The sequence below is a fragment of the Python bivittatus genome, unplaced genomic scaffold (assembly GCF_059951505.1).
Source record: "Python bivittatus isolate LINGU-HERP-01145 unplaced genomic scaffold, Pbiv_v1 ctg000740_np1212, whole genome shotgun sequence".
NCBI classification, from domain to species: Eukaryota; Metazoa; Chordata; class Lepidosauria; order Squamata; family Pythonidae; genus Python; species Python bivittatus.
This window is the reverse complement of record NW_028277106.1, coordinates 291,868-346,987: the sequence shown is the minus strand read 5'-3', so window position 1 is coordinate 346,987 and position 55,120 is coordinate 291,868. Positions and strand designations below refer to the sequence as shown.

The following is a 55,120-nucleotide window of genomic DNA, read 5'->3' as shown; positions in this document are numbered from 1 at the left end:
CCGTTTGGAAGCCTAAGCTAGTCCATTTCTCAAGAGGTAGCCCCGATGCTTCTTTGAAAAAACAGGCTGGAGGGGAGGGAGATGTGCAGTATCCCGGCTGTCCACTGACCCTTGACAGCCTGAACTGCAGACCTGCAACGAAAAAGATAAACCGGCTTCTTCCTTGGTTTTTGGAAGCATTGGAAAAGGAAGTTCCCTCCCTGCCAGTTCCATGGAAAGAAAAGAGAATCGTAGATACCAACAGGCAGAAGAGAGGAGGACGCCAGAAGTCACCCAAAGCTTTGATGGCTCCTTACCACGACAGGCAGGTTCCTTCTGGCCACGTGGCGATAGAAAGCCCTGAGGTGTGCATAGCAGCCCCTAAACTCTATATCGGACCAAGAGATCCTCCTGAGGTCAATTGAAGAAGTCTGGTGATCATTTGCAGAGCAGCCTGGGAGTAGTGAACAGAGTCCGCACAGCATTAAGCCACAGAAATCCACAGGAGGTCCTGGTGGAGGCAAATGTATATAGAAGGCACTAGAGGGGGTGGGGGGAATCCATTATCCCAGAAGGGGACACGCTCAGGTTGCTCCATGAAGTGAGCCTCGGAGGCAGTTAAAAAAAAAACTAGAGGTCTATATGGCTACATCCAGCAAGAGACCAGGGAACAGCTTGTTGGATCTTAGCCAGTCCTGCTTTGGGAAGGAAAACCTCAGAACTCCAACAAAATTTGACCATTCATTTTCTCCGTTCATCTTCGTGCAGATCCCAAACTGAGTTGCTCAATGCTCAGCTCCTCCCGGATGCTCCCCCTTCTCCAAGCAAGGTTTAGATTTGGGGACGGAGGTGGGTAGGGTGGACTGTTACCTCCTCTCTTCCAGGGACTCCCCCCATCTCCCCCTGCACAGCATCAACCACCTTGTGGAGACAGTGGGAATGTTCACACCTCACGCTCGCACCTCAGTAGGATCCTGGGAAGTTGTCTCCTGAAAGCATGAGAAGATTCCTTACTGCTGGTTGTCCTTCCAACTGGGTTGATGAAATTCTCAAAGGTGCTCTTGGTGAAACAGGAGGGGACGTTGCGAGAAGAGCTGAGATGGCAAGATCAAAGCAGGGCTGGCGGTGCTGCGAGAGCGTCATCCCAAACAATCCAAAACGACCGATGGACCCTGGGCCAGATGCCTGCAGCCCCCTCACTCTATACCAGTGTTGTCCAAACTTGGCCACTTTAAGATGAGTGGACTTCAACTCCCAGAATTCCCCAGCCAGCATGGCTGGCTGGGGAATTCTGGGAGTTGAAGTCCACTCATCTTAAAGTGGCCAAGTTTGGACAACACTCCTCTACACAGTCTTCAAAGACACTCTTAAGTGTCCAGATGTTGGACTCCTCTTCTGCCCACCACTGTGCAAATTCTTCTCTAGGTTTAGATGTGAAGGTAGGAAGTGGCCGTTCAGTATCTGGAGATGCATGGAAATGGGGGGAAAGGAAAGCAAAGCAAAAGCGGGGTGAGTCATATCAACTCTGCAAGGGTCAGGACCTAGCAATGGCACTGATCAAAAAAGCCATTGTGTGAATTTTTAAAGACGTTTGTTCAAACTGCAGTCCTGCCCCATATCCTGCTCCTAAGCTCTCCAGGGTGGGGAAGAGCAGCTACTCTGGGACGTGCATCGATTCATCTGGCTGCCAATGCACCGGAGTCCGTTTCTTCACAAGAATCCCCTCGCCTGCCGGAAGCAAGAATGGTGCATGCCTTCTCCGGTGGGGTGAGGGTTTGTGCTAATGATTGTGCATGGAAGATAAAAGTTTCGAGAAAGGCCACTGAGGTCACACAAAAGCTTTCACGCCCACCCTGCCAAGAGAGGACCTTAGCGTGAATGCCAAGCAGATGCCTGCAGCAGGCCTTCCGCAGCTGGAGCTGGGGGGAGGGCATCCATGCCACTTGCTTGGGTATTTGGCGGTGGGGAAGGGAGGAAAGAGAGGCCAGAACTGACCTCCCAGCCAGAAGCCACCTGGAAATGTAGGAGGTCCCCACCCACCCACCGACCGGGGAAGGGCATTCCGTTAGCCCATGTTTTCGCTGGGTGATGCGTTTCCCAGGGAGAATGCAATGCCCACTCCGCCTCACCCCAGCCAGGAGTTTGGAAGGGGGGGCAAAACATTTAGCAGACTGTGCCTTGGAAAGGCCCCACTGTTTAGCCCCCCGGCGGCCAATAACTCCATCCCGGTGGGCTCTTCTCCCTTCTGGAGTCACCAACAAGGAGAACAGCAGGTCCGGCGGCTCGGAGAGAGCCTGGGCTTGAGCAGAGGAGGAGGAGGAGGAGGAGGAAGAGGCGGAGAATCCAAGCCTTCTTCTGGTCTCCCAACAGAGCAAAGTTGGGAATTCCTGGCCATTGATTCTGCTGCTACTGCTGTTCTTCTCAGGTTTCAGAAGGCTGGGAATAAGCTGTTATTCTGACCCCTCTCCTGGCTGGCTATGGCCGAGGAGAGCCACTGGGTACAAGCGGGAGAGCTTTTCCTGAGCACCCCCACAGCCCCAGGGCACATACGTGACGGTGCTCAGAGGAGACGGAGGCTGGAGGGCTGAGATTCCAGATTCTCTGGCTTCTCCCGGGCTCTTCTGGAGAAGGTGGCTGGATGGCTCGGCGTCCCCGGCCTTCTTGCCTCTGGGTGCTGCCTCTCCCGGGCTGGGTTGGGGCCACTGGCTGGGCTAGGGCTGCCCTTTCAAACCAGGACCTCCACTGGTTTTTTCTGCCAGTAGCTCAGCCCCCCGGAAGGGAAAGGCTGCAGGTGCAAAGAAAGCAGTGGGCGCTCAGGGAACGGGGAGCCCTGCGTGGCTGGAGATGATCCGGAGAACCACAGCTGGGGGGGCTTTCACTTCCGCTTGGGGTCCGCCTGCTGCAGGCGCCGGGTGAGGTCGTCAATCCGGACGTTCTTCAGGTGCAAGAGATGGTCCAGTCTGCGGATCTTCATCTGCAGAATCTGCGGGAAAGGCAGGCCGGAAGGAGGTTGCTTTTCTCAGCAGCAGCCCAAGGAACCGAGACCCTTGTGGCCCCTGAAAGCCACAGGAGCCCTTGGCCTTCACGGGAGGCTGCCTTCTAGTGGTCCTGATAACTCTCGACAGAGAGGGGAAAGAAGGGAGGGCTTTGCTCACACGACCCTCGCGGTATTCGGTGCCAATGGAGGCCTTGCAGCCTTAGGTTAGCCTGTCCCAGATTCACGTGCAATATTACATTTCTGGACCAAGATAACTGAGCCACGCGAGCAGAGAGGAAAGGCTCGAATAAGCTGTGTGAGAGGTGGCATGGTCCCTTCCTTCTGCGCCCTGCGTAATCCACTGTTGCTGGAGGACAACACAGCCATGATTAAAACCGCTTTGGGGAGGTTGCCAAAGGGGGACTCAAGCAGTCTTTCGGTTTGGAATGGCATTTTTGCTCCTTTCCCTTTCACTGCTTGGGCACTGCCCGTTTCCATGGGCCTTGGCTTCCCATTACTTCCCTCTTTCCATTTGCAAAAGACAACCTTAGGTTTGCCCTGCAGGGACCTCGGAGAAGGCACTGCCCTTGGGAAGGGCACGCGCAGGGAAATAGAGAGGCCCAGAACCAGAGGGTGGGGGGAGACAGGGGTGGCTGAGCGAAGCCACCATGGGTTACAGGCAAGATGCCATCCTGGCCTCACCTGGATGGTCTCCTGGGAGGCCAGCAGGGCCTGTTCCCGCTCAGCTAGATGGAGGCGCAGGTTGGCATCAGTTTGCAGAGGCATCGGGTAGTTCTGCTGCCCTTTGATCCCCCTGCAGGTGGAAGACAGTTCTGGAGAGCGTGACGTTCCACAGGGTGTGGGCCTCCCTGCCACACGCACAGGACTCCCCCCAGAGCACCCACCCCCATCCCATGCGACTGAGCTCGGGACTCTTCCACCTCAGGGAGGAGGACGGACGGACGCCCGCCCCTCTTTTCCCTTATGTTGGGTAGACTTCTTAGCGTGGCCTGTCACCACCCCGGCTCTCTTCCTTTCCATGACTGGGCCTGAGCCTCCTTTGGGGCCATCACAGCCACCTCCAGCAGCAGTGAGTTCCATCTGCCTGCCTTGAAGAAGCCCTGGGAACTCAAGCAGAGTTCAGACATCCCCGAATCGTGACCTGCCAATGCTCCCATCTCTCCCCTGGATTCCCTCTCAAGGCCCCTGGCCTCCACCCTACGGCCTGTCTTATTCTGCAGCTTCATCTGCTTCCCCGGGCTGCAGTTCAACAGGACAGAAAAGGCCCGAAGTGGCCCCCCAGCCCCCCACCTGCTGGATTCCTGGCTGGGTGCAAATGGAGCTGCTGCCCCCCACCTGCCCCCCTCGCTCAGGGGCATAAGTGGCACCTCCTTGTCTGGCTGAGGGGACCTTCAGCTGCTCACCTTTCCGATCCAGGGGAGTCCTTGGTATAAGCCCCGGTGCTGTTGGGTTTGGACTTCGAAGTGTAGCCTGTGAAACGCCAAAGAGAAATTACCTGAGACCCGCCCAGCATGCCACATCCCACACCCCATAACTAAGTCAGAATTCATGGCAGACTCTTCAGCCAGAATCCTCTGCTCGCTCTCCTCTTTTGAACGTTTTTGAACTTGAAGGCCTTTTTACAGCAGGCACACATTTGCTGCAGCTTTCCGCAAACAGATGCCCTCTTCCTCAGCCCAGCATGGCACCTGGCACTCCCGGGTGCGAGAGGGTAGTGGTGTGCAGGAGCTCGGTTGTGTTCCCACAACACCCTCAGCCACAAACCAACCAACCATGGGGTGGGTGGCAAGGGCAAGTCAAACTAACAAGTGTCCAGACCACACGTTAACCATGGTTAGTGCTAACCTCGGTTGGCTTTGGGGAGGCTTACTGCCTTGTCCAAGCTCAACCCGTTTGTTTAGGTTCCGGTTCTTGGTGCAACCTCAGAAAAGGGGGCTATTCAACCATCAGGTTCAGCCTGCTGCCTGAATGCCCCCCCGGGGGAGAATAAGACATTGTAAATGGCAGGGAGGGCATCCTCACCTCGCCTGCCACGAAACTTCGCCCGCCCTTGCTCTGCCTGCCCCTACCTGTATCCAGGTAATTGCTCTCCTCCAGAATGGAGCGCATCCCCAGGTCCTGTTTCAAGAGAGAGGAAGAGAGGGTTGCACACCAAACGCTCCAGACCCGGCTTCTTGGTTGGGGAGGCCTGGGTTGGGAGGGGGCTGAGAGGGGGGCCCGGAGAGCAGAGCTTGAGGGCACTTATTTCCTCCAGCGGAAGGGGGTTTATGCCCCGTAGTCCCTTGGCACAGCAGAGCAGCTCTGAGGCTCCGGCAGAGGTGAAAGAGAAGCCAGCTTGGGATCTCCAGTGCCCCCTGGAGCCTCTGCTGACCCCCTTGAAGTAACTGGGGTTGAGCTCCCCTTGAGGGAGATCTTCCCTTGCTTTTCACTGCTGAGGCTCAGCTAGGGGACAGCACCTGGTCAAGCTTGGCTGGCCTTTCAGAAGCTAAGCAGGGCTAGACCCGGTTAGTGTTTGGATGGGGGGCCACCAAAAGATGCCAGCCCTGCCAACTAGACGGGGAAATGAAAAAAAAATTATAAAGGTGGTGGCAAACTGCTTCTGTGTTACTGGCAACAGCAAAACAACATGGCTCCATTGTGTCCCTGCCTGTTGGAAGTCAGGGGAGTTCATTTCTGCCTCATTTTTGGCCCCTGCCTTAGGTCTCCAGGCCTCGAGGCAGGGGGCAGTCAGTAAAGACATGGCAATGAAAACCCAACCCTTCCAACACACTCAAATTCGTTCACCCCTCTTCTGCAGGGTTGACTCTGTTTGCCTTCGGTCCAGGAGGGAAGAGTTGACAGCTTTCCGAGCCGGCAGCCTCAAGTTCAGGATCCTGGACCTCAAGGATTCCTGGCAACTGCCTGTCCATCCTGGCTGGAAACAGGTCAGACTGGAAGGGCTCTGAGGACAGAGCGAACGAATGCCCAGGAGAGAGGAAGGAGGCCCCTGGCTGATGGGGTGGGGTGCAGGACACGAAGGGGACATTATGGAAAGCCAGATGCCGCCCACAGCTGCACCACAGATCTGGGCCAAGTGCAGCCGCGATGGGACTCCTCTTCTGTTCCACAGCCAGGGCAGCCCCGCTGGTTGATTCAGAGCATCCGAAGGTGCCCTAACCTCATGGCTGCTGCCCCGGGATGGCCTCAGTGCCGGTTGCTTGTCTTGCAATTGGTGAGTCCTACTCACGAGTCAGGTTTTCTGGATCAAATATTCCAGGCCCTTCAGTGCAAGCACCACACTTTTGACTGCCTGGCTGCCCTTCACCGGCCTTTCTCCGGAAGACAAGAGAACCTCCATGGGCAACAAAGGCTGTGGATCAACTTTCCTTAGACTCCGCTCAGTTTTGTTAACTGCCATCCCTGATCTGCCTTGGATAAGGTGGTGGCATCTTTTTCCTCCTTCTTGAGGACCTCCTGTACACTTCCAGCCTTCTCAGTAAACAGGGGGCTCTGCAAAATCTTCAGCCGCAGCAGTGACTAGATTGGGCCCCCAAGGAGGCTGAACCCTTTGAGGGATCTCTCTGCCAGAGCCTTTGTTCTGAAGCAGAACAGCTGATTCTTCTTCCACTACTGATGGCTGTTCTGGACACCCTGCTCAACATATGCCTTCTTCGGCTAATGTTTTTTTCTTTCTTTCTTCCAATCAACCTCAGATACAAATCTAAACTTACTCATGGAGTTTCTAAGGGGCCTTCAAGCCCTTCTGCACTGCTAAGAAGTTGACAATCACTAGTCAGCATGGCTCCACAGACCCTGGCCAGGCGACAGATACAGAGGCAGTAGCTTCTGGTGAATTAGGCCTAGGGAGGGGCAGGAAAGGGCAGACCTTCTAGATGTTTCCTGTCCAGGTGGCAATATAACTGTGTGCCACCTGGGTTTCAGGACCTTGGACAGCTCCGCCTGTGAATCTACGTTGCCGTGTCCAGCCAGAGCTACGGTTCCGTCAAGACTCAGAAGGCACAATTTCATTTGTGATGCAACGCAGAACAGCAGGTGCCGCCCTTTCCCCAGAACTGTTACAGGTCCACAAGATGCTGGGCGGCACCAGCAGCTAGTACAGACCCCACCTTTTGTCCCTGGCACTTTGCTTTCTACTAAATGTTCTAGGTGACCGTCCCTCCTTGACAAAAAATGGAACCGGTCAACCCAGACTTGGCCAGGAGAGGGAGGGGGCATATCTTCAACCTTGGCCTAGATTTGTAGCCGTGCTGTTCTGAAATCAAGAATACCCATTGCTTTGGTTGAGGCGGTGACCCTTTGAAGCATCCCTTTCAAGAAGGGGTTTTCCTTCGAACAAGCAGCGTCTGGCAAGCCTCCCCCCCTCCCGTCTTGTGGCTTTGGTTCAGACAGACAGACAGACAGACAGAGGAAAAGCAGCGAGGCAGATCTCCAGCAGGCAAAAGGAGAGTGGCGAGAGAGGCATAAACCTGGGGCAATGGAGTCGGGAAGGAGCAAAGGCTACAGCACCCCAGAGGAGTTGGTGGACGGCCCTGGAAAGAAGCAGAAGGGAAGGGAGCCAGGTGTAAAAAGAAGAAAAAGAGGGAATGTTGCCACAGACCCCCCTCCCATCAGCCCTTCAGGCTGGATTCAGAGAGTTCTTAGATCGGGAGGCCCTTCAGACCGCCACTCGTGCCCGGGTCACCCACAGCCTGACTACTGCAATGTGCTGTACGTGGGTCTATCCTTGAGGGTGACCACCTGGAAGCTTCAGCTGGTCCAGAATGTGGCGGTATGAGCAGGGGTGGGCATGCCTTGGTATGCCCATGTAACCCCTCTGCTTCGCGATCTGTTCTGGTTGCCAGTTTGCTTCTAGGTGTGACTCAAGGCTAGTCACTACCTAAAAAGCCCTACATGGCACAGGGCCTGGTTCCTGAAGGGACCACCTGTCTCCTATAACGTCTGCCTGGCCAGTTCGATCTGGCAGGGTTGGCACGCTCCTGTTTCCATCAATTAAGCAATGCCATCTGTCTGGACCCCAGACGTGCGCCTTCTCTCTGCCCTCTGGAATGAGGTTCCCCCCCAAATTTAAACGGCCCCCACCCTAATGGCATTTTGAAGGGCCCTGAATACCTGGCTCTTTGCCCAGGCCTTGGGTGGGGATGACTGAGGCCCCTTTCTTCCTTGTTTTGTTCCCCTCCAGGTTTGTTTTCTTTGCCATCGTTGTTGTTTGGTCTCGTGGGGTGTGTGTGTTGGTGTATTGTCCTTTGTTGTTAAATGTTTTTAACAACTGTAAACCGCCCAAGCCGCTGGGAGTCAGCAGCATATACATTTAATAAATGATGATTATTATGAGTTCCAGATGGTACCTCTTCAATCTACGCAAGCGTGCACACGTTAGAATAGTCCTCTATACAGACAAACACGCCCTGCTTGTGGGAGACGAGCTCTCTGGGAGAAAGGTTTGAGAGGATCATTTTACTTCCTGACATACAAGCCTTCTCCGTGCAGGGAAGGCTGTGGAGAGTACACATGTGGGTGTGCAAGGGGGAGCCAGCACTTTCACCACTTGTAAAATAAATTGTATACCCAGAGGCAGGTTGGCCATCTCAGGAAATGAATCCGAATTGTGGAGTTGGAAGAGACCCCAAAGAGCCCATCAAGGCAGAAATCAGTTTTCAGCCAGGGTAAGAGTGAACCACCATCGCCCTGGATGTGCTGCAGGCGATTCTGCCAGCTGTTCCTTCCCACTAAAGTAAATGTCCCCCAGACTACCGAAGAGCCCACTGGTGCCTCGGTCAGATCCGCCTGTCCCTTCACCACTGCTGATCTCGCTCGTGTGCCAAATATTTTTGTCAGTGCAATTCAGCCAGAAATCTGCTGGGAAACAATAATCTGAACCCAGTTTTAACAAAAGGCCTTGGAAATCAGGGTTTGCAAGAGTGCAGCTTTGATTTTTGTCCCACTTTTCCAGTACCTAAAAACGCTCTTGGAGCTAACACACGAGCCCTCTGCTGTCTTAGGCTGAAAATACCATGGATGGAAACATCTGTGTGCATCTGCACGGATCTCCTGCTTGATGGTGATCTCCTCTGCAGGGCCCGGGTCCAAACCGAGAGAGGAAAGAATTCACACTGAACGTTATTCGTGGGATTCTGCATACCGTTGGAATGGCTTTCACTGCACGGTGCTGTGGGTGATGGGAGGGTTCTCCTGCCCAAACCCTTGGAAATGAACAGGAGTGGCCCAGGAGCAGGAGAACATTTGGGCAGAGTCTCATCCCCGTTTTTCATGAGCCAATGAATAAAAAGTCCTTGGGATCGTTTTCCAGATCTCCTCTGAACTTTTCCTCCTTAAAGAGTTTCTCTTCCAAAGCATCTTGACTGTTTTTTTAAAAAAAATTCAATACTTTTTGCTAAACAGCAAAGCAAACCTCCCTTCTGATCTAGGGGACATATGGCTGGGAATTCCAGGAGCTCTAATCCCCCAGGCTGGGAAGATGCCAGGTGAAAGAAGGTTGAGCTATGCCAGTGTTTCTCAGCCTTGGCAACTTTAAGATGGGAAGACTTCAACTCCCAGCATGGCTGGCTGGGGAGTTGAAGCCCACCCATCTTAAAGTTGCCAAGGCTGAGAAACAGTGAGCTATGCAGTGTTTCCCTGATTGCCTTCAAAAAGGGAGTCAGAAAGTAAACTTCAGATGTTGGCTCAGATTTTTTTTTTAAAGGCAAATAAATAAAGTGTGGGTTTCTAAAACAAGCAAGGGTCTGAGTGCACCAATAGTTTTGATTTCAAACCTTGATTTTTCTGCACTCAGGGTCTGGATGGGTCTTGTTAAGGAGTAACAAGCGAGAAAAATGCAGGTCTCTTTGTAGAGACATTTGCAAGAGGCTCGTGGGTAAGCTGCTGTCCCTCAGCCCTGCTACCCAGGCTGTTTGCAAGTTGGAGAAAGAGGAAACACAAGCCTTGGTTGTTGGGGGGATTAGCACCCTAAGAAAGCTCATGATGTCAGCGTTCGCTCACGGGGCCCTCCTGCCTGTTGCCCAACTGCTACTGACCTGATAGGAGGTGGCGGACATCATCTTGGCTTGCTTCTGCTTCTCCTCAATCTTCTGCCTCAGCGGGATCAGCACTAACTCCACCACTCCAGGGGTGCACTGGGCAATCTTCCGGACAATGTCTTCTGGGATGGAAAAGTTCAGCTTGCTTAACACTTTCCTGGAAAAGAAGTATGGAACACAGCAGGTGAGCCCACCCACAGCCCCCTCTGATCACTGCTGTGTTCAGGATTAGGGACCCTCAGGAAGAAGCAGGTGGAGACCTTCCCCTACAGCCAGCTGGGGTCTTGGCTCACTGGGAATAAAGACATTAAGCAGGGCCAGAATGAACTTTTCAAGATTCAGTAGCCAGATCTGTCCAATTTTAAAACAAAAGAGCACCCACTTTCTAGAGAAGAAGAGTCGAGGCCGGGAGACAGACACCACTGTATCAATATTCACCTCGCCCTTTGGGGATCTAATGCTTCCAGCTTGGCAAGTGAACCACCAGAAAACAGGCTACACATTTTGGCATGACACGTCCTAATTGACAATGGCCAATCTCAACTGATCTGGGGTGGGGGATTTTGAACACTGACTTCACCTGTGGGATACTGACCTGTTCAGGTGTCCCCAGTTGGAGAGCTTTTGTTGTGTAGAATTAGCTGGAGCATAATTGTGCATCTCCACCATTTTGGGAAAATAAAACTTCACCACCTCGGCCACCAGAACTGGATGGGAAATAAAAAGAAGCAGTGGGGGCGGGTGGGGTTGGCACCTAGAATCCTCTTCTCTTCTAACCTGCCCTCCATTCTGTGGATAAAATCTTCAGCAACATTACTTTCCCCTTTTTTTGGACTGGGCAGAACAGAATCACTATAGGAAGGGTTTGAGAATCAATGGAATGCTTAGAAAAAGGTTTGGAACTGTACGGGGCAAGACAAAGATGAATGATGTTACTCTGGTTGTTGAATGCATTTGTGGATAAATGTGTATTCAGATAAGAGCTGCTGTTGGCTGAGAAACCGAATGATTTGCTGTGAACCTTAGACAGATGATGTGTTGCTGTGAGGAGCATGGATCAAGGAAGTTGTGCCTGGCAGGGAAAATGGAGTGAAGAATTGCAAATTATACATCGGTGGCAAAAAACTATAGCAAGTAGATGAATGTGCATACTTTAGTGGAACGTTTATGGAAGAAGGCAAGGTGGATGGGGAAGTTGATGTGCAAAAGCTGGCAGAAAGGTAATAGTTGTACGTGCGAGGAGTGAAAGTGCCTTTCTGCAAGAGTTCTGCCCACTTTATTATATGGGCAGGAGAGCTGAATATGTCAGGAGGAACTTAGAAGGAAGTCAAATGCAGTGGGAGTGGCGTATTTGCGAAGTGTGTGTGGTGATGGTGTCTGGTTGATTTCATCAACCAGAAGAGATGAAGTCAGGAACGGATGGGTGCTGCGCAAGCGTGGGTTGAATGCACAAGCGAGTGATCCACAGGAAAGAAATGCGTTGCAGGAGTTGGTCATCTAAACAGAAGGGAGGAGGACCGAGCCACGTAAAGAAGAGTGAAGGAGCAGAGAGGACGGGAAGACTGAGAAGGTGGTGACTGGGATCCTCAAGAATAGAGCAGTGAGAAAGCGAAAAAGGCAGGGTGTGAAGAGCTGCAATGGACTTGGTGGAACAAGGACAGGAAAGAGCAGAAAAGTACCACACTGGAATTGTGCGATGGGGGTTATTGTCCGTCCAAACAGAATCCACAAAGCAAGCAAACAAACAAACACAGGTTCTGATAGCAGCGAGTTTGGGTACGATGCTATCAGAAGTGAAGTCTGGAAGGTGTTTGTCCTTCCTTGGAAGAATCTACATGTGGTGGGTTCTGCAAGAATTTATTTACTTTCTAAAATACTATATTAAGGCGACCAAGAGGTCTCTTTGATCATTTTTGATCAAGCCCATCAAAAAGCGCATATGGTAACAGCCCATAGAGCAGTGTTTCTCAACCTTGAGGACTTTAAGATGCGTGGATTTCAACTCCCAGAATTCCCCAGCCAGCATCAATGAGCGGACTTCAATTCTGGGAGTGAAGTCCACTCATCTTAAAGTCGCCAAGGCTGAGAAACACTGCCATAGAGGCCTCTTCCTCCTCCTCAACACTTCCTGGAATCACCATGCAAGGAAGGTGGATCACATGATCAGTCCAGGAAGTGCTGAAGCCGGAAGAAAGCAGTTTTCTGTATGACTTCAGTGCAGCTGCAACCGTAAGTTAAAATCTGCCACTGTGACCATGTTAGAAGTCCATATCACTGGTGGTCCATTTTCAGGGCTCATCTGAGAGGTTTTCACAGGGTTCTTGAATAAAAAGAAAAAGAAAGAAAGGTGTTCCTGAAGCGGAGAGGTAAACAGTGTTGGTTTGCTCGTGGGTGCGTTCCATCCCATGCCAGTCCTGGAATGGTTGGTTCAGAAGACCCAAAGCACTCGGGTGATGCTGCAGCAGAGGAAGCCGTGGTCTTAGGAGGCAGCCTCATAGGCACTATACCACCCCTCCCTTTTGTTAGCCTTAATTCCCCCCCTTTATATGTAACCAAACAGTTGTGGGAAGGGGACAGGGAGTCCTGGGGTAAAATGAGCATGAAAAAAATGATGAATCTGGAGGAGATTCTCTTAATCCACTTTCAGATTAGGCCTCTGTTAGTAATATTTGTACATCTTCTAGACTGAAAAAACCCTAAAACAGAACTTGGATCTTATGGCGTGTAGGGTAATAGGGGTGGAATAAACCAAAGAAGTGTCAAAAGCAGGGGTAATGGCCGGTGTGTGTGTGTGTCAAAAAAGTAAAAATGCACTTGGTTGTGGCTGCCATCCTGACTTTTTTTAACCCTTTCCCTGCAGACTACCCTGGTCAAAAGAGCTCCCCCAAATCTGTTGCCATCCAGATGTCAGGCAGTAAGTATCCCCAAATTCCTATGCCCTGGGTACTGTAATTTTTGGAAGGTATCTCTGGGTAGTCACTAGAGGGCAGCAAAGGGACACTGGCAATTCCAAGCCTTTGCTGCCCTCTCGTGGCCCTTAGTGTTAGGACTGGACGGTGGAAAGGACGGACAAAGAAGGAAGACTGTCAAGAAGAGAAGACCGTGGTGCCAAAGGATTTTTTAAATCCCTTATTTTACTAGGTTTAAAACCTGAGGCCATCAGTGGTCATGTAGTCTATGCCATCCTCCCCTTCCTTCACCAAAAATGAGTCTGAATAAAAACGTCACCCGTGGATTACACCCTATGCTGACGATAGGCCAAGGGCAAACTCTTCCTCTGAATGTGCAAATCAGACTCTGCCCCTTTTGATCCAAGGAACTCTTCTGGAAAGGATCATTAGCCCGCTCCCCTCCCCACTGAGTAGAGGTGAAAAGAGATCAACAGCCGAGATCCAGCCACTTTTTTGCACTGGGAGCCAACTGAGGGCAGATGGGATGTGTCCACACTCATAAATGGCTGCCATGGTGGGTGTGTCCAGTCACAAAGCTCCTGTTAAACCAAAGCTTCATTAATGCTCCACTGCTGGTATATGTGGACTTCAACTCCCAGAATTCCCCACTTTACACTTCTTCAAGTTGGTGAGGTTGAGCAATACTGTACTACTGTAGGTAACCCTCAATCAGTGTTTCTCAACCTTGGCAGCTTGAAGATGGGTGGACTTCAACTCCCAGAATTCCCCAGCCAGCTTTGCTTGAAGTCCACCTATCTTCAAGCTGCCAAGGTTGAGAAACAGTGCCCTAGACACCGTGCTTGGCAAAGCCAGCTAGTGCTTGGCTTTGAGATCTGCCAGCTTCCTAATGTTTTTATTTAACGTTTTTTAAAAGGCAGGTGATATTTTATTTACTGCCCAAGGAGTTCAAAGCCCTCTTTTTCCAGCATTGCCGCAGGGAGCGTCAAATGGGAATTCTGCCAGTGAGCTGGGTACCGCTCTACTCCTCCCCAAACCAGTCGGGCGACTGGAGGCTTCTGGGTTGGTGGCAACCAGCTGAGTGGATCTGCTGCTGAGAGGCTGGGTTTGCACAACCTGTGTGCGCAGGTGACGTTCACCCACCCTCTGGTTTTACCAAAGCACTACACCACAGGGCCCGGGCAACCAGCCGTGCTGCCAGGAAGATGAGCCCAAGGTGGAACAGCTAGGGTGAGCCCAAGGTTGGGCAGCTAGGGTGAACGCGGCTGTCCATCCCGGCTGAGTGGGCTAGTTGCTCCAGGCAAACCCGGCTAGCCCATTCCCCAGGCATTCCCACGTTCATCTTCTTCCTGCCCTAATTCTTTCTGTGCGTCCCCAGCAGGGGCTCCGGAGCTGTGCCCCATGGTCCTTCCATCTCTGTGGGCCTTGGCGGCTGCAAGGCACCCTCCCTGCAAGGATGCTGAGTGCCCCAGGGAGCACGCGCTCCATCCCCAACCCACAGGAAGGGGGAGTGGGGCGCAAGCCCTGGCTACTGAAAGCGGGAGAGGGGCTCCAGGGAGCCTCTGATTTCCACAGCAGCGGAGGCCGCCAGCCCCAGCCGGGGCCCTCCGGAGAGATGGGGATGGAGATGGAAGCAGGCTGGCCCCCTCGGGAGGGCCCCGGTTGGGGACTGCAGACTCGCGCCCCTCCTTCTGCCCCCAAACCTCCATCGCTGAAGTCGCGGGCGATGTTCCTCTTGGGGCGGGAGAGGGGGATGCCATCCACCCAGCTGTACAGGTCGTTCAGGCTCTCCTCGTCCAGCTCCCCGTGGGCCATCTTGCCTTGGCTTGGCACTGCTTGGCACTGCCGCCCCCCCCCAGGCCAGCTGCAGAGGGCTCCGCGCTCCTTCCTAGCCAGAGGGGCTGGGGGCAGCCATATTGTTTGCACGGGCAGCCATGGCAACCACCATGCCCCCCCATCTCAGGCGAGGCATTGTGGGAGTGGTAGTTCTTTCCAGCTCCAGGCAACGCAGCCACCACAACAGGGTTGCTAGGCAACGGGGGCATCCTAGCAACTCCTTCTCCTTCGAGGCCCAGGAGAAGGAGCAGCAGGGTGCTTCCTGGGGCACAGGCTTCTGGAGTGGCGGGCAGATGTTTGGACTACAGCTCCCATCGTTCCCAGCCTTTCTGGGAGCAATAGGAGGAGACTGCTTTGAGAAAGAGAGACAAGGCACCTCGCCCAGTTTTCCCCCAATGTCTCTGCCAGGGGAGCACCCCCCAAAATAGGCAGCCACAGACGAGCATGCCTCTCTTCCTAGGCAGGGCTGCACCTGCTGAATTTCTACCTGTTCTTCAGCTTTAGTTCTTTATCCTGTTTGAATCAATATGGGCTCAGGGCAGTTGACAAAAGCATCGACAAAAACATCCATGAGAGTTAAAGCATCCACAGGGAATATAAACCAATTAAAACAACCAACAATTGATCAGAAGTTCCCAGGAGACAAGGGTAAATGCTAGTAACTGGGACAGTGAAAAAATCAGTAAATCCAAACCAACATCAACAATGGCTTCAGAGGGAAATAAATTAAAGTGGGCGATGGCAAACGATTCCACAGAAGGCTCTTCTGAAACTTCTCCGCAGGAAAAGTTCCCTAAAACTACAGGATTTGGGGCCGGAGGGGTGGATGGAGGGGAAGGGCCAGGAATAAAGCTGACTTGGACTGGCAAGGCCCACACCCATCTTTTTCCAGAGCTGCAGGGCCGTCCCCGGGGGCATGGTCCAAAAAGTCAAGATGGTGGCGCGCCTGCTTTTCATGCGCGGCACATGAGGAGCATTGATTGCGCCAGTGCAGCCACCACCTTGACCACACCCTGGGGACGCCCCTGGAAAGAGGTGTGAGCAACTGGCGCTGGGCTGGACTTGGAGTTCTGGAAAACTGGGAGTCTAACAAAGAATCTTGGCATCTGCATCCTCCCTCTTTCCTGAAGTCGATGCCCCACTGAAGTCGGGTACCCTGGATGTCAAGCCTCCTCACTCCCACCCGGGATGGCCGTTGGCTACGGGTGATAAGAATTGCAGACTGGCACATCTGGCAGGTGCCAGCTGGGGAAAGCAGGTGACAGGCACTAGTGGCTCTTGGCGAAGCCCCCAAAAGGTAGGCAGGGTCAGACTGGGTGAGTCCTGGATGGGAGGCCACCAGGAAACCCTAGAGGTGTGGGCTAGAGTGGGAAATGGAAAAAGTATTTCCCAAAGGGCAAACCAATTTCATCCTGTTGTGAAGAACACAATGTGCTCCTTAAGTCGTTTGGAGCCAAACTCAACTCAGAGAAAACAACCCCTTAAAAAGTCTTACTTGAACCGACTGGCAGTGCTCCCCACACGTCTTTCCAAGCCCCACCTGGAAATGCTCAAGGTTAAATCTGCCATCTCGCATATGTAAACGAAGCATCTGCCCATTTTGTGGCTTTTCCCCTCAGGCCTAAACTGCCTCGCTGTCTCCTGGAGCCCACAGGAATGCAGGTGGGGCTGCGTCTTTGGGCCCCCCAGCCTGGGCAAGCCCAAAACGATCTTCCAGAGCGAGCACCCAAGCCAGGTGGGCACAGCTATCGGCAGAGGGGGGTCAGGACAGTCAAGGTGGCGGCCAGGGCGGTATGAAGTTCTGCCTGTCCTTATGCGCGTTGCAGCCATTGTGACTGTTTGGAACCCAGCCCGCAGATACCCCATAGCGCGAGCAACGGCGAGCAAACTCAGGAATGTATTTTGCAGTGTCCGTTGTGGAAATAAGGGCCAGCTGCAGGTTCCAGTGGGCGACTTTGTCTGCATCGATATCCTTTCCGCTATAAAATTAAGGGAATTAAAGTTTTAGGAACTTGGGTGAAGGCCAAGGAAAAAGCGGTGCCAGTCAGATTGACCGACTCTTTTCCCATAGAAGCGTGTCAAGCATAGATTTACTTCTGGGGACAAAAAGAAGAGCCGAGGGGGGGTTAGTCTGTGGGAGGCAGATTCCTGGCTAATTGCAGCCTGCAAATTCTGGACCATCATGTGCTGAGAAAAGCAGGCAGCTTAATCTGCGATCTTTGGTGAAATGCTAGCACAGTGTTTCTCAACTGTGTTTCTCATGCTGGCTGGGGAATTCTGGGAGTTGAAGTCCACCCATCTTAAAGTGGCCCAGGTTGAGAAACACTGTGCCAGAAACTCAGTCTTCCTCACCCCGTCCCCATCCCGCCAAGGATGCAAAATGAGGCGAGACTTTGCAATGCGAAAAGATGCCAACAACCCTTTTGGTTGCATCCAGCAGATGTTCAGATGGTCGCAGCCAAAATCCCAGAATACGCCAAAAAAGATTTTCTGTCCCGTCCCTAGCAGACGATTGAACTCCATAATTATTTTCCTCGCTCTGTGTCTTTGCAATGCAAAACGCAGGGAGGCCCCGGTTTGCTGCACCTTGCAATGGCCTGGCCCAGCATATTTCCTCATGTTCCCACATGTTTGCGGGGACGTGACTTAACTTTATTAGCTCCAGAACCTCACGGGATCGAAAGAATTAAATCCAGAGCCCGTTGCTCAGAAACTCCTTGAGATATTTCTCCAACACAGAAATTAATACCCTAATTTGGGATTAATCACAGTAGTCTAGAGGCAAAGAATCCCTTTGCCCCTCCAACACACCATATGAATATCATTTTCCTCTAACTTGCAGAGCCGTGATTTTTAAAAAAAGAACAACTTTCAAGCATTGGAAGATATCTGGCCTCCTTATGTAGGGCTACAAAGGGTTCAGGGTTCACCAAGGGTGGATTCACACAACATCCCAATCCCCAAGCCCAGGTGAACAAAACCTGATTGCTGGGTTCACATCCCATGTTGTGTGCAAACAAATCAATCATATCATGCCCCAGTAGAGTCGAATATATGTAGCTCAGGTTTGAACTGTGGAGTCCTTGGGGTTCTCTGAGTTACACAACCTGGCAAGACAATTACTGTAGTTGGTTCCATCTCTGGGCTGCAGAACTCTGAGCCACCATTAGAGGGTGACAAAGAGATGGTGAATATTGGTTTCTCCTGCCCTCTCGTGGTCACCTAAACGCCTGCAACCCAAATACGTTAGCCTTACACTAACTCAGGGTTATTGAAGATGGGGAGCAAGGAATGGGTGCAAGGGGGGCCAGGCAGAGGCCCTGCGCCTGCAAGTCCCATCTCAGCTGCTTCCCTTGCCTTCCCTACATTTACACCCTGACTTTGGTGTTGTACAAACCCAGCTATGGAAATCCACTTCTGGCCTCCCCCAAGTCAGCCATTCCACATTATCTTGGCAAGAACAGCAATGGCAGCAACTAAAGGTGAACCTTAAAAGAATTGCAATGGAATCATTCAGCAATTCTCAGAGAAAAGTGCTGAAGGAAGCCAGCTAAATGGCCAGTTTGATGGAACTGGACAGTCCCTGGGCGGTCAAGGTGGGGGGAAGCAGTGAAGGTGTTGGACTGGGACAGTGAGACCGGGGTTCAAGTCCACCCTCGGTATCAGCCAGGTCACCAACAGGGAGCACAAGAACTACTGGAACTCTATTGTTATAAAGAGCAGAATCTCGGAAACCTGACCGCGTTTCTCTTTTCCTCCCTCTTATGCCCAAGAGGATCAAAGCAGGACGGTCTTGAGTTTCTTCCTCACCCCTCTTCTCTTTCCAGGTAGGCTGATGTTTCAGTTGGAGGTGGTGCAGCGATGGGGATTTGGTCTTTGGCACCATGAAGAAGAGGATGCCCAAGAGGAGCCATTCCTGGGTAATCCTTGGTAGGGCAAGTTAAAGGTTCCCTCAAGATGAGATTGACTCCTGGGAACTCCATAGACAGGTCTCTTTCTTGGCAGGGAGGAGTTGTCTGGAAAGGTAGGCCTGTCCAGTTTAGCCTCCCACTCTGGAATCTCCTGGTGGCCTCCCATCCACATAGTAACCAAGTCCAACCAGTCAAGGTTGTTTTGTGTAGAAATGCCTACTGCCTGACTGCGTTGATCCTATTCCAGCCCTTCACACAGCTCTTTGCTCTAAGATTGCATTCACACCTACTGTAAAGCTACAATGGGATTTGCGAGTTTGTGGCTTGTGGGAATTCAGCCACTGGGGTTTTGAAACTATAATTTAGGCCTTAGCACAATCACAAACCCAGCCAAACCAGAAATTGCTTTTTCCATCTCCAGCTTTTTCTTCAGAATTCCTTCTGGAGTTAGTCCCTCAGGTTCCAGATCCAGCCTTTCCCAGAGCAGTGCCCTCCTGATGTGCTGGACTACAAATCCCATCCTTTAGCCAGCAAGCTATATTGTCTGGGGTGATGGGAGAAGGGACCCAGCAGGCAAGTACCAGATTGGTGAAAATGTGCTACGGTGTATGGACTTGATTTTGCTCTGAGCTGCGAAAATTAAGGCTAGAATCTGGCCTTGGATGAGCAATGGTATTTCCTCCTTTTCTTACATTAAAAATATCAGTAGTTCTTTAGAGGTGCTGAATCAGAAGCCAGCTTTACTGTGACCTGACACCCACTGAGGGCGGCCGTTTTTGGCAGTTGCCAACCAACCTGGCCTCTGTGTGCGTGTGTGACTCCTGTGTGTGGGGTGCCCCCTTTGTGATGGTGACATTGGATGGACCTTGCTTTCCGCAGCCAGTCTTGGAAAAGGACAACAGGATGGGCACCTCCCGAGGCATGGAAGCCTGCCTGATTCCCTGATCCCGGTGATGCAAGGCGAGAGCCACCTCTGTGTGACGCATCCGTGATTAGATCTTTCTCGGCAGCCGAGTCTGGCTGTTGGGTGACCAAGTTGGAGCCACGCTTCTGCCTGGTGATAATGCTCTTGCCAAAATCTCCCCCAGCCTTTTTAAGGGTGAAGGAGACGCCCTGGAGGCCAACAGATAATCAGGATCCAGGAGCACCTTCCCTCTCCCACCAAGGTGAACGCATTTGGAAAAGGGCGAGGGTCATTCTCTACCACCCCTGACCTTCTGACTGAGCCGGCCCGTAGTGGGAACCTAGCTCTGGCCGTGCTGAGATTGGAGATCTGAGCTATCGCAAGAGTTTCTGTGATAACGGGTCGGGTGGTGTGTGTGTGTGTGTGTGTGTGTGTAAGGCAGCCTAAAGATTTTCCATGTCTTTTCACCACTTCATTGATTCTATCGGTGTTCATTTCTGGCACTCTTAGTGAGGCGTCTGGATTGGCTTTCTACCAAGGATATTTTCGCTTGAGGATTCAGTACCAAGATGAAAAACAAATGCCCTAAATGTTGTGTTCTTTGGGATGCTGACATTGTAAAAGTCAGAGACACCCCCCCCCACACACATTTTTATAGCTCATTTATCACTTTGGAAATGTTGATGTCTCACGGTTGGCACTGTCATGGGTGTTGCAGGGCAGAATTTACACATCATTCTGTGGTGGGCAATGCCAGTCACCAAATGCCCCTCCCCACCAGGATCTTCCTTAACATTTCATTTTTCCTTCTTCACCTGGACAGGCAGGAACATTTCCAAACTCCTCCCTTCCCAAAAGCCCAGCCTTTCCTATCTTATGTCTCCAGATCTGATGTTTTGAATCCAGGAAGCAATTGTTCTCTTTTTCTCATTTTCTACTGCATCAGGGATGCCCTTAATTTTGCCCACATGGGGATGGGAAGTTGTTGAAATGCTGTGAGTGGGCGTTGCCGGTTGTAGGGTATAATCACAGAATCTTGAAAGCCTGCCCAAGTTTCTGTCTGTCTTCTCTTATACCGAACAAATTATGGGGTTTTTTTGAGTTTCTTTCACAATTCCACCCATCTCAGGTCTGCGTCTTCCCTTCCCAAGTGCCCCGCTTTAACCTTGCTCTCCTACCTTCCCCAACCTCATCTCCAGGTTCCTTGACAGGCTGACATCCGGGCCCAGAAAGATGCCATTTCTTGCTGATGTGTGCTCAGCAGTCCTCAGCTGCCCAGCTCCAGCTTGGCACCCTTCAGATACATTCTTACATCGCCTGTAACTTCCAGCAGGCAATTTGGAGGAACCTGCCTTCAACAGTAGGGCCAAGAGCTCCTGCTATTTAACTCAGCAATCGCCACATGAAGGAACGCGCTGTGTGCCAGAAGCTGGCCAGGCTGAAAGCACGTGTTTATTTGCACGAATGGCTGGAGGACGCGGAGCCTGCAGGACGTCTTACCTTTCGCCTCTACCTGCAAGAACCCACCTTATCTTGACTTATATTCCATTGGTCCCACTTTCCAGGTTCATTTGCTCGTTCCCCTCTTTCTCGGTGCTTTTAGAGAAGGCGTTCTCGCTGCTAGCGATCCAAAGGGCTCACATCCAGCCGCATGGTGGTTCTGGTTAAAAAGGAGTCGGAAGGCACGGCGAGCAAGCGGATGCTTCCAGTCGGAAGGCAAGTCATCCGGAAAATGCCAAGAATGAGACTCGGGGATGGCGTGACCAAAGTCTGCCTGTTTGCTGATCTCACCCCTTCTGATGGTCTCCTAATCTCTTTACTTTTCCCTCCCCCCCTCCTTGCGGCTTTTTCCATTTGCGTTTATTTATTTAGCCATTACCAAATGCCATTTTTATATTGACGTTTCAATGGGCGCGGGGATTGGAAGCCAGCGTGTAAGGAGCATGGGTGCTCCACAGTCTTAAGTGCTGGGTGTGTGTGTGTGTGTGATAAGGTGGAGAAATGGAGGTTAAATCCAGATTGGGGAGAGTGCTGCAGGTCAGCCGAAAACCTGGCTGCGCCTGCAGATTTGGCCCACTCTGGAGGATGCTGCCATTCGTCTAGCTTGGAAGCACTCCTCGACCCCACCTGATCCAGGATCTTCAAAGGGCGGGGGGCCAAAGGGTGTTTTGCATATCCCCCCCCCCCCCCGGTTTCTGGGTCTGTTTGTCCATCGGGCAAGAGGCCCCCGTCCTCCTATCGAGGGCTGGTCCACAGCCCGCCCTCTCCTCACCACCACATGCCTGTTTCCTTTTCCCAAAGAGCTTCCAAAAAACTGCGAGAGGGAAAAAAGCACCCGGAGAGAAACGAAAATGGAAGAAATATGGAGATGCAATGCTCACAATGTGCCGGGCTGACAAAGCACAATTCCTGTGGCCTCGGGCCCAAAGAAATGACAGCATAATGAAATGGCCTGGTTTGCACAATTTGCTAAGAAGCGCCCGGGTTGCTGACAACTCCCTGAACCACAAACCTCGCGGTTCCGCTTGAGCCTAGCCCGGTGTGTTAGGTCAACCTGGGTTTGACCAGAGGCGGGGGCAAGCCAAGGTGGCCCCCTCCGCATCTGGGCTGCTGCAATGCGCTCTAATAGGGCAGTCCTTGAAGACCCTGCACGCTTCACTCAGAACTGTGCGCGTGCACGAGAGCCTTTTCTGCAGAGGAAGACATCAGCCCCATATCAGCGTCTCTGTCCAGGGCATCCTAGGGCTAGCTTACCCGCACTCCAGGGCAAGGGAACAAACCCTACTGTGGATCTGGGAAGGATCAGGAGCCCCCCACCCCAGATGAAGGCTCCGCCACCCACTTGGCCATAACAAGACGAGAAGGCAGTTAGGCCAGAGCTGGGGGGGGGTCACACTTGATGCTAAGCCAGAGGGAAACAGCATCTGGGGCGAGCCCGCTCTTTAAGGCAGAGCAGCCCTGGGCAAATCTGAAGCTGGCTTGTTCTCTAAACCAGGGTTTCTCAAGCTTGGCCACTTGAAGATGGGTGGACTTCAACTCCCAGGCTGGCTGGGGAATTCTGGGAGTTGAATTCCACCCATCTTCAAGTGGCCAAGCTTGGGAAACCCTGCTCTAAGCGCTCCCCCGCCACCGAGGCCCCTGCTGGGGGCAAAGGAGCCCCCTTCTCCGAGGCCACAAGGCATCTCCCACCCTCCAGCCCCTCACCCCAGCCGGGCATCCCCTGGGGGGTCAGGCGGGCCCCAGAAGGCCCCCGGCGGGGAGGCGGCCGCTGCGCTGCGCACCGGCTCCCCGGGCGGCACTCCAGCGCTGCCCCGGCCAGCCGGCCTCTGGCGGGGCAGCAGCTGCCCCGCGCGGGCGCATCGAGGGGTGCCCCGCGCTCCCCCCGCAGAAAGCCACGTCACGTGCTCCCAGCCCTCGCCCCCCCGGCGCGGGGTTCTCCTCCCCTCCCCTCCCCCTCCCCGCCTCCCCCGCCGCAGCCGGGCGGCCATTGGCTGGCGCTGCGCCTCTTGGCTCTGTTATTTTTCGAATCTCCGCGCAGCGCGGCTGCCCCGAGCAGCGAAGGGCGCGCCAGCTGCGTGGCGTGGCGCGGCGCGGCGCGGCGGGGAGGAGCCGGCAGCCCGAACGCGCCTCTCCCGCGCCCGGCAGGCCCGGCTCGGCTCTGCTCCCAGCGCGAGCGCGGAGACCCCGATGGAGGCGGCCGGGCCCCCCGCGCGCTCCCCCGAGCCGCGCCGCCCCGCCCGCCGGCCGCGGAAGCCGCCGGCGCTCGCCGGCAGCCGCCCCGCCGCCCCGGGCCAGCCCCTCTGCCCGGCCGGCGCCGGGATGTCTCCGGTCACCCACCTCGCGCTCGACATGGACAAGCTGGCCGGGCTGGGCAGGTGAGGCGCGCGCGCGGGCGCGGGCGTCCGGGGGCGCTCGGCTGGGCGGCGGGAACCGCCGGGGCAGCCCGGGGGCCGCGCCGGTGCCGGTCCCCGTCCCTGGGAGGGACCGTGCCGAGGGGGAACTGCAGGGCCCCGCTGGGGCGCGCGCGGCGGAGGGGGTGCCCGCGAAGGCTGCCGCCGAGGCCAAGGCGCCTCCCGCCTCCGAGCCCCGCAGCCGCCGGGGACGGGCCCCCTCGGACGGTCCAGCGGTCCCGGGAGGAGGGGCGCCCTGGCCGCGCCTGCCCGGGAGCAGGAGGGCAGCTCGTCGGCGGAGCGGCCGGGGGGCGAGGGGCGCCGCCGTCCGCGCCCGGAGGACCCTGGCCGGAGGAGGGCGAACCCAGCGGGCCGGGCCGCTTCCTCCCCAGCTCCGCCTGCGAGCCCCCCCCCCCCGTTTCCGCGCTTGGCTGCGGGTTCGGGGCCTGCCCTCCCCGATGCTTCTTCCCACGAGCAGACTCCTGTGCGGGGAGGATGTTTTTTGGGGGGGGCGGATTTGTTGAATGGCTTGGTTTGCTCAGCCTGCAGCAGACTTTTGAATTCATGACACGTGTCGGCACATGCAGACTTTTCCTTTTCCGGGCTGGAGGCAAGTTTTGCAAGGAAAGGGGGTTCCGGGAAGTTGCCCGCGTGCAAGGATTTCGGGGCTGTGCATGCAGGGAGTGCGGAGTCCCCAGGGGCCTGTCCCAGCCCTCCCTGCCTCCCTCCCTCCCTCTTCTTCAGCAACCGTTAGGCTGCCCGCTTCTGTAAAGGCGGCCTGGGCCTGGGCCCGGGCCCTGGCCCTCCTTTCTCCCCTCCTGCCTCTGGCACGCTCGGCCTCTGCAGAAGCACTTCCAGGAGCAGCTGCTGGCCTGGCAGCTCTTTGCATCCAGCCAGGAGGAGGGGGGGGGGGGGCTCCGCCTGTGCTTGCCAAGCGTGGTTGCTCCCTCCCAGGGTGGAAAGGGAAGGCTCCTTGCAGGGTTTGTAAAGCCCCGGGCCCTTCCCACCGTCCGAAGCGTGGAGAAGGGCGGCTCTGCAGATCCCAGAGCTCCGATGGTGCTCGGGAAAGCCTCTTTTCTCCCAAAGAGATGCGAGGATGGTGGGAAAAATCGCCCAGGACTCTCCCTGCCCAGCCAGCCATGGTGGATCCAAGCACTGCGGTTAAACACACCATGCCTTAGCACAAGGCCTGAGCCCGGTTCTTCCTCCGCGGAGCCCCCAAACCCCACTTCCTCGCCTTGGGTGGAACCTGGTGCAGACCGGAAATGGCTGGTGTGCAGCCTTTGATCTGAGATGATGGTCAGTTAAGCTGGCCGGGCTGCCTCCTTATCTCGTTCTCCAACCCACCTTGCTGCTGGCTAATCATTCACCCTGTTTCAGATAACCACCGGCCCACCCTTTTCAAAGAGGCAATGACTAAAAAAGCCGGGTTGGTGCTGCTAACAGAAGCCTCCCCCTTTGGCTCCTGGGAAACGGTGCCACCAGACTGACTCCTTCCCCTTTTGGGGTAGATTGGCACAGCTCTCCTTTGCCTGGAAAAGATAACCCAGAAACGGGCTGGGCCGGGGCACTCTCTAAGTGCCTCTCAAGGCCTCAAGACCTGGCATCAAAGAAGGTCACAACCTCAGTGCCCAGGGCACATTGACCTGAAGCTATAGGGAAGCAGATGCCCATAAATATTAGGAGGACTTTCCTTGCAGTTTGACACGGGAACCAGGTGCCCAGGGGAGCTGGGTGAATTTTAGCAGAAACCAGATTGGCTTTTGCTGAGCGGTTTGAATTTGGATTTCTGCATGTCGAGCGGGTAGACTCCAACACCTCTGAGGCTCCTTCCAACTCAGAGTCTACCAGGAAACAGTTTCCTGATCTTGTTTTTAAAGAGGAGTGAGCATCAGGTGAAGCTGCTGATAAACTCTGTAAAGCAGTGTTGTCCAAACTTGGCCACTTTAAGATGAGTGGACTTCAACTCCCAGAATGCTGGCTGGGGAATTCTGGGAGTTGAAGTCCACTCATCTTAAAGTGGCCAAGTTTGGACAACACTGCTGTAAAGGATGTGGAGTTCTGAACTGTGACGTCCCAGCTGCAGACAGTCTCGGCTGTGAAGCCTGTGGGTGAATTGGGTCTAGTTCTGCAGCGCAAGCTGGGTTCCCATGTGGTAAAGCTGCACTGGCTGCGTTTACTCTTTGCGCTACGTCGTAAAGCGCTGCACATTGCCGTGACTGGATGATGGGGGCAAGACGCTAGCCAAAGATTTGGGCGAGGATCAGAAGAGATCTCATGGCATCGCTTTGCATTACGTATTGGCGGTATGACTCTGTAGGGTCCGTGTTTAACGGTTTAAAAATGAAATCGAATTCTGAATGTGGATCAGTCGTTCTTTCTCTTTTTCTATTCCTCTTCCTCTGTTGCTTCTCTCCCCCCCTCTTTTTTTTTTCTCTTTCCATGATATTGTCTGTCTAGTTTTTGGTATCCCGCTTTTGTGATAATAGTTGGAATGAAATGAAATGCAGGTGCTTGGGTTGCTGTTGTTAGTGCTTCTAGGGTTGCTAATTGCTGTTTGTACTAAAGAAATAATAATAATAATGATGATGGAAAAAGGAAAAGAGATGGGAGAAGAACCCAGGAAAGTAAATAATGTATAGCCTGAGTTTCTGGGAGGGAAGATGTGGGAACAAATCAAAGGAAAGAAAGGAAACTGGGCACAACTGGCACGTTAACGGTGGTCTTATTTTTCTTCCTCTTTGCATTGCAGTGATTGGGACACCCCCAAAAGGAAAAAGAAGCTCAACATGGACTTCAAAAAGGAGTGGTCCTCCCAAGATTCGGTGTCTTCGGAGTCTGCAGATTCAGGTGCGGTCAGGGATGGGTGGGAAGAGATTCGACCGCTGGGTCCCTCCACTCGGGTCTTCGGTGCCCCACCTGACTGTACTCTAGGCATTAGGAATGGAGTTGATCCACTTCCCAAATGTGTGGAACAGGCTCATCTCCAGAAAAGCAGTGCGCAGAATTCAAGTCAGGTTGAGGGGCCTCCAGGTGGGGTTTGGCCCCAGAAGCATTCTGTGGAAAGCTATTCGGGAGCTAACTTCTACATGACCCACTGCTCTGGGAGATGGAGTGTCTCCTCCTTCCTTGGGAAGGGTTCCAAATTCTGTAGTATGGGCACAGGCAACAGTTCTTTCTCCCCTAACGCGTGCTCTCACTAAAGTTCTCATCTTCTGGCTTCCTGTCCTTGGTGAAACTTCCGAGAGTTTGCTCTGAGATCAGAGCAAGAGGCTCTGCCTTAAGGCTTGACCAAATGGGAGCAGCTCCTGTTTGTGTTCTGTCTTTGGCACAGACTGTAGCATTCCTTCATTTTGTGGGCACGGAGCCGTTGAGGCTCCAAGCCTGTGCCGTAGGTCTCGCATAGCCTGTTTTCACTAGGTGGGGAGGAAGGTACAGAGATGCTACCAAGGTGGTCATGGGAGTCGGGGGGCAGAAAAGAGCACAGGGGAAGGAGCAGAGGGGAGGTTCCTATATGTTTTCCCCCTGGGGTCCCTCTTCCCTTGGACAGCAGAATGATTGAGATGGGGGTTTCTAATCCATCCAGCTGTCCTATTCTTGGGGAAAACAGGGATCTTTCCAAACTCAGGATCTTTTCCTGGGAGGTGAAATATGTTGGGCACGTTTGTGTGCAGTAAGAAATCACATGTGTAGCACCTTTTTTGACTAGCAACTTCCCTCTGATTGTTTGCTACCACAGACTAAGGCGGCTCTCCTCCTACAAGGTCTACAGTTTGTGTGCAGTGTTACAATCCTGGCTTATCCTGGAATGAGCTGTGGGCTGCTCCACACTGCTTGGTTGTTCCCCCGCCTCCTCCCATGGAGGATGGGATTAAAGGAAACCAAGGACTGTGTCAGAACCTCGCAATCAATCAATCGCCTCGCTAGTTCGCTTGCTTCGTTTCAGCCATTACAGTGATGGGGGGGAAGGTTGGGAGGTGAACTGTCAGGCGCAGATGGACTGTTATCTGGTTCTCGGGAATGACCAAGGTCGTACCAGTGTGAGACCCGTGGAGAATCTTCGACATGCGCAAGAGAGACTCAAAGGCAGAAGGGGGGAGGTGGAATGGGAACGAGGTAAAACTGAATTTTGGTGTGCGTGGGACTCAGTTCCAGCTATTGCCTTTGAGCTCTGCACTGCTTTCCGATAAATGAACTTTTCTTTGAACCTGCATTGGCTTCAGTGGGAGTTGCTCTCATTGGGAACCAAGTACTGCAGTTCTTACAGACTGTTTAGCATTAAACAGAAGCAGGGATTCTTCCTTGCTCTTCTCGGAAGAAAGTAAAGCCAGAATTCCTGATTTACACCTGAAGGTACTGAAACATGAATGGATTTTTCTCTGTTTGATAAACTGTTCCAGTGTTTGGAAGGACTAGACCAGTGTTTCTCAACCTTAGCTACTTTAAGATGAGTGGACTTCAACTCCCAGAATTCCCCAGCTAGCCATGGTGGCTGGGGAATTCTGGGAGTTGAAATCCACTCACCTTAAAGTTGCCGAGGTTGAGAGACATTGGACTAGACTAAAGCACTTCCAATTATGAAGCAGTTCCATCGTATGCAAACATGACCATGACCTTGGTTTGCAGCAAGTATGAGCCTGGTTGCTTTGACATGGCCATCCGCATTTTGGGCCCCTTCCAGATGTGTGGATTTCCAACTCCCAGAATTCTCAGCCGTTGCCATGCTGGCTAGGGAATTCTGGGAGTTGGGCCACAGATCTGGAGTGGGTGTGCTGGCGTGTTGCTCAGGTGGACATGCAAAGCCAGCCAGCAAATGCTCTTCTCATGAATCTGGGATGGACTAAGGGAGGAGAGTAGAGACCCAGAAGACTTTGCTGGGGGGCAGTTCCTCTATAGGAGCATTTCCCTTCTCTGTATAATCACGAGAATCTTTTGCTGTTCACGCAGGTGTTGGTCCAGACTCCCCCATGGAGCCAGATGTGGAGATGTTGGATGAAGATCTGTAAGTTAGCACACTCTTCTGCCTAAACGTGGGGGTTGTGGGTGGCTGCGTCTGCCAAGAACACATTTTATCTTCCATACAAACCTGAGAGTGTTTGGGGACGTACGATCCAGCTGAGGAATTTCTGAATATCTGTGGAGTATCATACATGGTGTTGTCTGTTGTGTCCAGCTACCCAAATTCTGTAGTCCACTTCAGGCGGCAGAGCCCGTCTGCCCTCGTCTGATCTCCAAAATGCTCAGTAGGGTCAAAACTAGTTAAGATTTGGGTGAGAAACTACTTGGAAATCACCAGGGCTGGGGTCTAGATTGGGAAGTTTGAAACAAAATCATAGGAAAAGGCCATCACAGACTTCTGCATTGCTGCCTAGCACAAACGTACCCATGCAGACAGATTCAGGGAGTCTTTCCTTTCTTTAATCCGAATTCTGCACCAACCCAAGGGTGACCTGTGTGAATCTGCTTCATGCTCCTTTTGCTGCTCTTAGAAGATTCTTTGGGTCTCTGGGAATCTTTGTTAATCGCTCTTTGGAAACTTAAGTTTTGCAGCCGTAGCCTCCGGCTTCGTAAAGATGAACATTTTTCTTTTTCTCTTTCTCTTTTCCTTTTCTCCCTTGCAACCTGGCACCCCAAGGGAAGCAAATTCTTTTGCTGCTAACGGCATTCTTGGCCTATTCTGTTCTCCTGTGGAATTTCACCTGATATGGATCTGACTGCTATTATCAGTTCCAAACTAGTTTTCCATCTGTAAACGCTTGGTTCCTTTCAGAGGATTAAATCCGAAAAGGGTTGGATCTGCTCATGGAGCAAAGAAGGGGAAAAAATAAAGCGAAATGGGACGGGGAGCTGGTCTGAGTCTTGCTGGGAGATTTTCACTGGGGTTTATTGTTTGAAGTGCTTTCTTTTGCCCGTTTTGGATGTGCTGTCTTAATCTATTTACTGCCTGTGGCTTAACTCTGGCTTGTTGTCAGCAGCTGTGGGATTTTGGTGCTTAAGTCTAGTGCAGTGCTTCTCAACCTTGGCCACTTTAAGATGGATGGACTTCAACTCCCAGGATTCCCCAGCCAGGGAGTTGAAGTCCACCCATCTTAAAGCTGGCTGGGGAATCCTGGGAGTTGAAGTCCACCCATCTTAAAGTGGCCAAGGTTGAGAAGCACTGATCTAGCACCTTCATTTGCACAAGCAATGTCCAAGAAGTTTGAATAATCAGAGACCTTTATTTCATAATTGCAAGGCAATTGAACTGAGTGGCCTGATTGCGAATCCAAGGTCTGCGCAAAGCGTTTGGACCGTGTTTTGAGCAGGGAGGCCGAGTGCAGACTTTCCATCGGGTGGAAGAAACGGGCTGGCTTTGTTGCTTTGCTCAAGAAGGGTTAGTTTCTGGCTGCCGCAGACGTGAATGCCGGTTTCTGCAAGTGGTCGGGAGTGGAAGAGGCAGCTGCTGGTAGAGGAGAGGTTTGTTGGGAAGCACCACGAGAATTCGTTGCTTTATTGGGCTGGGTCCACTGGAGAACGGCGTGAAGGACGTTCAGGCAAGCAGACTTAAAAATCTGTGGGGTGGTTGGGTCTGATCTAACTGAGGAGCCGGCATTATATTGGGGCAGGAAGCCAGCAGGGGAAAAAGGCATTGATAAAAAAGCCTTACAGCCAGGCAGGGAGAATTCCTCCTGCTTTTTCTTCTTTTTCCTATCAATCTCCTTAAAGCTGATGAAAGAAAGTCTCCAAAGATAAGAGCTTCAGAGCAATCACTGGAGGGGGTGGCCCAGAAGGGGACATGTGTACAAATGTCTTTCCTTAACCCTTGTCTCAAGTTACTGTATTTCGAAGGCTTCCCACCCTTCTGTTATAGCCCAAGAGAAGACCCTGGAGGGGAACCCCTTCCCTCCCCCTGGGCCTTTTCAGCAGTGGCGCTCCTGTCCCTGCAAGGATCAGTGGGAAAGTATTTGTTTCCTCTGGAGGCGTTCAGGGAAGTCCTCATCCAATTTCTCAGCCCACATCTTCGCTGGAGAAGGTCTAAAGTCCAGGGTGGCCTGCTCGGGTTTTAATCTTTGAGATGGAGGGTGGTCAGAGGATAGGAAGGCAGCTGTGTTGGGAAAGATGGGAGCTGCAGTCCCACAGCGGGTAGGCTGGCACCCGGTGCTTTAGGAAAACAGGTTTCGTTCAGGCCACCTTGAGCAAGATGTGATTCAGACAGACAGAAGCAAAGGATATTCCCCTTCGGGCAGCAGAAGGCGAGGTGCGTTGGGTGTGCCCAGTCATGTTGGGTTGTTGTAGGTAGTCTTTGACTGACGACCACAATTGGGACCAGAATTTTGGTCGCTAAGCAATGCGGTTGTAAAGTGAGATGTCATGTGACCGCGTCACTTAGCAATGGCAATCCTGGCAATTCCCCTTGCTGTCATTAAGTGAATTTGACCAGTCGTTAGCTGAGGACTCACCCCAATCAAAGCCATTCTGGGCTTGGTCCCTCCCAGCCCCGAGCCTCAGGGAGGTAAGGGACTGCCTCCAACCCTCCCCACCTGCCTATTCCTCCCTGGCCATCTCTGCCCTTCTGGCCGCCCTGCACCCTGCCTTGCTGGGCAGCAAGCGGCCCCAGAACCACACGGCTCTGGGGCCGCAAGAAGCCCCTGAATCGCAGCACAAAGCCTTAGCCTCCCCAGCCCGCCCCAGCTGGGCCCACCCAGGGTCCGCAAAGGAGGCAGCAAAGGCAACCGGGCGATCGAATGCTCGCTGGTGCTTTGCGGCTGCTGCGGCTTGCTGGCGCTTGCTGGCACGGGCTGTTGCGGCTGAGGCTTCCAGGGATGGCTGCAGCTTCCACTGTGCTGCGGCTCGGCTTCTTGCAGCAAGGCAGGGCACAGAGTGGCCAAGAAGGCGTAGTGGGGAGAGTCGCAGCACCCCTGCGGTTGTAAGTGCGGACAGGATGCCAAGTGCCCAAATGTTGATCACTGGGGGTGCTGCAATGGCCATAACTTCAGGCACCGGTTGTGAATCACTTTTTTCAGTGCGTTTGTAACTTTGAACAGTCGCTGAATGAATGGTCGTAAATCAAGGACTGCCTGTACTCCAAATCAAATCAATCTTTACTGCGGTCATAGACCAGCTTAGGGGTTAGTAGTTGAAAAATAGCCTGTTGTGTTCTGATGGGGCCTTTCTGTGTCTCTTTCTCACACACCCACACCCCTGTCCCGGAAGCCACAACCACGCAGAAAGCTTCCTGCCTGTTTCATGTTGCCAGATGTTGTTATGATCTCTTGGTTTTCTGTTAGCAGTTTTTTCTTACCCGAGAGACTCTGCATTCTGTGCAAAAAGCATTTACCAGCTGTGCAGGGACAGAACCACACTGGCCTTCTCTCGCACGCTTCAACTGCGCATTGGGAACTGTGACCAGTTCCAGTTTTAGTGTGAGTCTTGGGGATCCGCCCTGTTTGCTGCGTCTTCTTTCTTCGCCTGAATTTCTGCCCTTTATCTTGTCTCCTGAATTTCCGTCGAGGCTTTCTGGTGTGTTTTGAGCCAGATTCTCCAACGCCCTCGTTTTCTTGAAACCACAACTGGCACACACGAATGTGTCATGGCTTATATTGGCTGGAAAGATTCTGCCAAAGTTCAGAAAACTAGATACACGAGTGGGGAGGAAGAAATAATTTAAAAATAGATTGGAACTTGACTGCTGATAATCTGGAGAGAGAGGAGGCAGGCCACAGGTCTGTCCTGGGAGGGAAAAAATGAACTCACTGACAGCAAAACGTTACCCTCTGAGAGTGGTGATCATTAGTGGGTGCCAGCCGAAATATTCAATGGTGCTTTGGGGCAGTTGCATTTTTTATAAAAATGGGTGGCCCACCCTTCAAATCTGGCAGGGATCGCTCCAGCAAAGCAGCGTTTCGTACAGTAAAATACATGCTCTTTCAGTCGGCTTTGAGGGTCTTATGGGAGAGCCTCAACAGTGGATTTTATTTTGGTCCTTCCCCTGTGGGTGGTTCAGTAAGTTGTGCCCCCTTTGTAGAGGTTAGGCTGAGTTCTTTTGCTCCTGCCCTGCAGTTTTCTCCCTGTGGACACCGCCCCCCCCCCACAACTGTGTAGCTGGTAGATATGTAACAAGGCCAGCTGGTTGGTTTCCTTCCTTCCTTCCTTCCTTCCTTCCTTCCTTCCTTCCTTCCTTCCTTCCTTCCTTCCTTCCTTCCTTCCTTCCTTCCTTCCTTCCTTCCTTCCTTCCTTCCTCCCTCCCTCCCTCCCTCCCTCCCTCCCTCCCTCCCTCCCTCCTTCATCTGCTTGAATTTCTTTCCTCCCCTCCTCAGCCTCTGAGAAACTGGGTGGGTTTTCAGAAGGATGCAGTAAACATTTTCGGATTAAGTTCCGTGTGTGATCCCCTTCCTAGTTAAGGGGGTGCCTGCATTTAGGACTCTACCTATTTCTGTGCCTCTTCCTTTGGATTTTGGGGGTGTAGGGGACCTTCTGAGAAAGCTGCAGTTAGAGATGGGATCCGGAGTCCAGCGGACCTTGAAGCCAGTTCTCAATGTTTTGCACTGCACATGTAGGTGCATCACTTCCCCGTGGCAGACTGAAACTCGCTATCTGCCTCAGCAGTTGCACACCAGCTGGACTTGCACGCCTCTGTTTCCCCAAGGGAAATTGCTGAGAAGTATGGGAAAAGTTGAAAAGCTGGGCTCGGGCTCCCTTCCTTCCTAGAGCCTAGGCTGCATGAAATCGGGTACCCTTTTCCCTCTGCAGATGTTTCTTGGGCCTGCCCCCTGGCCAGCCGGCCAGCCAGGAATGTCGTGGCCCGATGCATCTGGAGCGCAATGGCCGACGAATGCTCGGCTGCAGAGGGGCAACCCTGAAGGGGAGCGTGTGGAGGGTTGCTTAAGCTTCTGCGGCTCCCGCTCCCCTTCTTGTTGTGGGGAGGGCAGCGTGGTGGCGGCCATGGGGCTTGTATCTGACAGATGGCGCGGCGTGGCCTCCCCTCTCCATGCCCTAATCTGCATGCAGGTGGGCGCAACGGTTTCGGCGGGAGGAGGGGTGATGAGTCCCAGGCCTGGAAAAGCCCCCTTTGATCTCCTTCCTTTGTTGTCTGTCTGTCTTTTGAATTTGCCACCCTAGCAGGCTGGGCCTAGCCAAGGATGCTGGGGGGCAGAATCCCCCTCCACACGTTCCAAGATTGGTGGCTATTCTGCAGGCTCTGAATACCATCCAGCAGCAGAAAAGGAGGCCTATTAACTGAGGGGGGCGCATAAGGAGGCCCAGCCTGGGAGAGCTTGAAGCTGCCTTCTTCAAGAGGGGGGGGGGCGGAGGAAAAGCCTCTGCTGCGGGAGATCTAGGCGCTGAACCTACAGCCCCAATGGGCAACTATATTTTAGTGGCAGGAGGTGCCTGTTCTCAGTGGAAAGTCCTACATCCCATCGCCGAGGGACAGTTGTTGGGGTCAACCTGGGCTTCCAGAGGCCCTCTAGACCAACCCTCTGCAGGAGGCAAGAATGCACCAAGGAGGAGGATGGGACCTGTGGCCAGAAGGGGGGAAAGAAAGAAAGAAGGGAGATCTTGACGAGGAAGGCCTTCACATGTGGGCCTGATGGGAGTTAGGGTTAGGGTTAACCCTAGTTTTGGCCATGAAGTTTGAAAAACACTGCTCTGAAGGGAAGGGGGGACCCAGGGTTTAACTGTCCTGAAACCGGAGATGCGTTAGCAGCGATGCATTATATTCTAAGCTTGCTCTTCCCATCTGGGAAATTCCAGGTGCATCTTCTTCAGGGATGAGTTAGCTGGGGAGGAGGTGTGGCGGTCCCGTGCTTGCTGCCCCCGGCGTGTGCCAGGCCGTGCAGGCGCTTGTTCTGCGGTGGCTCAGTTTTGTCACTCTGCCTCTCCGGGCCCCTGAGATGGGAATTAGGGAGGGAAGCCCTGGGTCAGCCTGTTTTCCTTGCTGTGTGAACCTGGCACCTTGGGCTACTGGTGGAACCTTCACCCAAGCCCAGTTGGTAGCCCTGTCACTAATCCTGGGGGGCAGTGTGTGCGCCAAGGAGCTTGTGCGCTGCAGAAGATGGGTGGAATGGGTTGCAGGGCAGTGTGGCTTCCCAACACCTTCCTGAACAACGGGGAAATCTCCCAGCCTTACTTTACGTGCAAGGAGAGCTTGTCTTCCCTGCTGCGACCCTCAGCAGGGCCCCATTAGTGGCCCTTTTGTGGCCCCTTGCTTTATTGGTGTCTCTGACCTTCTTGCTGAGAAAGCCTCTGTCTGTTTCCAAGGATTTCTCCCCAAAGCGTTTTTTTTTAACTAGAGCAAGCAGGATTTTGAAGGCGGGATCCAGGGGAAAGGTGCATATTCCCCAGTAAAGCGCCCCACCGCTGCTTCTGTAGAGTCTTGGTCTGGAGAAAAAGTTGTGCGGTGCCTGTGCTGCTCTCGAAGCCTGGCAAAGATGCAGGGAGCCAAGGGCCTTAGAAAACCGAAGGGGCACTTTCTGGGCCCGAGGTGTGCGAGGAGGTTCAGCTGCCAAGCTTTTGCGTCCTTTGTGATTTTTCTGACTCAGCTCAAGTGCTGCTTTTCTGCCCAGCCTTCTGCACCACATCTCAGCGCGTCGAGCCTTGCGGACGCGGATAACGATCTCCAGATGCTGGAGGCCCTGTCAGGGGAGTTCACATCAGGGCCTGGGGTGGCAGGGAAATTTCTCACAGCCGGTTTCAAGCAGACCTTTTGGGAGGGGGCTGGGGGCAAAGGGGAGCCGTTGGTAGAGACGGCACAGTCACGTGGTGGAGATTTGCCTGGATTGCACTATTTTGGGATGAGCGTGGTTGGGAAGAGGCCATAAGTTTGCTCTGAAAGTAATTTCTTCTGCAAGGAGAGAGGATGACAGATTGGGAACAGACTGCTGTAATTTGTTTTTCCCCAGCCGAGTGTTTAGGGAAAAGGGCCTCGTGTGTGACCCAAAACTATTCAGAATTCAAATTTGGTGCCCGTTGTCTGCATCCTTTGTGGGCACAATCTGTCAAACTCTTTGCTGGCTGCCGAAAACCGAAAGCGATTCTTTCCAAGCACGAGCTTTGAGGGCGCTTTTCAGCAAGACTTTTGAGAAGGAAGGGATGGGCTGGCGAGAGTTCCAGCAGCTGAACTGTTTCCGGTTTAGGACCGGTACGCACACGAGGCGCAGATGGTCTTATTTTCTTTCCAGCGGCCTTGTGTGATCCACTGAAGCGGGGGACCTCTTTGTGGATCACGAGGAGCTTGCAGCTGGCTGTTCCACGCAATGGCCTCCCCAATCAACCATCAGGCGGTCCTTGTAGAAAGATTCACGTGGGGTCCTGCGTAGCTTGCCACACTGTCTCTTGGGTTTGGTGGAATCGGGCGATGATCAGAAACCCTAACTCTCGGCTGTTTTCCCTCCCTTGGCAGGGAATCGCTTCCCCTCCGAAGAATCAAGTCCTTACCGGTAAATGCTCCTCTCTTTCGGCCTTGGTCCAGTCTGTGGATGGGGCCCCTTGGTGGGTTGGAAACAGGATCAGCCTGGCCAGGGTTGGGCAGCCCTTTGGTGGCTAGGGCCACATCCATCTCTGGGTTAGTTCGTGGTCCAGTGGTACCCGGGGGGGTGAGGCCACAGCATGAGGGGTGGGACTGATCTTTTATCCCATAGCCACGAGTGTTGGGGAGGTGACATCATGCGCATGATGTCATCGTGCCTGTGACATCGTTGTGATGTCAACTACATCCCTGGGAATCTGGTGGAGGTGCTGGGTAGCGGGTGGTACGAAGGGAGGCCGGGCTGCTGAATTCTCAATGGCCATGTGGCTGAAATTTGGCAGTGGAGTCAGAGGGAGTTTGGGGGGCTGCGGAAAGGGGGCCCAGGTTGCCCACTCCGATCGGAGCCTTTAGCAGAGCGGCCTCACGTAGCTAGAGGCTCCTCCACCACCCAGAAAGATGGGGATCTTGCAGTGGCCCCATTTTATTTGTGGCAGTATCACAGACTGCTGATGATGCACATTTTCCTGCGTGGATAAGCTGATCCCTGGCCAACCCTTTGCAAGGAATCGTTTCTTGCACCTCCTGAAGATTGCCCTGTTCAAACTGCAAAGCAAAAGATTTTATTGGTCCACTGGTCTTTGCGAGGTTATATCCAAGAACACAACAACAACAACAACAACAACAACTCCTCCTCCTCCTCCTCCTCCTCTCACCGCCTGATCTCTTCCCAGGTGAGACTTCTGGGGGCCAGCCCTATCCTCAGGAACATTTCACACTGTAAACAGTGCAACGGTCCCGGCCAGAAGAACTTGGCTCCCCAAGGCAACATGGAAAACGTAAGTGGAGGGAAAGCCATGGGCCTGACCCCCTCCCCTCCCCTCCCCTCCCCTCCCCTCCCCTCCCCTCCCCAGCATTTCTCCTGGCTTCCTAAAATTGCAGCGTGCTTTGCCTTTTGTCTTTCCAGCAGGAAGGGGTTATTTTTAAGAAACCCTCCCGACCTACAAGCAGATTGTCTTCCTCTGGGGGGCAGGGGGAGAGGGGGCCCTTTGCCCAGAGACCAAATTCTGCCCCACAGCTCATGGTAAGTGCGGGCTGTCGAAGAGGAAGTGGGATTGTGCGTGCTGGTGTGGATGCTTGGGAGCCTGCTGACAGACTTGCGTGCAGGCAGTTTTATTTCCACTTACTCATTCCCTGTTTTATAGCCCATTTCACCAATAAGACCCCAGAAGGCTTAGCATAAACCCCCACCAGCAAAATGACGGTAACTACAACTCAACCATGAAAAATGAAATTGGTGTCGTTAAAATGATCAGTGACTGTTGCTGAAGATGGGAAAGGAAAAACAGCCAGCAAAATCACGTTTCCGCCCCAAAGTCATAGAGAAAATGTGGACTATTTGTCAGTAAGGGAGTGGGGAGGCCTCCTTTTTTGTGACTGGAGCTATTTGAGATCCTCAGAATTGAACTGTGGGGCAGCAGGAACCTGGGCATATTTTTCCCTATTCCCTTATTCAAAGGGCTTTGAATGGGATGCAAGAAAGGTATATTCCAAAGACTGAATTTGAGCCTTTTTGGGAAAATAAGCTAAGGCTCTTTTTTCCTATTATAGATTGGCTTCTTTGACAAAGGGTCTTGCTAGCAAAACGTTCATAGCCAGAGGGTCTACACCAGTGTTTCTCAACCTCAGCAACTTTAAGATGTGTGGACTTCAACTCTCAGAATTCCTCAGGCAGCATGGCTGGCTGGGGAATTCTGGGAGTTGAAGTCCACACATTTTAAAGTTGCTGCGGTTGAGAAATGCTCGTGCTACTCATCTCATTTGTTCTTAAGATGAGCCAGGCATTTTCCCTTGGGAGAGGCCTTGTCTGTCTTCAATATCTTAAAAATCTTTTTCCTGGAAAAAAAATGAGTCTACATGAGTCCATCTGTCCCTTTGAGGCTGCCCAACCCCCTCTCCCCCAGTTTCTCAATAGCTTTATTTATTGACTGACTGACTCGATTATATAGCTGCTCTGCTTAGCACACGGCTCAGGGTGGTGCACCTTATCAAGGATAATCATTTTTTTAAAAAGATAAATATTAAAAATATAAAAACGCAATCCAAAAAACAGCCTGCCAACACAGAAATGCCAGAAGAAAAGCTAATTCAGCAGGTCGTCGAATGCCCAGGGTATTTCTGTCGAATACCCTAACCGTAACCCAGTCCTTGGGAAAAAAAAAATGTTGTGGAAGGCAGGCAGGGTCGGGGCTAACCTCATTTCAGAGGGGGTGCTGTTCCAAAAGGTGGGAGCAGCAGCAGAGAAGGCACCTTTCCTGGGTCCCACCAGATCACATTGTGGGTGCGATAGGACCCAAGACATGCCGACCCTCTTAGATCCACCAGAGAGGGAACAGATGGCTGGGGGAGCAGGAGGGGGCTATTCTTAAGTCAGCCTTCCTCATTTGACCCTTGCAGATGGTTTGGCTGCAGCTCCTAGCCAAATCACCTTGACTCTGCAGCCAGTGGGAGATGGTGGGCACCCGGTTGGGAAGGTCCAGTGCAGTCATTCTTAGGAGGACGTGCCTGCCTGGGAAACAGCCATCAAAAGGCACGTGGGGCTGCGCTTACGGATCCTTGTTCTTCAGTGCTGCAGCCCTCAGAAGGAGAACGTGAATCCTGAGGCCGAGAGTCCAATCTACCTGCGCTGTTCATCCTTGACGTCCTTCATGAATGATGAGGATGACGATGGCTTTCTGGAAATCCTAGATGAAGAGGAGCTGAAGGTAAAAGTTGCGCTCAGAAGGCACCTGCTTGGCTGAAGGTGGTAAAGTGCAGGTGGGGTGACGAGTGGGTGTTGGGTGGACGTTGGGTGGATATTGGCCGGCTTTTGAAATAAGCTTGGAAGTCCCATCCCACGGCAAGGGTGGACGGACACAGAAGAAGGTTCTTTCCCCTTGCATTTTGAGGGCGAAACAGGGACGGCCATTGTAGGCTGTTCTGAATGTGAAAGAAGCAAGTAATTACCACAAAGGGTTGGCCTCCATCCACTTCACCATTGTCTCATTGTTGGCTGGCGTGTCCCTTAAATAATTAAGAAACAATTCAAGGTGGTTTACTGCTCCAGCAAAAAAACTTCACCAAGGATGATTCCCAGAAGCAGGAAATGCGTGCATCTGGTACCTTTTTGGAAGGGAGCTGGTTCGGGCTTTGGGAAGTCAAGAGTTAGAACTTTATGTCCAAGAAGGAGCCAAACCTTCTAGCCCACCTGGTTGGGATGCTGGTCATTTCCACCTTTTCAGAACAGCTCGTCCTTTAGAAGGGCTGGGGATCTGACTTGGTCATTCCCACCACCTGTCCTTCAGCCTTCCTGGTAGCAGAATATTTGGGCTGTGTTTGTAATGGTATGTGGGGATGACCTTGGGAGACAGGAGGAAGAGCTGCAGATTAGACAACGGTCAGATAAAAGGCAGCTGAGCCCGCAGCAGGAATGTGGGTGGGGCAAGAGGCTCAGAAGGGACCCTCCCTAGTTTCTTGGACTGTAAAAGCGAGAGGGGAGAGATGTCCTTTCATACTTGCAAGATTCTGTTAATGTAGCCTTACAATAAAAAGGAATTTGCTCACCTGGCTGTGCTTCCTGTGTGGTCTACCTTGCAAGCCTGACAGTGTTCTTCACATTTGGCTCTGTCCCTCACCCAGCAATGTGGGCTTGACTCTGTGCTCTGTCCTTGGCACCCTGGAGAGGTCCAGGTGTCCTGCAGGTTTGGCTTTGCTGGCTGCATCTAGGGGGAGACACGTGACCTTTCCCCATCTGGGTGCCCCCTTTGGGTGTGGGAATTCTGGCTCCAGAACTCCCTTGCTTGCTGAGGGGTTTCTGGGGATGACGTCCATACCTCTGAGAGGCATCCAGGTGGGAAAGGCTCGGGGCAGAGGGGTTCTTGGCCAGTCGTTCCCTTGACCGGCTGGCCCCAGTTGGACCTGCACTGGGTCCCCCGAGGTGAGGAGGCGTTGCAGAGCCCACCAGGGTTTGAGCTCTGCAGGAAAAGACCTGCCAATCGAAGAAAGGTGCTGGGCCCAAGTTCATCTAACTCCCAGACTGGCAAACTGCAGCTTCTCTGAGCCTGGGAATTCTGGGAGCTGGGCTCTCTCCCCATGTGGGGGTGATGTCTCCTCCACGCTCTGCCAGGAACCTTCTCTCCTGCTGCCCTGGCCTGCAGTTTTTGTTTGCTTTTGGTTGATCGTAGGATACTTTGTACTTGGCACTTGCTGGAAACCATCCTTACCCATCCTTGCCTGTTACTGCCAAGCCTGCAGCGCCCTCTTCGGGAGAGGGTGTGGGGATTAAGAGAAGGGGCCCCCTTGCTGTTCAGTCGGTGGGCGGGTGTCTGCCATGCCAGTCGTGATGTTCTTCACCTTTGTCCTTCCTCTTCCAGGGTGATGCTGACGTCCCTTCAGGCATGGAGAACCTGCTGACAGCCCCGCTGGTGAGAAGAGACGGTGAACCCAGCCTGGTGCGTAAAGCCCTTTGCCATCCTTGAAGGAGGGCGCGGGGAACGACAATTTTCTGATGCAATTTTAGCAGGTGGGTCCTGCAACATGGGGGTGGGGGGCTGCCCTGCTGGCACTTGGGGTCTGTCCCCTGCGCCTCGCCCTTTGGCCCCAGGAGAGAAGGGAGGCTGGAAACTGGAAGCCCAAGTTTCTCTCCCTGAATTTTAGGAGCCCCAGGCAGGGGGAGTCAAGGCGGCCACCCCGCGACCAACGCCCTGCTCCTTTCTTATGGGTGATCGCATGGAGGGGGCGGGGCTTGGATTCCCTGGCTGCAGCCACCATTTTGACTTTTTCAACCCCTCCCTGGCAGACATCATGCTTGAGAAGGCTGGCCTTAGGCCACGGAGATCAGTAAGGGCAGCTGGGCAGGCACCCTGTTGCTGGCATTGCCACCACCCGGAGCAGCAAAAGCTGTTTTGCAGTGAGGCCAGAAGGAGCCTGCCCTGCCCCGCCCCGCCCCTGCCCCTCGTCCTGCTGCTTGAGCCCTCCTGCCCCCTCACCTCTTCCTCCCCCAACTTTGCGCAGATGATGGCGGGGGGCGCCAGGTCCCAGCGCCTCTTCCGGTCGCCGTCCATGCCGAGCAGTGTCATCCGGCCCATCCTGAAGCGGTTGGACCGGGCCCCAGAGAAAGACTCCCCCGTGAAGACCAAGCGGCGGAAGAGCCTGAACGGCAGCCCCATTGTGGAAGAACCGGTAGGGGGGAGGGAGGGAGGGAGGGCTGCTTTGCCCCCCAGCAGCACCCCTGGACCTCACCCCCACCAGACTCTTGGGCTTTCAGCAGGGGTGCAGAGGCCCCCTTTCCTAGATTTTTTTTGAGGGGGCAAAATTGACCTGTTTGCAGCTGTGTGTTCGGCGTGGGCTCTAAGAAGGAACACGGGTGTCATTCACGGCCTTCACGGCCCCAGTTCTTTCTCCAGGAGGATCTTGCTAGAGATCTCGAAACGCTTTGCTGCCAGATTGATTGATTGATTTAAATAATCCTTAGCCCCCCCCCCGGCATCTCATGACTGACGGCCTCCTTTCACTGGTCGTTGGGCATTCAGGGGAAGACCACCACTAACAGACCCCTGCTACTGCTGATGGAGGATCTACCGAGGGAGCTGTTTAGCCGAGGTGCTCTTGGGCCAGGGCTCAGCCCGCTTCCAGGCTGGGGATGATGCAAGACGCTTTCCAGTCTTCCAGCATGGCACATGGAGGGCATTTTGCTGGGTGGGAACCCATCGAAGCCAGGATACCACCGCATCCTCTGATGCCGTTTGTCCCTTTCCTCCTAGAAGCCTCGGCTGGTCCGGTCCCGCTCTTGCTGTCCGAGCGAGATTGCAAACATCTTGGACAACGACCAACGGGAGCTAATTGGCGACTTCTCAAAGGTATTGGCCGGGGCGAGAAGAAGGTCACTCCCCACTTTTTCTCCCTGGAGCAAGTTAAGGACCGGGGTGGGGCTGCTCGCGGTGGGAATGGCAGCTGACGGTCACTTCTTCTGCTCTCCTCCCTCCAGGCTTACGTCCTCCAGACCGTGGAAGGAAAACACCAAGATCTCAAGTACATTTCTCCAGAAATAGTAAGGAAACGTCGTCCATGTCTGTTGTTCCCAAGTATGGCATGAGTCTCGAATGCAGGAAACGCCCCTGCCCCAGTTATGCGTCCTTTAGTTTTGCATCTGCACTTCTTGCACTCAGGAATGCTCCTGTCCGTAGGCAGGAGAGCAGCAAATGGCCAGGAGCAACACTGTGTGTGTGTGTGTAAAAGTTGGTGCATCTGTGCAAAAAAGCCTAGGGACAGCATTTTACCAGGTCTCCACCCCCCTCCACAATTTGAGGCTGGCATTACTTCAGAACAGTGCAGACCCAGATTAACTGCTTTGCTCACCTCTTATCCATTTGGGGGTGTCAGGAAAAAGTTTTTCCCAGGGTCACTCCGATGAGGGCTGGACGGAATTTATTTACAGTTTATTCTTTGGACCCTCCTCTGCAAAAGGCCCTTCGAAACAACAGAAATGCACATCTTGCGCACGTTCAAAAGAGCCGCCTGGGATCATTGAGGATCCAAGTGGGATCGCAGCTGTTGGATCCTGCCAGAGCAGGTGGAAACAAGAGCAGATCCTAAGTGCTTCCCAATACATATTCATTTACCGTATATGCTCATGGATAAGCTGAGAATTTTAGGTCTCAAAATACAGCCAAAACATTGGGTTCAGCTTATCTGTGGATAGGCTTATTGGCAAGAATATACGGTAAAACTTTTATAAAGTACCCGTATATCCCGTATATACTCTCAGATCCAGGATAAGCTGACTCTTGAATTTTTAACCAAAATACCATGAAAAATGGATAATCTCTGGATTACCCATGGATAGACCAATTGTGAAAATTAAAACAGGAAATTCTGAGGGTCGGCAATATTCACAGGTGGTGCATTTTTCATGGTATTTTGGTTAAAAATTTGAGGGCTGGCTTATCTGCAAATGGGCTTATACCTGAGCATATACGGCAACTAATTTTCAGGTCAAGAAGAGCAAGTAAGGTTACGTCATCAATAGGCAGGCATTGGTTCTTGGAGAAGGCGCCTCGTGCCTGCCGTTTGAGACCCCCCCACCCCCCGCGCAGATTAGAACCGCTTCTGACCGACTTAGAGCTGAGGTGGTCATGCCAAAACTCATAAAATTACCAGAGTTTACAGAAGGGGATTTCTTCACGGCTACTGCCGAGATTGGAGATTAGCAAGACAGGTACTCCTAACGCCTCGCTTGCTTCACGTTTTCCCTGCTCAGAGTTGGAGCTACTTTTGCCTCCCTGCACTTGTCGTGGCTGGACTGAAAGAGGCAGAACTTTTGTTCAGTTGCGGCTGAATTCCAAGCAAGCTCCTAATCCCCGAAGAGCAGCCGTCTTCCCTCTCTTTTTTGCCCAAATGCTCTGGGGCATCTGTAGCAAACTACAGGGATGCCAAACGTGCATGCAATAGTGGCATCACACAATCACGAATGCCCTTGGAGCCTTGATGAGCCCAGGCAGCTATTCTGAACGTGGACAAGCTGTCATCCCGCAATGCTGCAGCTTATGTTCTTGGGAGGTCCGACGCGAGAAAGTAAGCTGCAGCGTTTGCGTGATGACAGCTTGCCCACATTCAAAGTAGCTGTCTGGGGCCATCGAGGATTGAAGTAGGATCCTCACTGTTAGCTCCTGGCAGTCTTGGCTGGGAACGAAGAAAAGGGATTGTCTCAACTCCCCACTGTGTGTCTTCTCATGGAAGCAGGTGGTTTAGTGCTGCAGTCAAGGTTGAAAAGGAAGGTGCAGAGCCTCCTCTGGTCCCGGCTTCCAGGATGGACCTGACCTTCTCCACCAGACTGTGCTTTGCCAGAGAGATCTGCGGAGATGTGGGCTTCTTTTTAACCTTGTCTTTGCCCACAGATGGTGGCAGTGCTGAATGGCCAGTTCAACAACCTCATTGAAAACTGTGTGATCGTGGACTGTCGATACCCGTATGAATATGAAGGCGGTCACATCAAGGTTGGTTCCCCACCTGCGGCTTCTTAATGCAAATTGGCAGGTTGGCATGAATGAGGCAGATGGGGAGATTGTAACTTGGGTGGGCTAGCCCCTGGACCATTGACTAGCACAACCCCTTCCCTAGTCTGGGGTTCTCAGGACACACTGGACATCAGTACCTACCATCCCCAGTCAGCTTGGGTGAGGCAGGTGAGAATGGAATAAGTTTTGCACCTGTTGCAGGGGGTCTAAATGGCCCCCTTTGTACCTGAAGCTATACTGGGAAGAAGGAACAGCCTTGAGGGACCGGAGGAAGAGCCACTACCAAAACCACGGTCAGATTAAAGAAATCTGAGTCCACGGCAGAAATGTAATTTGAGAAAGTGTCCCAGACAAGACCCTCGCTAGTTCTCACAAAGTTGGAGGGAGGGGGGAAGCGCATTCAGACGTGCAAGATTCTGTTACTATAACCTAATAATAAAAGTAGTACTGGCCGGCTTGACTTTGGTTTCCTAGTCTGGTCTACCTTGAAGGGCTGCCAGGAGCTGCCAGAAGATGGTCGCTCTTCTTATGCTAAACTGCAGCCCTTTTTTGGCTGGGGGAAAGTGAACAAGCCAGAATCTCTTAGCTGAGCTCTGCAGTTTATTTTGAGTTTTAAACTCAACTTTTTGTAATTGTCCTGGTTTGAATGGGCAGAAAAATAAACCTGCAGATACACCCTCCTGACTCCCGTTGGTGATGCTGTTCGGCCCTGATTCTTCCCTTGCCTTTATTTTTTGTCCCTTGAAAAGTGCTGTGAGATGAACTGCTGCTCACGCAGAATGCCAGGAAGGGCAAAGTGGCCTGAGATCGAAATGTTTTGAGCCAGAAAGGGCCTTTTCGATGTTCCACGTTTGGAGCAAAAGGATGTTCCGAGCTTTTGTGACAAGAACAACAGGTGCCACATAGGAGACATGTTTTGCTTTGACCTATGAACCAACTTTGGCCTATTGGAGTATTTTGGTCACAGAAAATAATCTCAAAATGGGACGCGCCACTTTTGCATGCGCTGTTCCAATGTTAGTACTAAGATTTTTTTTTTGAGGTCAGAACAGTAGCAAGAACAAAACTCCAGCTGTTTCAGGTTTTGTTCCAATGGAACTTGGTGCATTTGACCATCTTGATGGAATGTCTCTTGGTTTGAAACCAAAAAAAATCCATTTCATGCTCATGCCAAGTACGCGGAAGTTTTCTTCTTCTGAGAACATCTGAGGAGGTGGGGGACCGTCTTTCTGGCCAGCCCCGTCTGCCAGCAGATGGGTGCAGCTAGCCCCCTTGCCGTCTTGGCCTGAGCGTAAGATGTCACCTTAAGGACCCACCCCTGTTCCTTCTCCTGGGTTTGCTGAACAGCGGTCCGTGAATTCTCTGCTCCTCTTGGCAATCCTCATTCAGGGTGGAAAAGTTAGTGTCAGAGGATGGCGCGAGCTTTTAAGGCTGAGGATCGCTTGGTTCGCACCCACGGCTCTTCCAGACAGCTGCTTGATTCTGTCATAAAAGTTGGGGAGCCACTTTTGAGACGGTAAAGCCTTTTGCTCTGCTTTGTTTCCAGGGTGCTGTGAATCTTCCTCTGGAGAAGGACGTGGAGGAGTTCCTGCTCAAGAAGCCCATTGTGCCCTTTGATTCCACCAAACGGGTGATCGTGGTTTTCCACTGCGAGTTCTCGTCGGAAAGAGGGCCCCGGATGTAAGCCTCCCCTTCTGCCGACTCTCCGCCTGGGACCCCCTCGCTCCTTTGCGTCCCACCGCCCAGTGGGACCACGATGCTCAAGGGCTTGCAAGCCTTTGGAAAGAATGGCTGCTGCCGGGGGTGTCCGCGGGGTGTGGTCAGCCGCAGCGGTGCCACCAAAGTTCTGCCTCCACACATTAAGAAGTGGAGTTTCCATTGTACCATCGTGGCCGCCATCTTGACTTTTTTGACTGTATCCTGCAGGCAGCCCCGGCTGCTGCAGTGAAACAGAGGAGGAGGCTGGAGAGCCAGAGGGGGCGCTGTTCATCCCTGCCTTTTATTCCCAAAGGTGCCGTTTTGTTCGGGAAAAAGACAGAGCTTGCAATTGTTACCCTTCTCTCCACTACCCAGAGCTGTACATTTTGAAAGGTGGCTATAAAGAATTTTTCCCCCAATATCAGGTGAGCTTCTTGCAAGGGGCATTTCTCTCTCTGCATCAGAGCATCTGTTTTTGTTTTCACCTGCAATTTCCCCGTGGCTGCTTTAAAAGGGGATGTGAAGAACCATGAGAAGGGAGAGGTTGATCTTATTAGCTAAGTGGAACCTCCATGGTCACAGGCAGAATATCTTCCAGCATCAGGCATTTCTCTGTTGCTTTTATCCCATTCCAGCTGTATCTGGACAGGGTCAGCCTTCCTAAACCAATTGCAATCCAGATGTGTTGGAATAGTGGATGTCTGCAGGAAATGCAAGTGACATCACGGGCACCATCGTTATGCCAATGATGTCATGACTCACATGAAGTTGCCATGGATTCTTACAGAGGCTTATGTCTGGGAACTGACCTCCGCTGCTGACTGGGGATTATAGAAGATGGGAAACACACATTTCGTGGGTCCTGGGTGGGGGAATACTGATAGATTTTAAGCCATAGCAGAATGTAAACTTGGAATGCTCCAGAACTCAACTGGATGGGTGCAAGTGGTTTATCAGCCACAGATGATGTTGAACGTTCTCAGCCAGCTGTAGGTGCCTCATCTTCTGGTGGGCTGTTATTTCAGAGCCCCCTTTGCTCAACCCCAAATGCCTGGCTGGATTGAAGAATCACGTCTTCCTAGCCAGGGCTCAGCTCAGGGGCCTCTGCTTGAATTCCTTGCAGAACCTTCAAGCATTACCTTCCTTCTCCCGTTTTCTCCCCTTGATCTGTTGTCAAGGAGGCAGGCAATCCTGTGCAAATCCTCACATATTCATGATTACCACCAAGTGAATCCTGAATTTACAGGGAAACAACGGCTTTATTAGAATCAGCTAATGTTGCAAAATACCATCTGATCTCTCAGAACCTTTAACGGGTCAGGATGCTAAGGCCAGGAATAAAAGTGTGTTTGATGGTGGTCAAGGATTGTCTCCCTAAATTTGTTGGCCAGATTCACACATTGCACTAAAACCATAATGTGGGATTGCATGGTCTTAACTTGTGTGAATTCACCTTTTGGAATTTGTAAATAATTGCTTATATTGTCCAAAACAGACTGTTAGGATTGATTCAGTAAGCCATGACGAAACAAAAGATGACTTATCAGAGCTGAAGTTGGTTTAAATTGTTGTACTCCTACATGTAGTCCTTGGGTTATGCCCATTCGTTCAGTGACCTTTCAGAGTTATGACACCGCTGAACGAATGGTACTTATGATGGGTCCTCGGAGTTCTGGCTGTCGCAGTGTCGTTGCAGTCACATGATTGCGATTTCTGATGTTCCCTGCTGGCTTCCCACAAGCAAAGTCAATGGGGAAGTTGGAAGTTGCGGTCACATGAGGTCCTCGCCTAATGACCTGTGTAGTCTTGGGGTTACAACGGCTGCTGGAATTGCTGTTGCTAAGCAACATGGTCACATGATGTCATGCTTTACAACCACATTGCTTAGCAACAGAAATTCGGGCCCCAATTGCCGTCATAACCTGAGGACTACCTGTACCACTTTATTTTCTTCCTGTAAGGGAGCGTGTTCTCTCGTGGATTGCTTTGGTTTTACATCTTGCTCTTATTGTGGGGGATTAGGTGAGCATCCCTCAAGGCTCCTGCAGGCTGAAAGTGCTACAGAAATAAAAAGAATGAATACACGTATACATGGATTAAGTCGATGCTATTCTTCTGGTAGTACTCCATTTTGTAGGGAGCAAGGGGGATGACCTTGAGGGAAATATGCAAGAACCGTTACTGGGCAAAGGGGGCCGAAACATTCCTTGAGTCCCGAGAAGCAGGATCATATCTGGAAGCAGATCAAGCAGACACTTCCCTGATTTACGGGGGTGTAAGAAAGCGGGGAGGAAAAGCACAATCAGACTTGCAAGGTTTTGTTACTGGAGCCCATCCCAATCGTGTAGAGTTTTGTCTTCCTGTGGAGTTGATGTCCTGGTCTGGTCTGGTCTGCCCCGCGGGGCTGGCATTTTTAGATCTCCTGGTCCCCTAACCTGATGTTCTGGCCTGTTTTGCCTCCTCCCCCAGAGTCACTGTGAGCCGCAGAACTACCGCCCGATGCACCACAAGGATTTTAAGGAAGACCTGCGCACCTTTCGTCTGAAGAGCCGCACGTGGGCCGGGGAGAAGAGCAAGCGGGAACTCTACAACCGTCTCCAGAACTGCTGAGAGGCGGAAGAGGCATGGGGGGGGGATAGTTTGGGTTGGGAGGGGGGCAGGAAGATTTGATGGGGCAGCTGCAGCCTGTATCGAGGGCAGAGCGTTTCCTGCCCTGCACCTATCTGGGACAGACCTCCGCAGTGCTGAAGAAATACAAGATCTCTCCCCTGCACTGCACTGCTCCCTTCTGGCGCACTTCAGCTTTTGGCAAAGGTCGAGGAGCAGGATCCAGCCCCTTCTCTTTCAGCAGCACACCAGAAGCCAACAGAGCACCGCGAACATCAGCCTGCGGTTTTGATCATGGCAACGCTGAGCAGGGCCCGTTCTTGAGTCCGAGAGACGCCTTCAACTGAGAACGTCTCCTGGCGGCTCTGCTGGAGGCTCCCATCTCTCCGTGCCTCCCCCAGGCTGGAAATACCTCCCCTCCTCGCCTTGGATGTCTTTAAGGAAGAACAAGCGAGGCAGCTGCTGGGAAGGTCTTTCCTCGCAACACAAGGAGGAAGTGTGTTGTAGATGCGGGGCGGCTGCCTCGGTGCTGCATTGCGGTGGTGAGCAGCTGTGAGGGTGCCTCGTTGTGTGGCCTCCCATCTCCCCAATGGGGTGAGCTGGAAGAGTCGAAGCTGCCGGGAGCGCGCTCGCAAGGGTTACAACGTCCCTCTGGAGCTGTGTGTGCACTCTGCAGCCCTGCGCCAGCACAGATTGCTTAAATGGGAGGAGATTCCACAAGATCCCCCTGTGGTTACTTAGCATTGGAGCAGGACTCTTTCAATGGGGACAGGACAGTGGGGAGAGGGTCTGTTTTAACCTGCATGCAGAAAGGGGATGTCCTGGGATCTCTGTAGGCATTGGGCTGGGACCCCCACCCAACCACAACTGCAACAAAAAACAGTTTTAAAAAAGAAGAGGAAAATGCTGAGGAAGCTGAGCCCATCGGCTAGTTTGGTTTCCATAATTTTTGGAGCTGAACCAGGTTGAAATGGACTCTCCGAGGATGCATTTTTATTATTTGTATTTTTATTTTGGCCTCCGAGACAAAGCTTGACGCCGAAGACTGTCCGCCGTTTTAACGTGACCACTTTTAAGTTGAAAGCAAGGTTTCCTCCGCTGTTAAAGTCCAAGTTAAAAGTAAGAGCCAGTTTTGACTTAAAGCTTTCAAAGCCTTTTGCCGCTCAGTTGAATTCGAACGGATGATCAAAACGTGATGGGGAGACGGGCTTTTCCTCTCTTCCCAGCCCCCGCCACCCCCCAGATCCACAGTTTACCACTTGGAGAGGTCTGTTGAGACCAATCGCCAGATTGTTCAGGTTTTATTTCAGATTCAGGGGGAGGAATGGAGGAGCTTGAAACTAAAGCCCAAACCTATCTACCTCTGTGTCATATTGGCCAGTGGCTTTAAAAAGGGAACAGCGAGGTTGGTGCGCAAGTTATTTTCGGAGAGGAGCCTCTTGCCACGAGAGCAGAAGAGAGACCCGGTTCCCCTCGCTTCTCTTTCTGACATCGCAAAATGCTGGTTTCGTTTCTGCGTTCATTTGCTCGCAGCCCTTCCCTGACAGTGGCCAAGGCTGCCTGGCTTCGGCTGGGAAAGGTGCATGTGAGAAGAACACACACCTGCTGAGGAGGGGTCAGAACGGCTGGCAAACTGCTTTGTTGCCGGGTGAAAAACGATGCTCAGCGTTTGGGTCGAGCGAGAGAGCTGTTTTTCCCCCTTCCTTCGCATCTGGAGGGGCGCAGCTAGCGCCTTGCAGTCTCCCTGGCTCTGGGGTCTCAGCCTTTGGGCTGGGTTGGATCCGCCAGGGTCGCTGAAGAGCGTGCTCCGCACGGTGCTCAGCCAGAAGTAGAGTCAAGCTGGTTTTACAGAAACGGCAGGGGAGCCAGCCACATTAGCCAGGCCGCTTGCAAGCGTGCGCCACCCTTGGTGTCAGAAAACTTCCCCTCCTTCTGCTAAAGAGCGAGTCCCTGCAGATCTGACCTTCTGACAGCCAACTGTCCGTGGTTTGCCATTGCAGAGCTAGAACAAGTGGCCGTCAAGCTTCCGAAACGATAAAACGAAAGTGGTTCGTTCCCCTTTGGTCTCACAGACCCAACGCAAGCCTCTTTTTCAGTTGCACACTCCCAGTTGGGAGCAACAGCACTTAAAACCTGAATTTGCACAGAAAGGACTTGATTCCCGTGGACTGTTGAACTTTTTAAAGCTTTGGGTTCTTGACTTCTGGTTTAAGGAACCCGAGTAGCTGTTTCCTTTTGCCCTGGGACCTGCAAGTGGGAAAATCAGTTTAAGAACACAGCGAGATGGTGATTTGAGGCAGAGTGGGAAAGAGGAAGAGAAATCCGGCATTTCATTTTGGGTTCGTGAGTCTGGAGTATTTCAACGCACCCATCCCTGCATCGGTGCCTTTAGGTGATGTGGAATTAGGGTGTGGAGTTCCAGTAGAGTTAAATCATCAAAGTTTTTTGTAATGACAGTGTTTTGTGTTAAAAAAATCTCTCTGGAAGCATGTTTTAACTTGGTGCTACCATTAACGTATAATGAAGAATGTGGTTTTTTTTCTTCTTAAGGAAGACTCAGTTTCCACATTTACTAACAAAAACAAAACCACCATCTTGTGCAAGGCTGATTATCAATCCTCTGTCTTTTTTCAATCCAGGTATAGCGCGCCTGTGAAAAGTTTAAAAAGTGCCTTTTAATTGTACAGCTTATTTATAGTAAGCTTGGAATCATGGGCAGAAATGTTGAAGTTCTCTAGGGAAGAGAGAGCAAGAGAGAGAGAAAAAAAGCAAAGTATTTTGTTTCAAACGTGAAGCTCATTTGTGCTAAAGGAAGGGCAGGGAATGAACCTAGGTGCGGGGGCAGAGAAGATGGCCGGAAACTTTAATCTTTGGAATGGGAGGTGGGGTGTCCGTGAAGAGTAGATGAGGAATCTGGGGGTGGGCACGATGCCCCATTGATGGATAATCCTGGGGTGGGAGCTGTGGAAGCCCAGATTCCTAATTATTAGCATGACACGATATCTGGTGAACTTGCAGTGTGAGAAATTGATCCTTGCTCTGTGTGCAGATGAGTATGGGTTCATCTTCAGCCATCCAGGGCCTTCCAGATGGGCTCTGAGAAGACCTTCCAGAATCCCCAGACACCTGGCCCACATATCTGGCAGGCAGCAGCTTGGGCAAATGGATCTAGACCCTGCACACACTCAATTCTGGGGGTTCACAGGAAGGTTGTCAACTGCAATTTGCGGTAGCGTTGTGGTTGTCATCCCAGCTCTGGAAGAGGTTCCTGCTCTTCGCTTTGGAGCTGATAGAACCCAGGGTTGCTGGGGAAAATGCTGCTGGCTGATCGCACGGCGCATGAGCACATGCCGCATTACCAAGGATCGGGCATTATTCCTTGCGCTGTGAAGGTTGTACTGAGCTGGCACAGTTCCTACCTGTGAGAAGGCAGTTGGGATGAAGGAGAACACGGCTCAAACTGGGAAAAGCTGCGTGCCAGCCGTCCCTGGCCCAGTGCTGTCCACGTGCCCTGGACTTCATTTCCCCACACTCCAGGGACACTGCAGGAATTGGCCCCTGCATCTGAACGGCACCCCATTGAGGATAGCGGCTTGATTGTTTCAGCGTACGTGTGTCTGAAGCCAGGTAGGATTGGGGCGGTTTGTAGAAAAAATGCCAGATGCTGAATCCAATTTGGCTTGAAACGTATTAAACGTGCTTCTGGAGGGAGGGGGTTTGAGAGATTGTACTGCCAGATGTTGCTTGGGATAATTGCTAAATGTACTTGCCCCCCCCATGTGAATTTCCTTGTAAAAATGTCTCCTTGCTGTGTTTACGTGGCCTGATGCAGTCGTATGTAATCAGAGTTGAATAAATTGCTATGGTTATGGAAAGGACTGGGAATTGTGCCCTCGCTTTCTCTGCAGGGGGGAAAAGAAATAGGGTAGCCCCCCTCAGCCCGGCCCGGCCTGGCCTGGTGGCAGATTCGGATTTAGCCGGTGGCCAGGGATTGCAGGAGAACGCTTGGAGAAGCTTCAGGCTTCCATTTACATTTGGGAACCTCTGGTTGGGAGGATGACCACCATTGGCGAAAGCAGGGTTAGAGCTGATTAGTACTCCGATGGGAGGCCAGCAGGGAATCCTAGGGCTGCAGGCTCAAATGGGAAGCTGGGAAATGTTGCAGGTGGGGAAAGCCACTTCCGTAATGCTGCCAGGAACGTGTCCGTGCAATCCCCAGGAACTGCCCGCCTGCTGGAGTTGTGGGTCCCTGGATCACTGGAGATCTTCAAGCCAAGGTGGGGCAGCCGTTTCTCTGGGGTGGCCTGAGGATTCCTGCCCTGGCGAGGGTTGGACTAGAGACCCTCGAGGATCCCTTCTGGGCCTGGGGTTTCAGGGGCCCAGGGCTTTCTGGTTCCAGTCTGAGATGTTTTCTGCTTCACACCTTGTCTATGGTGGATACTCAGTGGCGGCTCTTTTCCATCCCATAATTCGCAAGCAACCTTCACCTTTGAAAAGCTGCAGGTGGCCTTTCCCAGAGGTGCGCTTTGTCTGCCGTTGATCGAGCAACTCCAGCCTCCTGCATTTAGAAATCTAGTTCTGCTCAGGGATGCGTCTCTGGGCCTCCAAGGATCGGAACTGAAACTCCGTCTCCAAACCAGCTTGTTCGGAGTGTCGCCCTCCTTTTTCCTGGCAGAAGCAGGATCCCAACTGCACTCTAATCCAAACGTGAGGCTTGTTGATTCAGAAGTAACCCCGAGGATGTTCCCCCGGCAAGCTCCATTTTCTGAATTGGAGATCACCCAGGGAAGGCACGAGAGGGGTGGGAAAAAATGCCTCTGATTTTTGCATTTCTGGCTAGATGTTCACCTTGAGGCTGCTGCAGGGATGTAAACGGACTCAAGGAAAGGGAAACCCACCCACCCTTTCCTAGCCTCCTCGGCAGGCATTTCCTAACCTCGAATTGTGGCCAAACGGCTCAGCTCTGAGCTGAAGAATTCTCTGCCCATTGCGACGCAGATGCAGCCTGGTTTACTGGAGCAAACCCTGCTTCTGTCTGTCTGGCTCCGCTTTGGATCCTGCCGCCGATCCCATTTTTAAATCAAATTGGGCATGGCTCTTCCCTGCAGGCCATCATCTGCTCCGTCCCTGTCCCGGCTCTCTTCTACAGCCCCGACCGCAAGCTGTCCTAGGCTGAGCGGGAGCTCTGGAGGAATTCTTGCAGATCTTACAGTGGATCAGCAGATGCTTCTGACTGGGATTTGAACAGCAATAAGGCAACCATGGTTTCACTTCCCTGATCTGGAAGGCCCTGGAAAGCTGGTCTGGTGCCTTGGCTGACCTTCCAAATCGACCTGATGAAATGCTTGGATGGGAGACCACCAGGAACTAACCTGGAAAGTTGAATATTGGTAAGGAGGCAAGGGCAATCCACTTCTGTGTTTCTGTCAAGGACGCTGCAGGGATGTGTCTTTGTAAGCCACCAGGACAGTGTTTCTCAACATTGGCAACTTTAAGAGGTGTGGACTTCAGCTCCCAGAATTCCCCAGCCAGCTTTGCTGGGAGTTGAAGTCCACACCTCTTAAGTTGCCAATGTTGAGAAACAGTGCACCAGGAGGACTTCCCTTGACTCAAAGGAACGTGGGTTAGCTAGATGCTGCTAAGCTGGGATAAACATGAATGTACTTGGATAGGAGGCCACCAGGAAGTTCCAGTATACTTGGTTAGACTGTGAGAAAATATCCTGGAAAAACAACTCGAAAAAGCTACACGGATGTATTCGTGACATCACCCGGAGTCACACTTAACGAAGCCAGCGTAGTGCCATGGTTAAAGGGAGGCTCAGCTTCTCCCTGGAATCTCACTTCAGCCCAGCCTACCTCACAGGGCTGTTGTGGGGAAAACAAAGGAAGGCTCCCTTGAGCTCCTGACAAAACGCAGGATAGGAATAAGGAACTAAAAACTTTTGTTATGGACAGGAGAGAGACTTTCCATCCCGTGCCCTCCGTAAGATGATTTTGGAAGCCTGTGCGAGGCTTTCAGGGGCAGCGCTGCTCTTCCTCCTCGCCCACAAAACCTCTGAGAAAAATCGGCTTTGGGATTTAGCAGAATTTAAATGGCTGCCGGATCTGGGTTGCTCCCCTTGATCTCGTCTGGGTGCAGAAGGACTCTGAGTCATTTTTAAACCTTAAAATCCTGCCTTGGGATTGGGCAAGCGACTGTGCCAAGGGAGTGAACCACAGGAAACGTGATGGAGAGAGAAAACGGCAGTGGGCGAGTGGAAGAAAGGCACGTGAGCCTCTGGACCCTGGCACTCACGAGGCTTTCCAACGTGCCCTCACAAGAGCGGCACAGGTGCCGACGCTGGCAAGGCGATGCTGAGTCACTTGGCTCAGAGGATGGAAAAGCGTTTTTCCAGCGCTGCTTTGAGTCAGACGGCTCCTGATAACCCATAGCTAAACCATGCAGACACGCACAATTTCTTCTTAAAGCTTCTGCAGGGGCCGAGTGATTAGGAGGCAGAATCTTCCAGAAAAATGAGAAATTCTGATCAATTCTGCCTCCCTGCTTTATAAATATATATATTTATTAAAAGCTTTAAAAAACAAAGGTACAAACTAATATAAAGGAAGGAGGAAAAAAGAAAAAGGAAGGATCGAAGAGAAAACTAAACACGCAAGAAAGAAAGAAAAAGTAAAACAGAAAAGAAAGAAAAATCCTGGAAACAGTGGTAGGAATCTTTGCCTTCTTTTAATTGTGAGTTTGTTACGGCGGTCTCTCTTTGAACACTGGAATCTCTTGCCCCCTCTTTGTACCCCAAACTGAGCTGCTGTTTTAGAGATAAACTACCAAGGGGTACCACGTCCATCTGTGAATTCT

General features: G+C 52.5%; 2 protein-coding genes across 4 annotated transcripts; one reads left to right on the top strand and one right to left on the bottom strand.

Moving 5' to 3' along the window:
• Window positions 1–1,292: 1,292 nt before the first annotated feature.
• On the bottom strand, window positions 1,293–21,381 carry SPEF1 (sperm flagellar and cilia associated 1). Its single transcript, XM_025175029.2, has 7 exons — window positions 21,099–21,381; window positions 10,607–10,718; window positions 10,009–10,168; window positions 5,047–5,095; window positions 4,381–4,447; window positions 3,659–3,770; window positions 1,293–2,962 (listed from the first exon to the last, which is right to left on the bottom strand). Exons 2-7 carry the CDS (start codon window positions 10,678–10,680, stop codon window positions 2,855–2,857), a joined length of 570 nt encoding a protein of 189 aa, XP_025030797.1. The 5' UTR covers window positions 10,681–10,718; window positions 21,099–21,381; the 3' UTR covers window positions 1,293–2,854.
• Window positions 21,382–23,069: 1,688 nt separating this feature from the next.
• Window positions 23,070–52,140, top strand: CDC25B (cell division cycle 25B). Of its 3 annotated transcripts, none has more exons than XM_088128790.1 (15): window positions 23,070–23,446; window positions 26,214–26,311; window positions 28,409–28,463; window positions 35,841–35,877; window positions 36,638–36,742; window positions 36,871–36,987; window positions 38,531–38,668; window positions 40,316–40,393; window positions 40,956–41,123; window positions 41,708–41,800; window positions 41,929–41,991; window positions 43,838–43,936; window positions 45,504–45,637; window positions 45,969–46,080; window positions 48,125–52,140. In XM_088128790.1, exons 1-15 carry the CDS (start codon window positions 23,259–23,261, stop codon window positions 48,263–48,265), a joined length of 1,626 nt encoding a protein of 541 aa, XP_087984916.1. In that variant the 5' UTR covers window positions 23,070–23,258; the 3' UTR covers window positions 48,266–52,140. The 3 variants fall into 3 exon arrangements, with proteins under 3 accessions (XP_087984916.1, XP_087984915.1, XP_087984914.1); XM_088128789.1 differs by having other exon boundaries at window positions 23,071–23,446; window positions 36,874–36,987; window positions 41,705–41,800; XM_088128788.1 differs by having other exon boundaries at window positions 23,073–23,446; window positions 41,705–41,800.
• Window positions 52,141–55,120: the final 2,980 nt, after the last annotated feature.

Bases quoted from the DNA above. Each gene is read 5' to 3' on its own strand.
- SPEF1 (XM_025175029.2), bottom strand. From the start codon at position 10,680: ATGGTGGAGATGCACAATTATGCTCCAGCTAATTCTACACAACAAAAG. The intron at 5,096-10,008 runs GTCAGTAGCAGT...CTCTTGAAACAG, and splicing joins TGTCCGCCACCTCCTATCAG to GACCTGGGGATGCGCTCCAT. The intron at 2,963-3,658 runs GTGAGGCCAGGA...CCTTTCCCGCAG, and splicing joins CCTCCCAGGAGACCATCCAG to ATTCTGCAGATGAAGATCCG.
- CDC25B (XM_088128788.1), top strand. From the start codon at position 23,259: ATGGAGGCGGCCGGGCCCCCCGCGCGCTCCCCCGAGCCGCGCCGCCCC. The intron at 36,988-38,530 runs GTAAGTGCGGGC...CTTGTTCTTCAG, and splicing joins ATTCTGCCCCACAGCTCATG to TGCTGCAGCCCTCAGAAGGA. The intron at 43,937-45,503 runs GTTGGTTCCCCA...CTTTGTTTCCAG, and splicing joins ATGAAGGCGGTCACATCAAG to GGTGCTGTGAATCTTCCTCT.